The sequence below is a fragment of the Podarcis pityusensis genome (genome assembly GCF_964106645.2).
Source record: "Podarcis pityusensis genome assembly, chromosome: 10".
NCBI lineage: Eukaryota > Metazoa > Chordata > Lepidosauria > Squamata > Lacertidae > Podarcis > Podarcis pityusensis.
Genome location: NC_138035.1, coordinates 39,847,734 through 39,919,822, shown reverse-complemented (window position 1 = coordinate 39,919,822; position 72,089 = coordinate 39,847,734). Strand labels below are relative to the sequence as shown.

At 41.1% G+C, this 72,089-nt stretch overlaps 1 protein-coding gene across 2 annotated transcripts; it reads right to left on the bottom strand.

Annotated features, from left to right (window-relative positions):
- Window positions 1-33,834: 33,834 nt before the first annotated feature.
- Window positions 33,835-69,853, bottom strand: RASSF9 (Ras association domain family member 9). Of its 2 annotated transcripts, none has more exons than XM_081024124.1 (2): window positions 69,583-69,853; window positions 33,835-36,838 (listed from the first exon to the last, which is right to left on the bottom strand). In XM_081024124.1, exons 1-2 carry the CDS (start codon window positions 69,627-69,629, stop codon window positions 35,572-35,574), a joined length of 1,314 nt encoding a protein of 437 aa, XP_080880250.1. In that variant the 5' UTR covers window positions 69,630-69,853; the 3' UTR covers window positions 33,835-35,571. The 2 variants fall into 2 exon arrangements, with proteins under 2 accessions (XP_080880250.1, XP_080880251.1); XM_081024125.1 differs by lacking the exon at window positions 69,583-69,853 and adding an exon at window positions 68,975-69,132.
- Between the last annotated feature and the right edge of the window lie 2,236 nt (window positions 69,854-72,089).

Here is a 72,089-nt window from a genome sequence, read left to right as displayed (position 1 = left end):
AAATGTGCACATAGTTAGTCATTACCTTGTCATTTTCTCACTATGACAAATGTATATAGGTTTGGATAGGCAAATCTGCCATGAGGTTGTACCAATTAATGCCCTGGAAGGAGCTTGAATTGTTTCACACAAAACTAATCACAGTTATTATGTGGTAAGTTAGGATTTCTGAAAACATGAAGTCACCATGTGCCAATAGTTTGCAACTGATCAAAAGGAATATATAAAATTCAAAGCAATTTTTCAAGCTGAATATATGAAAGGTTGCAGGTAGCAGAGGACTTATGTTGCTTAGATCATTCAGAATTAATGCAAACATATATTTAGCTTAACTCTCTCTGACAAGATTAGGTTAACTCTCTCTGGCAAATTAGGAATGGGCTCACCTAAAACAAGTGAATCTTAATTAAGCCCAAATTAAGTTGTTTTACACACAGGCCAATTCAAAATCAAAGGTCTCATCGAGCTCCCAAAGATGTCATCAGGAATATGAAATCCTCATTCCAACTTCCTCATGCCAATACACCCCTTCCAAGCTCATCATTCTGTTGCTCCCTTTCCTTTGTTTAAAAGTTACCTGATAGCAGCAAGGGATTGGGAGAGAAATTCGAACCTACTTAATTTGCACTTTCTGAAACAATATACAAACTGAAACAGAACCTTTGATATTTGTACTTCTCCAAAATTTGTAATGCAATTCTCCAGCCAGGTAATGTGTACCAAAATGCACATACTGTGGTAAAGGTTGCATATGAGTGCTGACATAATGAAAACAGAATGCACAAATGCATGATATTATGGGAAATAGTATGTCCTGAACTCTTGGCCTACCTGGCAGCAAGTCAGTATGTCAAGTTCCCAGTCCAGGGCCAATCCACAAGCCCAAAGTCCAAACTGAAGCACAGTCCCACAGAGATCCTGCAACATCCAAGCTAAGGACCATCAACATGAACAGTTGAGTAGACAAAGCACTTCTGCTCTGCTGCCCTTTGGTACTTTGCATGCTGATTGCAGCATCTGGGCTTGATGAGACATGAGACCATCACCTGTCTCAAGCCTACTTCAGCTGAGGAACCACACAACTCTTCCCAGAGCTAGCAACCTCACCTGGCCAGCTAGTGAGCTGGGCTGTGGGCCCTTGTCTGCTTCAGCCTTGTGGAGTGCCCCTCCCACTGCTCCCTATGCCTCAGAGCCTGCTGTGTTCTATGAGACAGGGTCCCCTCTGGCTCTGGGGATGGGTCCTGCTGCTCTGGTTCCTGTGCATGGACCTCCATCCCCTCGTCATCCTCCATCACAAACAAGATATGAAATGGAATCCTTCAAACAGAGGATTGACCTCAGTAAAGCAGAATAATGAGGGTTGCAGCAGCAGCCTTGGTTAATTTCTAGAACACTTGAGTAAGTTCTTGGCATCTGTAAGGACCCAGAATACCTAGCTGCTTCATGGCCTAATGAAAGCTAAAAGTGCAGCCCTGATCACTCTTGGCAGGTATGCTTTAGTAGAAAAGGTCTGCTGAAAGTGCAATATCAGTCAACCATAATCTTCAGAGACATGTGGTCTCAGCTTGTAATTAGATTGCTAGTTTCAATTCCCAGTTCCAAACTTTAACTGCATTACTATATGTGACAACTGCATCAACAGACTTCACCTGTATTGCTATCGGTGATACCTGTACCAGCAAAGATTTCAGTATATCATTCCAGAGATTAAACAGGGAATGAACGGTTGTCTGAAACCAACAGAGAGGTACTTAAAGAGCAGCGATGGGCAACATGAGACCTCCAGATGTTGTTGGATAGTTCTCTTACTATTGGCCAAGCTGGCTTGGGTCGATGGGAATTGGAGCCCAGCAACATCTGACGGCCACTGGTTCCCAAAACTGTTACCACAGAAATACATTTGTGCTATAAAACCTTAGTCATAAAGTAGCAGTTATATTGGGCATGCCCAAGCTATAGCTAAGGTGTGTTTCTTCCCTTTCCATTATAAAAAATTCCCAATTTACCGGTATATGCAGAAACTTTCAAGCTGAAACTTGATGGACAGATTAAGTACCAGAGACAAGTTTAGTATCTGAAAAATCTGAGTGACATGAAGATATATGGCCAGAGATTCAGGCAATGATTGAAGGAAGTTTACATCTAACTGAAGGTTTTTAAATTATGCCAATAAAGCATGTAAAGGAACAGGAGCATGTTCAGAGGCATTTCTGTGATGAAACCTTGTGTGTGCTTTGGAATCACAATAGTACCATGTCTTTTTGTGTGTGATGCACAAAAAGCTTAACAAATAATATATATTAATATTGGTATTGGCATGAGTTAGTTATTTGTTCAAAATGAAATGTTCGATTAAATTAGTTAATATTAACCAAATGGAGTAGATAATATGAAATCTCTATCTTACCAATCAAAAGATGATTTACTAAAAAATGCTACAACCTGGAAGTAAGCTCCACTGGATTCAGTAGGACTTACACCTGAGTAGACATTATATGCTTTCTTAGAATGAAGAAAAAATACTGTCATCCTGGCTATTTAGTGAGGTAACCCACACATTATTTCATGTTGAACAGTAAAGCACTCATGGATTGCTGTGCTCGTTCAGCATGAACAGTGCCCCACATGTTTATAACAAACTGCATTTGAAATAAAGCCTTGATTCTGTTAATGATTCTGTCATCTTTAACCACACCTTTAAACTCATCCTCATGTACCATGAAGAATGTATTGCTGATATTGCTGAGACTAGAACACATGATTAATAATAGATGCTTAAGGCTATTTTGACTGTGAGTCCTGGAAGACCTGCTCCCTGCTTTGCAGGCTTTTCCCTACCTGACCTGGGAGGGTAGGGCCCTCCAGCTAAAAAAGCAGGGGTTGCTGAACAGGCTGTTGGGTTGGAGTGTTTTGTTGGGGGAGGGGTTGTTGCTGTTGGTTTTTCCTATCTTTATTAAAGATCTTATTGTGATTTATGTGGAAATTGTTCAGTTTGGTTGTGTATTTTTGATGTTTTATTTATTGTTCATGACTACTTTTATTAGGTTGTAGTTATGTATTTTATTCATGTTGTAAGCCGCCTTGAGCATGGTTTGAGCTGTGGGAAGTCAGCTTACAAATAAAATTATGTCTGTATCTCTGTTAAGTGTTTTGCTGCTAGGGGGTTCTGGATGTGCTTAAAGGAGTTTTCCTGATCTTTATAACAGACTATACATTATCTTGTACTTGGGCCCTATAATAATTTATGATTACAAAGCACAAATGCACAGAAATAAAGAAGATTTAACATCAGATGAAAGGGGGTGGGGGTCGACAAAAAGTTGCTTGAAGGTATATAGGTTTGTCTCAGAGTCTGAAAACTTACTGAGTTAAGATGTTATCATAAAACACCTTTTAGTGAATAAACAAAAGTAATCCCTTTGAGTTGGATCCAATTTTTATTCATTTTATGCCCTATTAATGATCAGCTAACTAATGTAATGCTTCAGTTTGAGAAACATGATATACTGATGCACTATAAATTTAAAATCCCCTACTAGAGGTGCTTATGATAAAGCCCCTATTATTGTAATTCACTGTAATGCAGAGATGACATCTGATTACTTCAATAAAGAATGGGCTCTTTTGTTCAGTTTACACTCCGGCTTTGAAATCGCTTGGAAGAAAAGAGGGGAATAATGTCACACTGGAGGGCTCATGAACGCGAGTTTGATTTTCATTCATGAATATGGGACCCTGGGCTATTTTCTATTGAACTCCTAACTTTTATATCAAAGTTCCATTTCCATGTAATTTAGCAACAGATAGGGTTACGATCTTGGGTGTTCTGTGCAGCTACCAAGTAGTTCAAAGGATACGGCTCTCTGAGACTCAAAGGGTTGGATCCAAAGGGGATTTCTGTATCGTCGTTTCACCACTTTACACATTGTGCTGCATCAAGTGATATGTGCGCAAAAAGTGGCCCAGAATTGAGATCAGTTTCTCTGCTTGCACTTCCACGGGTGGAAAAATCAACACTGCTATTGAACTTGCCTATTGCCACATTGTATAAACCCTTGCATAAGCTGTTGCAAAACAGGACTACTGCTTGTTTTACTCCCTAGGCACGAACTGAGCACAGCAACTGTTTTACCACTTCTTCCTTATCCTCACATAGTGTACCATGAAGGCAGCATGTTCCAGCTAGATGCAAATAGTGCTACAAGAATGATCTTTGTGCTCATAAATTTTTCTGGAAAGCCTGGGAAGCTGGCCCTGTTGTATGTGATCCTGAGTATCATTGCAATAAAAGTTCTCATAGCTTCTCAATTGGTAGTTTCTGCATAGCAGAACACCCCCCCCTCTGTCTAAATTTAGTTTGCAGTTTTAAAACTATATGAGACAATAATAAAACTATACGAGGCAATAATAAACTGACTGCTTCCCACAAATTAAAGGATGAGCAGGATGCATGTGTGCTAAAGGTGTATGTATGGGCATCAGGTATCTTGCAGGTTTTCAAGGGGATGACTCTATACACTTTAACGATGTACTCTTATTCTTGTCTAAAGTGTATAGAGTCATCCCCTTGAAAACCAGCAAGATACCTGATGTCCATACATACGCCTTTAGCACACATACATCCTGCTCATCCTATAGTTTAACTAAACTATAGAATTCACCAGCACAGAATGTGGTGATAGCTACTAGATCACTTAGGTCATGACTACTTAGGTCACTTGAAAAGGATCTGCCACTGGCCACTTGTCATGGCAGCTGCGTTCAACCTTTGTAAACCAGTTAATGGGGGACAACCATAAGAGAGGACTATTGTATTCATGGCCTGCTTGTGATATACCCAGAGGCATCTGGCTGGCCACTGGATGCTGCACTAGGGTAAGCCTTTAGTAGGATGCATAAGGAACCTTATTATGTTCTAACGCCATAACCTGAGTTATTTTGCTTGCTGTCTTTTCTGAAACACTTTTCCAGTTCAATTCTACCTCCAACTATATGGCTGTTTTGTAAAGCATTTGTAAAGTTTATCATTATTTATATAACTTGAGTACATTTCTAACTAAAATATTAAAAAAATAATAATTCATACATTTGAAGTCAATATGTGATTTTAGAAATAATATTTTTAAAGATAAGGTTTTTGCTCTGTAGTATGTCCTGCAGTGTAAATATAAAGGAGACACAGATATCACAACAGCTACTTTTGGAAACAGAATCAAAGACCCTCAGAGTCTGTAGGTATCTCAAAAGCCATCTAGTCTAAAGCCCTGCCAATGCAGAAATCTAGTCTTTGTTGAAGGCAGGTTGTGTGAACCAGTGACTAGTGCATTTGGTGCCACCTCCGTTGTCATGGACTTGATCAAGGTGTAATCTTTTGACTCATCCAGCAATTAAAAGCTACATGGATGATCAAATGGGGAATGGAAAATGTTATTGGTCAAAATGTGGTTCTGGTAAAGTTAATGTCTTATGGAATATTCAGATTTATTGGGCAGTGTGAGGTTGGCATCACACTCATACAAATAAAAGGAAAGGGGAATATTGGTGGTAGATTGAAGCCAGGTTCCACCTTCCCTGGGCAGAAAGGCTCTTTCCACCATACAAAGCTTTGGATCCAGCAGATTGGGGGAGGGAATGTTTTTCAATCCCCCCCATGCTTTGTAGACCCCAGTGCTATCTCCCACATTGTTTTGGAAGCCCGCAACCCTGAGAGCAGGAGCAAAGTCTGGATCCAACCATCACTACACCATTCAGGATACAGGTTTATGTAACAGCAGCACTGAAAATGGGAGAAAGGATTTATTATCAAATTGCTTCCAAGAAGTATGGCAAATAGCATAATCGACTTGTTTGTTCATTTTTCAAACCAGTCCACATGTCTATATATGCTTAAAAACAGAGACTAATCTCATGTACTTTTCATTAGCCTCATGCTAAATTAACATCATCTTGTTTGTTGAAATGCCCTAGGCGGTCATTTAATCCAAAATAGGTTCTAAGCCAAAACACCACTAGATAGCATCAGAATGGAAGAGCTCTGGCGGTTAATAGCATGGCCTTCAGTGGCAGGGCAGGAGCTGCCACTATGAGTGAATCAGCAGCAACTATCTGTAATACAATATTCATGCCTAAAAAGCACAGAAATGAAATAGAAGCCTTCCATCTGCTGTTGTGTTCAATGCATCTGGTCCATGACCAACATAGCACAACACATGCATGCAGTTATTTGTGACAAAGGAGAGCAGAGGGAATTTCCTGGTCTGAATATTTTAGTATCTAACAAAAACACAACAAGGCTGTTTAAATGAATACAGGAAGGTTTCTGGTGTGTTTGTATGCACCTTCCCTCTCAAATACCAGTAGTTTATTCATGCTAAATTCCAACTGTGATGTATTCATCTTGTGTTTTCTTCACATTGACAGCTCAGTTTGGATCACCTATTCCTGATCTGTGTCAATATAGCTATAGAAACTGGAAAGCTGTTTGTTTGTTCATTTTTAAAACCAGTCCACATTTCTGTTTACATTTTGACACCTCTTCATAGAATCATATAACTGTGGAGTTGGAAGGAAACCAAGGGTCATCTAGTCCAGCCCTCTGCAATTCAAGAATGTTTTTGGCCAATGTGGGGCTTGAACCCCTGGCCCAGAGATTATTCTACTGATTGAGTTATCCCACAGGCTCTTAAGAAATCTTAACCACATAGGTCAACTGGACTTTTTATATATTGTTTGAAAGGGACTAATGTATTTGAAACATGTAGGAAATGCAAGCATGGCTGCCAGTGTGGTGTAGTGGTTAAGAGTGGTAGACTCGTAATCTGGTGAACCAGGTTCGCGTCTCTGCTCCTCCACATGCAGCTGCTGGGTGACCTTGGGCTAGTCACACTTCTCTGAAGTATCTCAGCCCCACTCACCCCACAGAGTGTTTGTTGTGGGGGAGGAAGGGAAAGGAGAATGTTAGCCGCTTTGAGACTCCTTTGGGTAGTGATAAAGCAGGATATCAAATCCAAACTCCTCCTCCTCCTCCTCCTCCTCCTCCTCCTCCTCCTCTTCTTCTTCTTCTTGATAGGCCAAGGTACGTGGGTGCACGTTGCTTGCATGTTTGCCAAACCTTCAAACATGACAATACAGACACAAAAACAGAGACGTGTCTGACTTGCAAGGCTAACATGGAGCCTACCTTTTGTGCAACATGAGAAGCAGTCCTTGCCTTGTATTTCTGGTCTTACATGTTTCCTAGTCATCTGGGTTAGTGCCTACCTACATTTGCAGTTTGGCATACGGCTCAAGGATATCTCTGTTTTTATCAACGGTGGTACTTGGTCATTAAAACTTACAGAATCCTGGGGGCAAAACTGGAGATTAGAAAACAAAGCTTCTTAGCAGAGATTTAAGGCAACAAAGACTTATAGCAAATGAGATTAGTTCTGCATTAACAATCTTGTCTGAACCTTTAAAAGTTCCACTGCTGATGCTGAGGCAGTCATTTCAGGCAAGAAATTCCTTGGTTCTTTTTATCGGTGAGGGAGCAAAAACCTTTCACGTGGGATGACATCTTAGCTCTACTAAACCCAACAGTGCAAAAATTTCCACTGGAATGTCAACTCTGAATATCCTGGTGGAATTATAGCCTATGAACTTCCACCTCTGAGCTACAATTGCATCTCCATAAAAACTAACGAAGACCAGCCTCTAAACAAGTCGTGCCAACTTTCATGGCACAATTTTGTCTTTTTACTACCAACATCAGCCTAGATGCCCCTCTACATGTTTTGGACTACAAGTCCCATCAGCCCCAGCCAACATGGAAGTGATCTGTAGTTCAAAACTTCTGGGGGGTGCACCAGGTTGGATGAGGCTGATCTAGGTTTTTTATAGCATGGAGGGAGCAGTTCAAAAGTTTAGTACCCTTGATTCCTTCTGTACAAACCTTTTAACAAGGACAAAAAATGTGCTACTAAATATGTGAACCACTTCATACACATAAGCATACACAGAGAGATATTGGGGGGGGGGGGGAGAGACTCTTTTAATGATTGGGATCCCACATTAGAAAAAAGCATATCAAACCACTACAATTCCAACTTTTTGACTTTTCATTTCAGACTCCAAAAGCAAAGTTGGCATCAAGGATAAGCATATAGTTGGGCATCGGCCAAAGGCCAAGACTCCAGCAAGGGGCACACTAACAACAGCACCCTCAGCTGCTGCAGTCCAGCTCACTGAGGGAAGAGGCCCCAGGAGGTTTCCAAAACCTGGAGATGACATTGCCAAAAGGAGAACTCAGTGACCAACATAGCAGATGAGGCCACTGAAAATGGTCCTAGCTCCAGAACTGTGAAGTTTCATCAAATGGAATGAAGCAGTGTTGTCTCACAATGGTCAAATTACTAAATAAGATAAGGAGAGCTTGTAGGATATGACCAATATCCCATCTAGTCTAGCAGTCCTGGTCTCTTGCTCTTCTACTTTTAAGGCTAACTGGGTTCTGGGAGATGGAGGGTCTGAAATGCTTTCTAATGACACCATGTCAGCCAGCTGCCACTCCAGTTCTGCTTCCTCTCCCTCCTCTCCCATTATTTCCCAACTTTCTCTCTCATCTGCCTTTGAGCTGAGACTTCTCCCAAACCACTGTTGTAAATCTATACTGTCTTCCTCTTCCTCCTCCCTGGAAGGGTCAGGATGGGGAGGTGATCTTCACCATTCCTCCTCTGACAATATCCCTGACAATATGGGAAGCCCACAAGCAAGACCTGAGGCATCAAGGTCCTATGCAGTGTTTAGGGATGGTGTCTGATAAACAACAAAGCCTGCACAGTTCAGACACAGAGACTGAGAAGCTACTTTGTGATCCTTCCCCTGCCGCCACCAACGGACCATCTGCTTTTGCATGCACTTCTCTCCCACATACAGCCATTGTGTGCCATATGCACAGTTCAATATTTGATTAAGAGCAAAATAAAAGCTTGTCATAGACCTAATTAGATATACATGCAACCAGATGATTGCTGTTATTAAGCAAAGCTGTCTTTAAAGGCTCTGGCTTAAACACCCAGCTCAATAAAAATCATACTTTTTCAAGTGTGCCCTGCAATTGCATTGTAAAATTTTTGAAAAGCATGCTAAGAAAAGCCTTTTAAAGCTCTTTGTTACTTTCTGTAGCAGGTTATAAATAATTTCCTGCAGAGCCAGGTTAGGTAAGGGTAGTTTAGACTTAGCTTTAAAAATTTAAATGAACCCTTGAACATATTTAATGTTCAAAAGGTGCCCATGTTGCTCTATAACAGTGTACATTTTTGTGCAGTGAATTTCCCCCCCATAATTTTCCAAGAAAAAATGCATAGCAGTGTAAATGTTGGCAAAATGGAATAAAGTGCTGTGTGACTGCAGCTGAGGTTCCAACTAGTTCACAGTTAAGTAAGGAGAAAGTTTCTATTGCATACCAGGCATGTCTCTTAAAGAGGTGGGCTGCATATAGAACACCCCCTCCCTCTCTTTGGCTTAACAATGAACAGCTAAACTTCTGGGTCAAAACATATTTCTGAGGTTTAGGGTCAGAGGCCCGAGCAAATGAATTTGGGGTAATATTGGAGGTTAGCCACCCAGGGTGTGTAGGGTTGTAACCTTAAATTCTCACCCCTGCAGAGTTTTGCTTTTGATAAAGAGACATCAGAGTTCAGTGTTACTTTCTGATATGAAGTATTTAACTGAGTGGTGAGGCAAATTTATTATTATTTTTAGAAATGTTCGTAGACCACTCTATTGCGAAACTCTCCAAGCTGTGCACAGCATAAAATTATAAATAAAACAGCTGAAATCCACATGACCATTTAACCCCCCCCTCCCCAAATATACCGTATTTACTCAAATCTGCTGCTCACCTATTCTGGCCAATTTACGTTGCAAAAGTTAAGGTGTGCATTAAATTTGATGGCACATTTACATTCCCCAGCACATACTTTTTTTTTTATTTCAAGGTTCTGAAAATTGAGGTGCACATTAGATTTGATGGCACATTAGACTCGTGTAAATATTTCTCATAAAACAATTATGAATACAACACAAATAAGCTCATTAAAACTTAGAAACATACAATATAGATATATATATATATATAAACCTGGATAGGTTTGCACAAGCATAAGGACATTTTAATGTAGTTATCCTTCATATTCTGACTTCAGGAGCAGAGTTGAGCCATGAAAATAGATTACAAGTCTAAACCCTGACATGACCCGGCACAAATTAAGTCCCAGCTGTTACTCATACAAAAAGCCCCTTAGGCATCTCTGCTTCAAGACTCTATAACAGAAGATGAGAAGGAGCAGTGCTGGAAGACATGGCCCCATTTGATTACTGTCTTTGCACCCTCCCTCTTTATAAATGCACTACAAGCAGTAATAAAACCAGTTTAGCTTTGGGTGTCCCCTTTTCCATCCCCCAAAGCACTTCAGCACACCCATCTCAATTATTACCTGTCGGGAAGATGTGAGAGAAGACAGTGGGCCAATTTCTGACAGCGAGGAAGTGAGATTGCAAAATACAGAATGCTCACCATTACAAATCTGTTAGTATATTAAGAGCAGGGGGGACGGGGGATGACACAATGAATGGGAATGACTCAGGGAAAGCTCTGGAAGAGCTACATCAGCTTATGGTTGCCATATGTCTGGGGTTCCCCAGACATGTCCTCTTTTCAATGGCCAACATCTCCATCTGGGTTGTTGTTTTTTTACAATTTACAAGAGATGTCTGTGGGTTTTTTTTTTTTTTTTTGTATATATGGCTGGCTCAACTGGGGATCAGGAGCCTTTCTGATCCCCAGTTGAGCCAGCCATATATGTGTGTGTGTGTGTGTGTGTGTGTGTGTGTCCCCTCTTTTTTGCTCTTCCAATTATGGCAACCTTACATTAGTTGGACCTTTGTGTGCCATCAACCCTCCATAAATGGGTGGAGTTATTCCTTGGTGTAGAATAGGAAGACCAGGTGTAGAGGAAGGAGAGGAACATGAAGAGGAAGAGAGGGAAGAAGAAGAATGCAGGGAGCATGCATGCCTAATGGCAAAGAATGATGGGAGTTGTACTTCGGCAATATCTGGAGGTCCAAAGTCCTATACACTTTATATAACCTTTACCACTATGTCATATTTGCAATGAAAATGCCCCCCTGGAAACTATTTATCATGAGGTGAGAGGAGGGAACCAGATATTTGCACCCACAGTAGCTTCTGGTGTTGCAAACAATAGGAAGGTATTATTCGGCCTGTGTGTGTGCATTTAACATAATGGGTAGTTATCTTTCTTACAATTATACCTCCTACCTACCTCTTACCCTCACCTCTCCTATATCTAGTTGAAAAGCTAAGACCCAATTCCATATATCATAAAATGGTTACATCTAGCATTTCAATGGCACCTGAATATACCCATTCCATTAACTGCAACATTATTCATTATATCCCTCCCAACCCTTTCCCTCTAAGTCACTGGGTTCTCTCTTGCCAGGTAAAATAACTGCATTTATATAATGTAGCAATTTAAAATATATGGTCTTTTAGGCAGTGATTCAGAAGTATGTGATTCAGATAATATCTCATTTTCTGCCATTTGGTTGATGATTTCAATGCGGTAGTTGCCTAATGAAGTCCACTCCGAGGTGAATGACTGCAAATGTGAATCCACTGCTTAATCTTTCTCCCCTTTTCATAGTAAAGAAAGCTTTCTAATATGCAATATAAGTGGTCTTTAAATGCTTGGTTGAGGCAAGATAGTCTCTAGTACCAGCAACAAATCTTCAGCACAGAATTAGTATAGATCAGGAATTGGGAACTTTGTGGCCCTTCAGATGTTTTTGGACTTTTGACTCCCATCAATCCTAGTCATTATAACTTAGAGTCGGGGATAATGGCAGTTGTGGTCCATCAACATCTGGAAGGCTGCAGGTTCTCCAGCCTTTTTATAGAAAGTTACAAGTACAGGTGAAAGCAAGTTTCCCACTATTCACATTATACAGGTGTATAAAGGTCAGGCCAGTGTAGTTTTTCAGAGATGCATAGCAGAAGGAAAGTCATTGCTGGTCTTTATGTAGACAATTGTTTTCTAGGTCTTGTTCCAGTTTTTCCAAGGTTTTGCAATGTCATTAAAAACTTCGACATTAAAAATGTTTGTGTGTATGCAGCAGGAACAACTGATACCACCTTCAAGCCAAAAGCAATTGCATGAGGGATCCAGTTTTGATTGGAGTAGTGGTTCTTCAGAGTTGCAGTTAACCTTTCCCACCTACCTAAAGTGCAAAGTTCTTAACTGCCCAAAAAGAGGAATACATACCATTTCAGATTTGGAACCTGCTGAAGCTTCCTCCAGTTTGTCCCCATAACCTCAGTATAGGTCTTCTTGTCTTTACCAGCCAGCTAGTCGGCAACTCAACACAAGCTTTGCTGGAGAACCAGTTACCATTTTCCATTGATATAGACAAGAAAACAGCCCGGCCCTCTGCTTTGGGCTAAAGACTTATTGCACTCAGAAGTCATTTGTTATCCTAATACTTTTCTAGTTGTTTCCCATTGAGAGCCATATTTCCTCAAGAAATATACATTTTATTTTTGTGTGTGTTTGCCAATAACTGCACTGCAATATCCAGAAAACTGTAAAACCTGAGGGGTATCTATCGGCTAATTAAGTTCATAATGAACAAGGGGTTCCACTTCTCCCAAACACAAGGCTAGAACTAATCCTCATAAGATGTATCATAATACTTATATTTAAATTTAATATGGTCCAAAGGCACATGGGGCCACCATCTTGCTGATGCTAAGCAGGTCTGGCTTTAGTCCGAATGCGTGATCATCTGGGAGCCCTATGTCTACCACCTTGGGTTCAATGATGGAATAAAGGCAGAATATAAATGAATAAAACCATGATAATGTCAAATATTTATTATTATTATTATTATTATTATTATTATTATTATTATTATTATTATTTTGATGTCCAGGGTGGCAAATTGTCCTTCTGGTATACTTGTGGAAAATAGAACTACTTTTTAAGTAGCTGAAAATGTCTGTTGATCTTTGTGAAGTGTTCTCTCTGTGTGGAAATGCACACTCAATACTCTGACAAAAGTAAAGACATGCAAGATTTCTGGCAGAATGCCTATTAAAATTGTTGGCCCTGGAGCTATTGACACAAAAGGACTCCCCCCCCCCCCCCGGAACTACCCAGCACAATGATCAAACAAAAGGGAAAAGTCATGAAGCTACAAATATTTGTTAAACAAGACATATGTTAATTAAAAGAAGCTACAACCTTGGATTAGAAATTGTTTCTCCAGGGAGTTTTATTATCCATGAGGAAGAACAGTGTTGCAACTCCTGGGATTCTCAAATTAGCAAAACTACAATCTGTTTTTGTTAGGAAAATTTCCCATGGGATTCTAGATTTTCCACCCTCCACTCCTTCCTTTCCCCTAGCTACTCAAGTGTCATGAAAAATCAGAATAAACCTCATCAGGAAAAAAAATACAGCAGCCAAACACTGTAGGAAGTAGAAAAGGTTGATGGATCATTGCATGGAAGCTCAGATAAGCATTCCAAGCTCCCTTCATTGCACAAAGGGGAGCTCATGCAATCAAGAAGTAGTGGGGAAGCACAGCTGGCCTGGTAAGGTCTCACAGCTTCCCGTGGACAACCACACATCAGGGGTCGAAGTCCCAGGGCACCTTATGTGTGTTGACTTTTCCCTAACAGATGCCCACACCTAATGCATGAACATCTGGACATGGCCAGGGGAAACCATGTAATCTCAGGGGAAAGCCTCACCAATTCTTGATCATGTGAGTGAGTAATGTGTGAAAGGGACATCACTTACACCAGATTAAATAATAATAATAATAATAATAATAATAATAATAATAATAATAATAAATTTTATTTATACCCCGCCCTCCCCAGCCAAGACCGGGCTCAGGGCGGCTAACACCAAACATAAAAACATTTGATTAGAATACAGCTTAAAAAACAAAATTAAAATACAACGTTAAAACATTAATATGCAGCCTCATTTCAGTGGAACTCAATCAAAAACTTTTTGGGGGATAAAAATGACAAGTCTTCACCAAGGCTAACTATCCAGACTGGTCCTAGTTGGGGCCGGAAAAAAGCCAGGGAAGTCCCCAAATAGGAGTCCCAACATAGAAGGAGAAATGAAAAATGAAAGAGGGGGAGGGAATCAAATTGATTCCAAGCCAAAGGTCAGGCGGAACAACTCTTAACGAGAAGAGAGTACTCGGTGATAAAACTGCAAGCAGTTTCATGCAAATGAGGTTTGAAAAAGTCCTTTGTGGGTGCCACATGAGGGAGGGCACCTCTTCCGTATATTATCCTTATTCCATATGCAGCCCTCCATGACTTTGCAACAAAGGTTTTGGGAAGTCTCCCCTACTTGTAGACGCTCCTTGTGTGATTTTAAATCCTGCTTGCACGGGTTTCTAAATTGCAAAATGAGCCCTCATGAATAGAAAAGGCTCCTTGCTGAAGACCATCCTGCAGAGCTCCACGTGAAATCAAGACAGCATGCCAGAGAGGGTGAGGGACTTGACACTGCACAATTGCAAGTTTGTTATTCTCAGAAGTGTAGCGAACACCTCAATCTACTATATATTTTGTAAAGCTGTTGGTTTCCTATGCATTTGGATACCTTTTAAGATATTGTAACCAAATGTTGCATGATGGTTCCTGAATCTAGGAGCAGTTTTTCATCTGTGTTTGAATGCAGTTGGATCCAATTTTGACTCAAGATGGTAGACCGAACCTTCCAAAAGGGCACTGATTTTAACCACTGGTCTCAAAACCACACCCAAACCGCTTTGTTTCTTTCTTTCTTACATCTCCTGATCAATGCAGTGAATGAGACTGCTAGCAGGGGTATAAATAAACAGTAAAAAAAATGAAGACATACCCTGCACTTGCCACTGCATGCTGCTGCTATGACGTTCTTGGTGGTTTGATTAGCTCAATCCCATAAATGGCTTACCTTGCCACTTGTAATATTTCCAGCTGCATAAAGGATTCCTGGCAGTCTTCTTTTTATAATTTTTAAAATTAATTTTCTCAATAAACAATCATTACATTAAAAATGAAAAATAAAATAAAAAACACACAAAATAAAACAATTAAACCATCTATATTCACTCTTAATTTTAATCCATGTTTCGGGATTCCTCAAATCTCTTGATTTCCCTCCCCTCCCTCCCCTGGTTCCTTTGTATTATGTTCATTTATGCATGCCAACAAAAAATCTTTATCTCTAATTACTTCCTTATTTAAACATTCTCCATAACATCACAAGTGTTTTTTTGTTTAATTCCACCTGGCAGTCTTCCTTGATCTCCAGATGTTTGGGACTACAACTCGTATCACCCCTAACCACTGGTTGTGCTGGCTGGGCCTGGTGGAGTCCATAACATTTGGAGGGCACTTGGCTGGGGGATGGTCCGTACCTAGAGTACTATTTAAGGCCCCAAGTGTTGGCAATACCAGACCTTTACATTTAAGTTTCTCATCATTTTAGGACCTGTGCCCAAATACCTGTGTCCCCACATGCCAATGGTGGATGTTCCATTAGGGAAAATGGGGCATTGCCCCACCAAGCTCAGTGTACCCTCAGTCAGCCCGCACCTTTCTACCTTCTTTCAGTTTCTGCTTGCTTAGACACAGTGTTTCTCTTATAGAACACAACAAGGAGGAGGGCAGGACAAAGCTTAGTTGCTCTGCCTGCCATTGGCTCTGGCTGAATCTTTCGTTGGCCTATCAGCCTTACACCCTGTCAGTCAAAATGGGCACCAGTCACCACCACTGTGACATGCATTTTATTTTAGACAACATTAACAGAACTTTACACTTACTATAATGATACATGCATTTTGGTGGTCTTAAAAAAAAACTTACATCAAACAATCTCTTTTTGAGGGATGTCTTCTGTAGATTGCTGTTATCATGAGGAGATGTGGACAGGGATTGTAACATTCTAACTTGTTTTAATTGGTCCTATTGGAAACTTTATGTGGCTTTCAGTGTTTAAATGGTGGAAACACCAACTGAGTCACACCATATTCTAACACTCTACCACAACACAAGTCTACTTTTATTCATAGTTTATAAGAGAAGGGTGGGTTTGGATAGTGTGTGTGTGTATTGACCTGGATTGTCCTGCAAGTTGGCTTTTATTGACCATCAATGCACATTTGTAATCTCCTTTCACATGCTCCTTCTTGCAGAAGCAGCATATGGTGAATCCAACCCCATAGCAAAGCTCACAGTGCCATGATCAGTTCCTATGCAATATGGAAACATTATCCAGTTCCATTGTAGTTTATACCACACTGAAGGATCCCATAATTTTTAAACTGCAGGATAGGGTTTTCTGAAAGTCACCTGGGTATTAGCCATGCCACTCCCTTTGAAATTAATATTAAAGCATTAAGTATAAATCCCAACCGGAGGCATCTTCTGAAAATAAAGGCTTATATAAAGTGTCCCAGATGGAGTGGGAGTAAATGAGTGGGAGTAAACGAGTTTCTCTGTTCAAACATATAACACTGGGACCAAAATATGGAGTCATTTGCTAGCTCAAAGGCGTTAGGACTACTTAGGACCTTTTAAACTAAAACCAGTGTTCTTGCCTCAGTCTGCGTCTATTAACATGGAAAGCATATTGCCTAATTGTTGCTGGTACGATGATGATTAGATATACAGTGGTACCTCGGGTTAAGTACTTAATTCGTTCCGGAGGTCCGTTCTTAACCTGAAACTGTTCTTAACCTTGAAGCACCACTTTAGCTAATGGGGCCTCCTGCTGCTGCTGCACCACTGGAGCACAATTTCTGTTCTCATCCTGAAGCAAAGTTCTTAACCCGAGGTATTATTTCTGGGTTAGTGGAGTCTGTAACCTGAAGCGTATGTAACCTGAGGTACCACTGTAAAGGTAACACCACATGATGCTTTACAGAGAAATATGAGCAAAACATAGGTCACTATTCTGGTTATCTTTCAGTCTATGGTCTGAGGCAGTAATGCTTCTGAACACAAGTTGTTGGAAAGGACAGCACTCTTTTCCTTGGCTCTTACTTGAGGGCTTCCCACAGGCTTCTGGGTTGCCACTGTGAGAACAAAATGCTAGCCTAGATGGATCATTCGCCTGACACATCAGGCTCTTCCTATACGGAAGGTGGTCTAGGCTCCAACTCTCCCTAAATACAGGGGCAGTGTCTATATTCTGGTGCCTAAGGTAAATTACAGCGCATAGTTATTGCTTTCTGAGAATGCTATTTATTTTTATTGTGTTATATCCCACCTTACTTCCATCATGGAACCCTGAGGGTTCCCATGAGGTCATCCATCCAGGCCTTGACCAGACCCAGGCCTCCTTATCTTCAGCTAGGTGGTGGCCTCATGAACTTTCATTTTTGTCAGCATCGTTATCTAGCATTGCAATTCTCCAGGTTTCCTTTCTTCCTCATGCTCCAATCTGCCATCCGGCTGGCACATTTACACCATGCCAACCCCACTGCTACCTTGCCTCTTTCCCTTTCCATCATGGTTTGTGGGAATAAGTCAACTGGAAGCAGGTCAGGGAAGCAACACAGCTTTACCACACTATCTACTGCTGAATAGATGCATCCTGTCTGTAGTTCATGTGTAGGACTGTGTGCTGTGCATGCAGTACAGCCCAAGCTGGTTTGATATTTTGGACAATAGTCTAAAATTAGCTATCTGCACCAGTGGATATGTAACAATTTGAGTATCAGTCTAAGACCGGAGAGACTCAGGATTGAAATCTACTAATCCATGAAGTTCAATGGATGCTCTTAGACCAGGAACAATCTCTCAGGGTTGGTATAATGTGAGGATGATTTCCATTCAGCTAGAGAATTCCAAAACCAGCGCTGCTAATTCAAAAGACTTGGGACTACTTTGTGAACTAAAGGCTCTGATCTTACCTTTTTTTAAACCAGTCTGCTCTGATGGAAGCTAATAACATTCCTTCTACACTCTCTTCTACAAAGCAACATACATTCACCCAGGCTGGGGACCATAAACACGGTTTCAAGAAACAGTTATTTCACCATCATGCTAACCCTCCAAGCTGGTGGCCCCCAAAGCTGCAAGAGGCAATAAAAAACATATGCAGGAGATGGAATAAAGTTTTGTGCATCTGTGGGGAGGCCTTCAGGCAGTGATCTTTGCTATTAGATATGTGAGTTACAAGCATGCCCTCCCCTCTATGCAATGCTTGTGGGAATGAAAAGGGAGAGAGGAAGAGGTCATAGGTAGCAAGCCATGAATAAATACAGTCTTGAGTATGTAGTTTTTGATGTTGCTTCAACTTGAGAGCAGACATACACAGAACACAAGCTACATATGCATTTTCCAGTAAATGAGTGAAAAACAAGGGAACAGAACACCTTTTAGTTGTGTCTATTCATAACGGCCAGAGGTTAGTTATGTCTCAATGGAGCGAATGCTAGGAGTGAGTTACAAATGCCCTTTATTACTACAGAAGGGATGTATACAGTTCAATATAGAGGAATGAGGCATTTTTCTAAAACAGGGTTGTTATAATTCAGACATTTTTCTCTCTCCAGTGATGGGTCCTTCCAAGGCTTTGAAAAAGCTTATTTCTTGTTGGGTTCAATCCTTTAGATATGATGATAGTTGCTTTGTGCTTTTGTGTAACATCAGTATCAGCAAAAACAGTGCCCGGCATTATCCTGAGGGGGGGAAATGCAGCCTTATAAGCTTCTGCCTTATCTTTCATACACAGATTTCACAGTGGCACAACTCTGATGCCTTTTGTACAGCTTGCTTCTCCAAGTACAGAATTCAGTTCCTGGGTTTATCTTCCCCTCCTGTCTAATCGTCTCCTTGTTTTGACACAATGCCACTAAAATATCTCTTGAAAGCTAATTTAGATTAAAAGTAATCCTCCAAACATCGCTGTCACGACACTCCAGGAGAATCAAGCTGAATTGACAAGAGAAATGGATACAATATTCTTCATGTTTTGCTAGAGGAGCTAGAAGAGGAGAAGGGAAATATTGTTGCATGAAACATTGACAGGGAAGCTGGAAGCAGAGATTTGTGTTCATATCCACAGGTAAAACCTACAGACCAATTAAATGGTGATATTTAGACTCCACCTCTTTAGACACCAATTCGATTGATATCCGAATGCTGCATATGAAAACAAACAAGCTTCTACTGCAATTTAGTTATTCCCTGTGTAGCCCAGAAACACCAAAACATAAGATGTCAAAAGGGGGCAGGCAAATCCTCCAAGTGATGCTGAAATTAAAAGGAAATCATCATCATTTTGCAGCAGATTATTATTTTACAAAGAAATATGATCGTCAGACATCTGCATTTCACCTTCTCAGCAGCAAGAAGATATTATCCCACTTAGGTAGCATAGTACACATAGAGGGGAGATGGGGAATCTGTGGTCTTCTGGTAGTTGTTAGACACCAATCCCCAGCAGCTGCAGCCAACCTGGCCAATGGCCATGGATGATGGGGACGTAGCCCAACAACACTTGGAGGCCCACACTGGAGGCTAACACTGACGTAGGTTAGACATGTAGTTGTCAGGGACTGGGCAGAGGAGGAATGGTGGGGACCGCCTCCCCATCCTGACCCTTCCAGGGAGGAGGAACAGAAAGACAGTAAAGATTTACAACAGGGGTTTGAGGGAGGTAGCAGCTCAGAGGCAGATGAGAGGGAAAGCTGGAAAATCATGGGAGAGCCGAAACAACACCCGGCTGATACGTTGTCATGAGAAAGCCTTCCAGACCCTCCATCTCCCAGAACTTGGCAAGCCTTAAAAGTAGGAGAGCAAAGAGCTCAAAGACAGAGGGCACAAAACAGCACCCATAGAAGTGATGAATGAGGAAGTGGGAGAGATGGGGGTGTGTGGAGATTCACTTGGGACAATGCCATTATCCAAGAGGCTGGGTTCTATAGCCTCTCTATGTAAAGTTTGAAATAAAAAAGATGGTAAGAAACTTTTTATTGTCTTTATACTTTCCTGGGCAACCAGCTGGGAGCTGCTGATAGCATCCTGACAGTAGCATTGTTACAAGCCAACCCACTCTCTGAGCAGTGAGAGACTCAGAGGTTCCAGAGCTTATCCGGGTTTTGGTTTCCTCAGAATGAAGGCCAGCAGAGATTGTGGTGTCCTAATGATATATTTACACCTATATACAAACTGAGCATAGAATGGAGGGGCTCACAGCATTAATACTCCCATAGATTTTGTTTCCTCTTTAGGTTTCCAGAGAAGCTCACCAAGTTCAGTTTACACTCAGCACAGAACAAAACAAAACATGTCTACCCCTCTGCAGCTTCTAGCTTTCTGCCTTTTCAGCTCTCTCACACACAGCTTTCTAGCCCAGCCCACCTTTGGCCTAATGTTCTCCATCACATAGCTATAGCTATTGCAACCAAACTCATTCTCTGAAGTGGCCAGCTATGGTAAGAAAAGAAACTGGTCTGACCAGTTTGGCAACTTCCTCTCAGGTTCTAGATTCTAACTGTCACTACATACAGAATACCAACCATCGGAAGGGACCCAGGGCAGCACCCCCCCCCCCCAAAATCCCCTCTCATAACACTATATTTGGGCATACTGTATTAAGATGAATGTTTTTACTTCCAACATAAATTTGTCAGTTTGTTTCTCCACACCTTTATTTTGGGGGTGATGGCTTCACACAGAACTTCTTCACCCCAAATGGCTTTTTCTCTTCAATGCAGTGGTGAGCATCAGATGCACAAAAGGGCTCATTGCAGGATGCTTAGGATTTCAGATGAGAGTCGTTGCCTGCTATCTGGCACTAGGTGGTATAATATTTGCTTTGCGATAGCCAGAAAATAAAAACTCAGCATGCACATGATTTATTTTCAAGCAAAAGGCTTCAACTAATCCCACTTACAGTTAGTGTGGCCAATTTAGGTTTTTCCAGGTACTCTGGTGGCTAAAACCTGAGAGGTGAATTTATTTAGGTCCTGCCTTTATTTCTGAACTGGGATACAGCAAAGCGAAATAAAACAAACCAAATGATTTTCCTGCACAGGAATTAATGCATGTTTGGCACCTAAAACTGAAACAGAATATCTAAATATTAGCAGCAGCAGTCATACATACAAAAGACTTATGAGAGTATTTTGAACATGGAGGGCTTATCCACACTTCCCTTTCCTCTGCTCTTTCTAGGCAGAGACTGTACTTTAAATCTCGGCTTTCCCTGTGAAAATCTACTCTTTAGCACTCAATCAGAGAAAATGTTAATCTGCAGAAAACCCAAACTGATCTTTCCTCTGACTGAGCTGTAAAGAGCAGGATAAGTGTGGATAAGCCCTGACTTATTTTTTAAGTTGTGAGTTAAGGGTAGAAATCTAACTCGAATGTTAAGAAGGCAAGAAAACTTCACTGATACCTACATAGCTAATCCCAATTATAGAATGTCATTACAGACATATTGGCTCAGAAAAGAAATTCCATGGAAACACCATTAAGATCAACTGAAATTCCAAAGTACTAATTCATGTCAGATTACTTCATGGCTCTCTATCCTTTCCATGTCTTGCTGTCATTTTCCCTCTTCCCCCTTCCACATACATAATTTAATATTTTCTATCATTTTTCTTTACCTCACTAGTCCTTTGTTCTTGAGCATCCTATTTTTTCTGACCTCTGAGGGTCAGAAAACCATGTTCTTTATATTATATCTATTCTTTATATATATATATCCTCTTTGATTTGGCATGTTCCTTCCTTTTTATCTTTCAGTCAGCAGTTTCAGTATCCCTCCTATTGACTCCAGCCATAGCAGAAGAGGGAGAGCATTGTTGTATAATCAAAGAGTGTTTTCCGGGTCCTGTGATTCTGACCTTATCGACTCTTTAAATCATATTTTTTTTGCGGACCTAAAATCCTCAGTTAAATAGAACTGCAGGATCATCCCCCCCTCCATTCATGCACACCAGACAAAAAAAAACAAAACACCTGAGCACAAAGTAAATTAAATAACTTTAAAGCTAAAGGGAAGAAAGTAGAGCAGACCATCACTGAGACCAAAAAAAGGTTGCATATATCTGGGGGCATAAGTTAATTGCAAGTTGTGTCCCTCATGCACCTGACTTCCAATTATTTTCTTGATTTTTGTGACCTCAGTATTTTCTGCATTTATCTTTTCCTTTTTCAATATGTTTTCACTTCCAACCTGATTATAGAGAGCGGCCATTCTGCTTGGGAAAAGACTGCAGGTGATTTGGCTATATAAAAGACACCCAGCAATTTCACCAAGGCACTTTTTCATAAAACCGGCTACAACAAAGATCAGATTGACCCTTCATGCAACAGGACACAAAATTACATCCTTTTATGGACGCCTCTTTGGAGAGTCCCACTGCAGTCACTACAACGGGTGGGTGTTACAACCCCAGCTTCAAGGAGCCACAGGGAGAGAAGAAGAGGGGCTTCTGTATGGTCCTGCAGCTCAGGCTGTGTTAGACAACAGAGCCCCAGAGCCAAGATTGGATGTGCAAGTCTGGCAACCCTCTGAGCTGGACCCCCCCCCCCCTTATCAGACCCTTCTTATATAATGGGTTGTGTTTGCCAGTGGCCTCTTGATCACACTGTCCATTGTGCCTGTGAGTTTGGACCTACTAGGCAGTGGAGGGTTGGCATAAGATGGACATGGGTATGCCAAAAGTTTTGTTATGATGCTGGCTTCCATCATGGATTCACAATAGGACAAGTACAGCTGGCTTCTCTGCCCAAAACATCAGAAAAGTCTAAATCAGGGGTAACCTATGTACTACTCTCCAGATGTTGATGGACTATCAGTCTCATCATTCATGGGCTTTGCCTGTATTGACAGGGGCTAATGGGAGCTTGAGACCAGCAGTATCTTGAGGGCACCACTTTGGCTGGCCATGGCTTACAGAATGCAATGTTCAATAATACCTAGTCCGCTGCAAATGAAGCAGCGGATGTCAATGTCCAGATAATGGTTTGCTCTATAACATTTGCCCATAGGCTTTTTTCTCCTCTTATCTTTCACTGGCTCATTTTAATTGCTGCTGCTGAGTGAAAAGAATAAAACAAGCAAAAAAAAAAAAATGAAAACAGAAGCAAACAAAGGCAGAATTTGTCAATAAAAAGCTAACTGTTTCAGGCATTTCTTAGGTCCCCAGTTTCCTGTAAGTTGTTGGGTTTTACAAGCTCCTTTCCAAGCTTTCTGTAATAGTTATTGCACAGTTAAAAAGAACAACCCCAAACTCTCCAGTAATCTAAGGAAACTATGAGTATAATAATGCATCAAACATTTAGAGCAGTGCAGACCATGCACATAAATGTTATCAGGATCTTTATTTAACAGTGTCACCATTTTAAATATGAATTGTAACCTATGTTGCAAGCCACTGTGTTGTTACTATTTATTATATATTAAATTTGTATATTGTTCTTCATCTGAAGATCACAGGGCAGTTCACAGTATAAGAATACAAAATGAGAATACAAAATAAATAAGAACAAGAAAAAACACCCACCCACCAATAACACCCCTTGCACAAATACAATTAAAAGTATATATAATGTTAATCAGCCAAAGGCCACTTTAAAAATAAACATTTTTGTCAGGTGCCTGAAGAAATGCAAGAAGAGCACCAGGTGAGCCTCCTCAAACATAATTCTGGAAATGGCCATCCAAGTACATCCAAGCTACAAAGTGGTGCCCTCTGCCCCTAACTCGGACAGCCACTCCAGAGGAATACCATGCTATCAAAAGCCACTGAGAAGTCAGGAAGTAATAACAAGGAGAAATTGCCTCTGCCTCTTTCCTCTGCCTCTCTGTATGGTGACAAAGGTCAACATACAGGGTGATCAAACCAGTTTCTGTGCCAAACCAGGACTAAACCCCAATTGAAATGGATCTAGAAAATAATTTTCCTTCAAGAGCACCTGGATTTGCCATAGCCAGAAACTACAAACACCTGTCTATACATGCAGCTGAAGTTAGCAGTGTCCATGGGGGAAGATTTTAAATGTATACAAATACACTCATAGGCCTCATTGCTGTCTCAGTTTAGCACAAGTCTAATCTGTATTCCCAATTCCTAGTTCATGGCTACATGAAGCCACATGCCCATTGAGAGGATATTAACATATGGACGGTGTGAGTTGTGGAATGTAGGCAGCTGGCTTTGTAGTCATCAGGTGATGGCCGTACAAACCTGTGAAAAACGAGGGGGACGACAAAAGTTTGTCATCATGAAAAGAAAGAAAGACATATATTGAAACTTCCATAATAATTTACAAGTGTGGAGCTGGTCAAGCAATGTTGTGAGCAAAATCCAGAAAGAAATGCATCTGAAAGAACAGTCACAGAGCTATTTTGTGTGTTATTTTGAACCCTAATGTGCCATCAGTGGTTTGTTTCCACAATTATGAAAACTGTGTCACCTCAGATCATAATTCTCTGTCATGGTTCTTGTAAAAAATTTCCCACAACAACTTATATTATTCCAATTTCACTGATGATTTGTGTGTCCTGCTCTTACTGAAGTGGGTGAGCTCTCTTCTCAGAACAAAAGTGCTAAAGGCAGGTGGCCCTTAAGGACTGCAGGACTCTCAAAAACATGGAACAGAAGGAAACTAACAGCAACCATTGGTTTCTGATAGAAGGAATAACAAATTAAAGTGCCAGAACTGTATAGCTGCCTCAGTTATTGCTCTTGGCAGTGCTTTCTGATTCACTGCTGTCATCTTTTGTACAAATAGGAGTAAATGCATTGGCAAAATGTAATCATAAAGCATTTAGGGCATTCATAAGTAGACGGGTAGGTGAACAATTTGCTCCCTTTCAGTGTAAAAACAATGCAGTGGTTATGTATTAGCTTTCAGACATGAAGTGAAAATCAATAGTACACACGAACATTTCATTTTGCTAGTATCTGGGGCTATGCAATTTTCTGATTTGGTTTCTCTACAGAAGGAGCCCGCACAAGTTAGGAACCAAGATTGCAGTCTGGCACTATTAAAATCAATGGACTTTTTTTGCCATTGATCTATTCATTAGAGAGAGAGGGAGGGAGGGAGAGACCAGTACAATATGGAGAAAGTTTTTCTCCTCTCATAACAGTAGAACATGTAGACATCCAATGAAGCTGAGTGTTGGAAGATTCGGGACAGATTAAAGAAAGTACTTGTACATGCAGTTCAGTTAAACTGTGGAATTCACTCCCACAAGTGTGATGGCCTCTAACCTAGATGGCTTTAAAAGAGGATTAGATAAATTCATGGAGGACAAAGCAATCAATGGCTACAAGCTATGATAGCTATGGTCTGCCTCCTGCTACGGTTGACTCCTGGGATGACTTGAATACGCCTGATTTGATTTGGGATCCAGGATTCAGCCGGAGCAGTTGCACAGCTCTAACTGCATTCTTCCCTGTGAACTAGCACAATGTTGTGTCATCTGCTGTAGCCTTTGCCCACATGATGTCCTCCAGATGTTTTGGATGATGACTCCCACCAGCTCCAGCCAGCATAGCAACATGTTTCCGTGATGCCACCAATATGCAATCATATCCAATCTGCAAATATCTGTGCTGGGATATAGGACTGCATTCTAAGAACACAAAACGTTCTGGTGTAGCCAACCTGTTGTTTCATAAGTGTTGCTGTCAGGAGGGTAGTTTAGAAGAGGAAAGACTTTTCAATTGGTGAAACTTATTAACAGCAGAGTTGAAATATGTTACTGCAGAGGATAATTCATTCATGGGTGCTATCTTCCAAATTACCAAGGCATGAAATAGATTTAAGCATTTTAAAAGTATGTTAATGAAAGTAATTCCCTATACATGTATTTGCAAAATCTAATGTATACAGCACTATATATCTATGGTATATACGGATCTGCATCCATTTATCTGTCATAGAGTTTAACTCTTTTCAGAACTGGATACTGCATTTGAAAAGAGATCATGTAAGGAGGTTCAAGACCTGCTTTCCCCTAAATAAACAAATAAAGTGGTGCATGACTTTAGCCATCTTCAGACTTTGAAGGGAAGCATTGCTGGATGACAGTCTAATAATCTGGCAGATCCATGTTCTAGATCTAAAGCCATTATCTTGAGGCTTGAGCTGTTGTTAATTATGGGGTGCATTTAAAATACTATGGTGCAAAATGTTAGTCCAATGGGACATTACATGTGCACTAGATTCCAGTTAAATATGGTTGGTTCATGATCTGTTATTTCCATTTTTTTCACACAAAAAATACTGACTGAGGGGGGAATGAATAAGTATCCATTTTAATCTAGTAAACGAATGTGTTTAATTTTTGTCAATGTTCGCTCAGACAATTTAACCAATGGGTGTTTTTGCTTTCCTCATCAAACATCCAACCTTGCATGTTCAAGAAATGTCTAGAATGAAATAAAAGTTTCCGTTTAAATCAAGAGCAGCCTAAGAAGGAACATCAATTGCTCCCATATATGCCTCAGCTTTAATTCTCAGTCAATACGCCATTAACTAAAATTCTGATGAGCTCGTGTGAGGCAGCCTGTGAATGTTGTGATTCAGACAATAACATGATAGACGTATCACTCCAACATCCCTCCCCAAAAATTTGTGTCTGGAGACTGTGGTAAAATAATTCCCTTATGAGACACTAGGCCTGTCAGTCACAAAACTGAACAGACACACCAGCATGCTCCACCCGCCCTCTAAGGTCTGGCATGTTCCTTATAGGACAAGCTTGGGGAACAATTTTTGCAAACACACTGTCTGCAGTTCTGTTTCTTTCTGAAACTCCAGGAGAACCCAGATTTGCTTCTAAGCAATTTTGAAGGAGTCACTCATCTCAGGAATCTCTCAAATCCCTCTGAATTAGCCTGATTTGGCTCAGGACTCACCTGAATCCCATACACATCCCTACTTATCAGCTTGTCTTAGATTTTTAGAGGAGGCTCCAAAAGGACAAATAAGGACAGGGTGAAAGGGAACTTTTATACATCCCACTAGAAGGGTTTCTTTTTGAGCAGAGGGATCCATGTGGCCTTGGAGGGAAATGTTCAGTGTGAAAAGAATGAAGTTTAGCTCCATCCCTGCTGACTGTGAATTTCTTCCTTCATACGATCACCAATGAAATAATCAATAGTCTGCAAGCTAAAAAGGTCAGTATCAATATTAAAACCCCAGGCCATCTTGCTCTGATGGTTTTGACATTTGCTCTAAGTATGTCTAAATGAACCTCTCTGCGGAGCATCACAAAAATACCTTTCTGTGCCTCCACGTCTGAACAATAGCTGATGTCCTTATGGATTCTTCTGAAAGGGAAGTAGTTGATGTGATTAAGATATACTGTTTTTTATGAGAGTCATCATACCAGTTCTATTGCTCTGCAGCTGGTTCTGTAGGCTTAATGGTCAAACAAATTGCCAAAGAAGCCCTAAAGCAGTGAAGTTGGTGATACACACCAATGCTTCAGGGAGACACCATACAGCCATTAACTCAGCTAAAAAGTTCAAGATCCCCCTTATGGTCAGGAAATGTTGATGCTTTACTATAATTGCACTAAAAAAGTGAGGGATAATAACAAAATTTAGTGCAAATGAACTGTCCATCTGGAAACACCCTAAGTCACTTATATCCAAGTCTGGTTAAGCAAATTTAGAGTGTAGAGTTTGGGGGGTGGGTCATTTCCTCAGTAATAATCAAGTGTGCTTTGAATGCTAGAATCCTATGAAGTTATAGTTATGGGCACTTAGTTCCCTTCCAAAAAATGTTCTGGTGAGAGGGCCTATGGGTGTTGGAAACTGATGCAGAGGAACATAAATTTAAGTTACCTAAGACGTTTGAAGTAGGGTGTCGAAGGACGCAGGTGGCGCTGTGGGTTAAACCACAGAGCCTAGGACTTGCCGATCAGAAGGTCGGCGGTTCGAATCCCCATGACGGGCTGAGCGCCCATTGCTCGGTCCCTGCTCCTGCCAACCTAGCAGTTCGAAAGCACGTCAAAGTGCAAGTAGATAAATAGGTACCGCTGTGGCAGGAAGGTAAACGGCGTTTCCGTGCGCTGCTCTGTTTCACTAGAAGCAGCTTAGTCATGCTGCCCACATGACTTGGAAGCTGTACACCGGCTCCCTTGGCCAATAAAACGAGATGAGCGCCGCAACCCCAGAGTCAGCCACGACTGGACCTAATGGTCAGGGGTCCCTTTACCTTTACTTTAAGACGTTTGATGTAGGGTGTCAGTGACTGGCTAGTTGAGGGAAAACCCTCTCTTTTCTGCTGTATTGGAACAAACATTTATTTGCAGAAAACTTGGCGTTTGTTCTGATTCAGCAGTAACAATGGGTTTCCCTAAGGAAAGCGATGGCCCAAAAAGAAACCTCTCTGACCCACGACTAGTAATCATGAGACAAACGAATGTGTGGATGTACCCTTATTTATACAACAGCAGGATGCTAAACTGGAGGGAGATATTATACCACTTGAAAATCTTATCTGAGGGAATATCCCCCCCCCCCATTGCAAGAAGAAAGTTGACTTCTGTTGGCTTTTTAAAAAAACCAAGGGCATCACCTAAAATTAATTTCTACCCCTGCTTACAGAAGGGCTGCCTAGTTTTTCTTACCTCCTACATTCTACCTATTAGAGGAAAATGTATGTTTACCTAAGGTTGTAGGCAGAACTGAGAAACAGGTTGTTTTGCAGAGCTTGAGGACCAGCCGTTATGCGTTTTCTGCTTGGCTATAACCTGAAATCTGCAACGCACCTGTGAAGGCCTCATTTGAATGTCTGCTATTCCCTCCCATACTCAATATTAAGACTCTTACTAAATGCAGAGATGGATGACATGAGCTTGTGATTCTCAGAAACTGGAGTCAGGGGCATGTTGCCTCCACCAAAGGAAATAGTAGCCATGGACAGCCTTATTCTCCATGAATTTTCTACTTGTCTCTTAAAGCCAGGCAAGTTGGTGGTTATCATTACTTCTTGTGGGAGTGACTACCATAGGTAATGAAGCTCCATGTCAAAAAGTACTTTATTTTATCTGTCATTAATCTTCCAACATTCAGCTTCATTGGATGTTGCTGAGGGAGAAAAGTTTTTCTCTACTCACTTTCTCCACAACAGGCACTATTTTATACACTTCATATCTCTTCTTACTCACCCTTTCTCTGAAGTGAAACTCCCCAAACATTATAAGCTTTCCTCATTGGGCAGTTTTCTATGCCCTTCATCATTTTGGTTGCAATGAAGGTGACTTCTAGGAATGTAGGAAACTGTCTTACAACTAGTCAGACCATTGGTTCATTGAGGACAGTATTGTCTACAATGATTGGCAGTGCTAAGCTTACAGACAGACTCCCAGCGCTACCTTGAGATGCCAGGGATTAAACTGGGCAACTTTTACATGCAAAGCATGTAACTGAGTTGCTGCAACTGAGTTACAACCCTTCCCTATAGAAGACATGTAGACCTATTGACTCCCAGTTGTTTAACAACAGCAATGACAAGGCTCCCCTCCCACCATAAATCAAGGCTGTCAAAATGAGAAAAAAACAAAAATGGATTGCTGTGTGAGAGAACTCTTGTACTGAGCACATGTGCAAAATAGGCTCATCATGTTGACCTGACTCGGTGGATCTTGGGGTTCAAGTAAGAAAAAAACATATTAAATCCTGCACACTTAAAAGCCGGCCAACTCTGACCTAAGAGATGTAACAGTAAGGGCCAGAAGGAATGATCTTTTTTCAGTCACCTTAAAGCCTTAGGAATATCCAGTGGGATTTTGTTTATTTTCTTTAAATAGTTTGCCACAGTGCTTTTGGAAGCCCCTTCCTATTCAATATAATTTGCAATGTGACATGTGGAACGTCTGTTAGAACATAGGCCCAAAGTCCACTCAGACTTGTGAAACTATGGCTGCTTATACACCATACATTTAAAGCATTGTTTCTCCCCAGTGAATCCTGGGAACTGTAGTTTGCCCCTCACAGGGATACAATTCCCAACATCCTTGACAAACTATAGTTCTCAGGATTCTTTCTTTTGGGGGGGGGGTGTACTTGAATTGTATGATGAATACACAGCCTAGGTATGCTGTTCAACCTCAGCCACAAGATATGCCCATGTTTTCTCTCCAGCTGGGTGCACACATATACACACACATAACAATTAGTTATTTCTTATTCCATCTCTACACCTTTTTTTTTTTTTTTTTTTTGAGAGGCTTCTTTTCCTTGCTCCTGTCTTCCTGTTCCAAAATGAGCTCTATTTATTATGAAGATGTGCTGATAGGCTTGTCTTTTACAACTTGCGATGACTCAGTGCTCTTCCTTTGTAAAGTACTCAGCTACGAATACAACATCTGCACCCATAGTAAAGTAACCAGTTTGTCCTGTGTCTAAACAAAAACAAAGCACTTCAGAGAGACCTGCCCCCAGCACATAAACAATTTTCATTGTCAATATTTTAAGTGTTGTATTAACAAATCTTCTTAGCTCAGACTACTGAATGATAAGTGAATCAGAGAAAGCAGCAGCCTGGCTAAAAGTAGCCAGGTAGCATATTATGAAAACTACATGGGTTAATATTGTCAGAGGGCTACAGAATTAAACTGACTGTATTTTAATTAATGTATAGATTTGAAGATGTTTCAATTACAAAAGTGTGGTAATGCATTAAACAACTTAATCACATTAAGCATTTTCTAAAATATAAATATATATTTTCACTTGTATATTCTCATTTCAAAGTTGGCAGAGATCAAATTCATTTATGAAACACAGATGAGAGAGCGAGATGTGTTTACCTTCTGCTTTAAAAAGTTTGATTTATTTCAGTAGGAAAGTAAAGCATGTGAATAGTAGCTCCTATTGAAATCAATCTACACATATTTATATTTCAAATAACTGCCTTTGTCCATGGAGGCCTGGAAAACAGCCATCATGGGAGTAGTCATGTCCAGCTTCATTGGACATCCATACATTCTAGTGTTATGAGAGAGGGAGAACAACTTCCCTCTAAAAACTTTCTCTGTGTCTTACAAAATTTTATAAACACATGCCGCCTCTTATTAACCTTTTCTCCCTTTTTTATTATAATTTTTATTAGTTTTCAATTACAACAATCCAATAATAGCCTCATTATAACAACGCCAAATTATAATATAATTAATAATACCAATCATTGAGATGCCAAATTGTACAATATCCGTTTTGGGGTGAAACTATGAATGAAAGCAAGTGCTGATCCTTATGCACATTACCCATGCCCAAAATACATATATCAGCATGCTCAAATGTAAATATAATAATAATAATAATAATAATAATAATAATAATAATAATAATAATGTTTAAGGGGCCAAAAAGTGGCCATAGAATGCTGAGTGCATGTTGTTTAGAGCAGGGAAGATGACTGCAGTATCCTTGAGGAGGAAGAAGAAGAAGAGTTTGGATTTGATATCCCGCCTTTCACTCCCCTTCAGGAGTCTCAAAGCGGCTAACAATCTCCTTTTCCCTTCCTCCCCCACAACAAACACTCTGTGAGGTGAGTGGGGCTGAGAGACTTCAAAGAAGTGTGACTGGCCCAAGGTCACCCAGCAGCTGCATGTGGAGGAGCGGAGATGTGAACCCGGTTCCCCAGATTATGAGACTACCGCTCTTAACCACTACACCACCACTGGAAGTTATGGTAGACCGACTGGGACCTTGAACATGAACATTCCACACTGTAATAACAAAAAGGCAGGATTCTTTATTTTTTCAACTTCACTTTATTTTCAAAAACACATATAGCGCAACTGTAATTACTGCCCATGTACATTTCTATGCAACTGAATGTTAATTAAGTTAAGTTGTGAGGCAGTCGTCTAGATAAAAAAGACCTGTTAAATGATCTGTCAGTTACCATAAATATTTTAATTTAAACATCTCTCTTTAATCTGGAGACATAGAGTGATAGAGCTTAAGAAGTTATTTTGTACATGTTACTATAGGAGAATACAGACAACAATAAATGATTATTAGTTGAGAGGTTTCAGCCTCTGGCCCTGAACAAACTAAAGTTATTTGCACTTAATTCCCATTAGCATTAACGAGGCATGTTAGTCATGCTGAAGTCAAGTTCTGTTGATTCCAATGGAATTTCAGCCCAGCTAACTTCTATTGGATTGGGGCCTGTGTCTCACCTAACTTGGTACATTGGCACCATCACAGCAGTTGAGGATCCTCTGTCACTTTATGAGAACAGATCGTTCATGAAAAGCCTAACACACTAATTTATTTTTTACAAAATTAAGTTGCAGAATAAATCTCCCCTGTCCCATTCCTGAAAAACTCATTCCCTTGACCCAAAACTCTGTGATGTATATATGACCACTTGGAATACACCAGAGTTGTTGGACAAGGATGATTATGTAGAAGTGAGTCCCAGACAAAGTTTACTTTCACATTGTGTGTTAGAAGGGCAGAGTCTTGCAACTTAATCACCACTCAGGCATACTGAAATCAGAATGCAAAGTTACATGCCAAGTCTGCAACCTTAAGCATTGGGAGTAAGCCCTGGTAAATTCATTGTTGCATGGCCTATTCAGATAGATGTTTGGTGATAGCTCAATATCACCATGAAAGCATGGGTTACCTATGTTCCCTTTGATCACTGTTCCCAGTTTTCCAGGTTTTGAACAAAGGCAAGAATTACACATCTCTTGGATATGGGTACAAACAACCTTCTCATCCACTTTGACTCAGACCTGGTTGCAGGGGATGAGGAAGAACAAGTCCTTCTTTCCTCCTCTGTTGCTACTTTCATGAAAAGTACAAAGCTACCTTAGGTATTACCGGATTCCAAACAATGTATTGAGAGACAATGGTTGTGAAGTAGATGCAGATACCCTTCTTCCTACTTTTTTTTTAGTCTTGTCTCACACTATTCCCAGAGGAGCACACCTTGGCAATATCTGGTTGCAGGTTAGGTTGTTTATTTGCATAGCTCTAGTGTGGCTGCTCCCTATTCCATAAGTAATGACCAAATACAAAGACTAGGCTTCCTCAACCTCAGCCCTCCAGATGTTTTTGGCCTACAATACCCATCATCCCTGACCGCTGGTCCTGGGAGTTGTAGGCCAAAAACATCTGGAGGGCTGAGGCTGAGGAAGCCTGACAAAGACTCACAAGAAAGGTAGAGAAGGGATGACAATGTTAAATTGGTTGACCCAACCAACAAGAACATTTTAACACATGCCAGAACAACAACAAAAAAGTAGATGTAGGGAGGGAAGAGAAAAATCATGGAAGCGGGTGGGAATCAACTTTTACATTAAATTTGAATTAATTTGATGTTAATTTGTTGATTTTTTTGAAAAGCAATAAAAAGTAATTGGCAAAAAAATGAGATGTAGAAGAGTCTGTATGTGAAAGTTTGTCCTATTTCTTTCAGTGGGGATGGGGAACTTGTGGCCCTCCAGACATTTTGACTCAAAATACCATTATGCGCAACTGTCAGGCATGGTGGGAGCGGTACACTACATTTCCAGAGCCACAGGTTCCCTGTCCCTCATTGCAGTGTGCACTGAAGAAAGTCCCAATGTCTATCACCCTGCACCTCCCCAAATCAAGAACGCATTAACTCTAAAAATTGCAAAGAAGTGTGCATGGGGAGTAAAAATCAGCCCTTAAGTGTAGGTGAAATTCACTCAGTCAAAGAAGTCTACAAAGTTAGTTATCACAATGTGAGGGCAAGAAGAACTAGCAAACTGCAGCTTGTACAACATGAAAGACCTGAATATATAAACATAGACTGCAGGAATACATCAGACAACAAACTAATGAGAGATATTAACCTGTTCTTAATATTTGAGATTTGAGAATTACATTGCAAATTGCAAAAAAATAAAAAATAAAATGTTCAGAAGCGTTAATAAATTACTACAAATCTATGATAGCTGGCCAGTAATTTATCTGTTTCCATTAAGAAATGATAGCTTAGAAAGCTCAATAATAAAGCATTTAATATCCTGTCAAACAATACAGCCACATTTTTTTAAAAAAAGGCAGTCAACCAAAAATTCTATATGAAAAATCTCTTCATAACATCCTGACCGTAGCCTGAAGAATTCAGAAAAAGGTTTTCCTTGTCAAGCTATTATTATTAGATTTATTAACCAACCTTCACCTTAAGGTTCTGGGGTGGATTACAATAACATAAGCAATACAAATTAAAACCAAACCATATTTTTTAGAAAGGTTTTATCAAGTGTCTTTTTCCAGCCATTTTGAAAACAAACAAACAAACAAACAAACAAACATCCCAATTAGAATGCAATGAATATAGCTTCTGTTTAGGCATTCTAAATATTTCTATTTTGTTGTTGTCTAAAAGCAGGCTTCTCACACAGGTATTTCATCTGGCAGCCATGTACTGTAGCCGACCAGTTTTTTTTAACAGATGGCATACATACTGCTTGAAGCCTGGGTCTAACATTTTGACAGGCCTGGTCTAAAATATCAGTTCAGGAGCTAACGAAATTCATTCTTGTCTATGTCTTCATGCCCAGGACCTTGATATTGGATACATTTTGTTGGACGTTTGCAGTAACAATAAGCAATATACCAAATAAAGGGTCCCAGGTCTTATTTCGTCCTGTGGCAGTGTAAAACCTATTCATTTTTGTTATGTAAAGCTTCATTTACTCTTCAGTTGAATAATATGGAGGAAAGATCTGTAAAATGTGCATCAGCTTCAGAGAGATGGAAGACCAATTTTTCAGAAGCAAACAATGGGTAAAGGTGCTCATAAGAAGCTACTGCAACTCAAAGTTGTGGAGACTCCTAAATATTGTTTTGTGCATAACAAAGTCCCAGGTACATTGTATATGGAGTTTGTGGTTCATCAAATAATTCCCTTTCCCCCTTCTATGGCTAGGCCTAACCCTACGTTTGTCAGCTTTGCTCTGCACACGGGGCAGGGAAGAGCTTTCAAAGGTTATAACATGTATAATATGATGTTCACACTGGTCTTTTATATGGTGCAGTGAACAAGGTTATCATCACCAGAGATGTTATAATGCATTGGCAGTGGGCTGTATGTAAAATACTGAGAAACAATACTTCACGGAAAACTGGTGTACAAACAGATGATGTACAAATGTATGCTGTATAACCCATAGGGTAACTGCTTTTCCTGATTTAGATTAAGATTTCAGTTCATTGCCATCAAAGTCTATTTGGTTTTTTTTTTTATTAAATGCCTCTGAACTGTCCTACAGGAACTTTGCTATTAGGCTGAACGGACTAAATTATTTCTATCAGTAAATTTAGAACATATGAGAATCAGCTATAATTTTTATTTATATGACAAGGAGTTCTCTAACTCGGAAGCTCTTATGCCACCAGAACTTGGCCCCTTAAGAAGATACCACTTATCTACCTCATCCTAATGTTTCTCCAGGGCATTATATATTACTAATTTGTTCTCAGTAAAACAAGGACAGTTTTCAGCTATGTAGACAACAGCAACGTCTCCCCTATTGCTGTTTCCGAGTCCTGACTGTGAGTGGAACTGATTCCAGTATCAGAGTCTGTATCATTTATGTCTAAACTAGTCACTTTGTGAAGGAGATCAGTCCCTGTAAAACTCTTGGTGGAAATTTCACTGTCCTTTGCTTGCTCCTCATTAGGTGTGTGCCTGATTTCACTTTTGGGCTTAGCATGCAAAGCATTAAGCTCTTCCACAATCAGTTCATACTCCTTTTCCTTCTTTTGAAGCATCAGGTCCCTATATTTTAACTCCTGCTGGATGCAGTTTAGTTGAGAATGGATCCTTAAGGCATCTTTCATGCTTTTCTCCAATTCGTTTTTGACACTTCCTACATCGGAACTCTCCATTTCCTCCTTAGGCAGTTCCTCTGTCCACATGTCTCCGTTTCTTCCAGTGTCATTAACCTCTCGTTCAATTTCCGCAGAGAGCTTTTCAATAAGCTCTTTGTGGTGCTTTAGTCCTTCTTCCACTTGTAACAACCCCTCTCCTTTGCCCGAGCTTTCTGGCATCTGCTGGCTGCTGTGAGGCATGTCTGTTTCTTCTTCAGCATCACTGGATGTCGCCATTAAATAAGACTCCTGCACATAATTTCCTCCATCACCTTCAAGCTGATCTAGATGAAATTTGGCTTCACACTGTTCGATTTCTAGATCCAGTTCCTTCATTCTGTTGATTTGCTGGTGAATGGTGTGGTCCTGAGAAAGGATCAAGTGGATGAGAGTCTCTATATTGTCCCTCTCTTGCAGGACTCCTTCTTGTTTAAGTTTGGCCAGCTTCCGGAAGGTTTTCCTAACAATCCTCTTTTGCTTGTCCACTGGCAACATCTTCATGTAATTGGCCGGGCTCAGGTCCCAGGGTTTTTCAAGATTTGGTACGAGCTTGGCTTCAGCTGTCCTCCACAATGGAAATGGGGGGAAGGCATCTGCCTTGACCAAGACAAAGTGCAAATTCATCTGCTCTTCCCCCCAGGCTTTCCAGAGTCTCAGCATTTTAGTGAGAGGTGGAAGGACCCTCTCAGAACCTCTCCATTTTTCTATGATGCAGTAATCCTTGGGCTGTCCAAAAAGAAACTTCTTTTCTGCATAGGTGGCTTGATGTTCCTCAAGCAGAGCTTCAATTACTTGAGTGCAAGTTGTGCGCTTTGTCAATCCACTAACAATTTTCTCTTCCTGACAAACCCAGACCACAATTTCTCGCTCTGTAGAACCCATCTCTTTTTCTGGTGACCTGGAATTAAAGAAAGCAAATATTATACAGAGCACTTGCTATCTCTGAAGCTTTGAACATGATATGTATTTGAGGTGTTTAAACTGTGGGTGGATTTCAACCTTTTAAAACCATCTTGGAGGGTGGGGGTGAGGAAATTCACAAGTTCAAAGAGGTTATGGCTGTGATCTGCATGCTCATTAAAGCTACTCTTTATATTAACATACGGGAAGTAACTCTATGTAGTTTCACGTTCAATTCTTTATAGCTGTCCATGGTAGCTTGCTAGCTGATACAGAACAATTATGTATAATAATAATAATAATAATAATAATAATAATAATAATATATGCAACACTTCCTCCCAAAGGAGCCCAGGGAATCTTACAGAGGAAACTGCAGCCACCTCAGTTTCTGCTCCCAGACTTTGGAACTCCCTTCCTTGATAAGCTAGACTGGCTCCCTCCTTGCTGTCCTTTCGCCAGCATGTGAAGACGGTTTTATTCTGACAGACTTTGAGGAACTGACTGGTTATTTTTTCTAAAGAAAAAGCTTTTAATAGTGTGGCACTGTTGCTAGCCATACTTTAATAGACTTGCTTTTGTATTTTTAAATTTTGTTATAGTTTAATTGCATTTTGACTATAATCTATGGTAGGTTTCTAGCTTTCTGTGTTTTATTCATGTTTGTTTTAATTTTTGTGAGCCGCCTTGAATCCTGGTTCTGGGAGAAAGGTAGGAAATATATACATACATATATACATACAACCACCAGTAGCAAGCAGGGGGAGTGGGGTGGTCACCTACCCTGGGAAAATTGAATTTACCCTAGAGTGCATGGTACAGCACATAATTGGCATTTTCCAGACAAAAGCCAGGTCTGCTCAGCCTTGCACCCCATGTCCCATGGAGCTCAGTAGGACTTGCATCTGAGTAGACAAAGTTATTTTCAGTGGAACTTTTTCCAGAGTTCCCCCATTACTCAGAACTGTATTCTGACAGTGAAAGCTGCTGTGGGAACTTTGTTGTAATGAAGGCTGGAAATCTTTAAAATAAATAAGTGAATACATTTAAATCCTGAACGGGTATGTACAGTGCATTGACAGCTCTTTGCTGCACTCATTATGCCACCCTCTTAATGCAATGCAGCAGGATGGTGCATATGTGCTGTATGTGCAAGCTTACTCCTTTCTGGATTAGTGAGGCCAATATACTCCTCTCAGGAGTAGTGCTTCAAGGTAACAAGCTTTAATTTATTATAAGGCTGACTATACATCTACAAAGTTTGCAAAGGGTGCTGAGAGTTGCTAGGAGATCCCTATTTCCACCGCAGCTACAGTTCCCAGAATTCTCTGGAACTGACTGTTAAACAATTCTGATAACCGTAACTTTGTGATTCTCAAGAGAGGTTGTCCGCATTGAGCATTCTGTACATTGAAAGTGACAGACAGACAAATTTTGATGAAGTTTTGGGTGATTTTGTTTTAAGGAAGGCTAGGGAGAAAACATTTACCCTTACTGTATTTGATGGTTGTAGTTTACTTCCATTTTAAAACTAACTTTGTAATGACAGCATAAAGTAGTTTCTAAATGTGTCACGCTGTCAGGTAATCATGATCATATTATTTACACTTCCCAGGCAGTAATTTGTAAACTCATGGTGATTTTTTAAGGATAACATTACAACTTCATTTTCTTAAAAAAAATGCTTATTCCACAACAGGTTTACAAAGTTCAGTAATTGCAAAAGTTTTTAGTGTTAATTCTATGCATTTTTTTAAATCACCATGGTTAACCAAAGTTAACAATAACATCTTATGTCCTTTAGAGGAGAAACTGAGAATTGCAGAATTTTAAATACCCATCATCATCCTTCGCTTCACTCAATTTTATTTTGAACACTTCCATTTTCTTCTAGTCATGAGGGTGGGGGATTGGGGGGGGGCTCTCTTCATCTAAATCTGGCTCTGTCTGTGAAGGGAATAGGGGTCTCCTAACAACTCTCAGCACCCTTAACAAACTACATTTCCCAAGCTCCTTTGGGGGTGTAGTGGTTCTAGGGGTTGCTCGTGCATAAGCCGGTGCAAACACTTGGCTGGGTTGCCTGAGTGAACCTTTTCTGTCCGGACAGCCACTCACCCGTGGCTGTCTCAATCGCTGGCAGAATCCGTCAGTGGGCATTTCTTAAACTTCTTCCAGCAAAGAAGCTCTTTGACGCCTAGTCTCCTCCTACTCTCTCTGCACGAAAGCCTTCTGCGCAAGGAGGGCGTAGGCAGCGGAGGACCCCTACTCTCCTCGCTGGTCCCCAGCAAGGAGTCATGGGACCGCCTCGCTGCTTCCCCCATCTGCCCCCCTTCTCCACTGGTGCTACGCTGATTCTCTTCCCCAGAAGATGGGCTGCCTCTCCCAATCCCGGGACGCTCTCTGGAATCCGTCTGGATTTTGCTCTCTCCCTCCGGCACTGATGGCAGTTCCCTGACAGGGGGGAAGCCATGTAGTAGTGCAGATGGAGTCAGGGAGGGGAAATCCTGAAACAGACCAATGATTTAGCATGTTCAATGGACACAGAATGCTGGAGGTGGAGGGAAACCAGAAAACTAGGAGGGAAGGGGTAGATGAAATGGAGTATCTTGAAAGAGGGCTTGGCCGGCTTGCTCTAATCCTGAACAGAAGCACTCCACAGCACAATGCTTCTCTGCAGGCCCCCTTGTTAATATTTGATTCTCAAACAAAGTAGCTGACATGGGACCTCTCCCAGTCAAAAGGTCTGTGGAAGGCTGCAAAAAGGCTGTGATTGAGAGGTTGACAGTTGCAAGCGGTTGTTAACCTACAAGAGAAGTCAGCTTGACACAGGTCGAAGTTTCGAAATGTGAAAGTATACCAATACATTTCTCTCAGTACCCACTCAATTTACCCCTCCCTCACACACAAAACACTGGGAACTCAAACAGTGCACACTTGTAAGCCTCCTCCCACCTGTTCTGCACGCAGTCGCATTTCCCATTGTTATGCTGTGCCGCACAGAATACACTCCCCCATCCCGTTGGCTTGCTATCCAGAACTAACATTTAACTCCCTAGTTCCCATGCTGCCTTAAGGCTGTGCTGGCTGCTACATAATATTGGTAGCAGCAGCCTAATTCAAAGGAAAGCTGCAGGGATTGGGGAAGGGTTGGTGTGACTATTAAAAGTACACTTTCTCAAATGTACCAAGTATTTTATAGTCTGAATATTGTATATTTATGTTTGGCATCGACAGAATTTAAAATGTGTGAAGCACACAGGAACTTTGGGAGCTGCTTTATACTAAGTTCATCTTAGCTCAGTTGTCTGCATTGACTGGCTGTGACTCTCCAGGTCTCTTCCAGATGTACCTGGAGATGCTGGACACTGAACCTGGAACCTTCTGCATGCAAAACATACATGCTCTACCACTGAGCCACACACCTTTCCTTATATTTTTCACTTTTCATCCTGTTTAATGTTGATAACAACATCATGGTAGTATTGTTGTTTTGCTGATTTAAAAAAAGAATGAGTTAGTGACTGTGGGTGTCACCATTGGGTGGCCCCAGAGATCTCAATCTTTTGCAGGAAGCCCTAAATATAGCTTGGCCTCTACAGTGAATGGGAGAGAATTTCCCAGAGCCTGAGAAGGTTGACAAAAGGGACAGAGAGCTAGAAACCAGAAGAAGAAAAAATTAGTTTGTTGTCCTCTCACTTTTTTATGCCTCAAGAGCTGTGTGTTCTGGGGGTAAGGATAATAAAATCCTGACAGAAACAGGTCAATGTTAGTCCCAAGTCTGGAATGGAAATATGATCAGTATTTGCTGCTGACGCTTTCTTTCCTCAAATGATACAGATTGTTTTACGTCTCCCACATCCCATTTGTATTATGTTACCCATGCATTGAAATGAATAGGGTAGATTAAACACAATGGAAACAATAAAAAAGGGATTCTGGATATTTGGGTGACATCTGTGTGGGCATGAGCCAATTGTGCCCAAGTCGCTGTGGATCAGACTATTCCCAATCCATGTCCTTTTTACATTTGTCCATTCCATCTCACTTTCACATCCATCTATGAGAGAGAGGCCGAGGAGGGGCTGGCGCCGCAGCATTTAGGCTGCTGTACATGCCCCCTCGGAGGCACCTGGTTGGGTGCCTGCCGATGGGCGTGGGCGCCAGCCAGGTGAGTGGGAGGCAGGGGGCTAACGCCCCCTGCTTGGGGCGGAGCTCGGGCTCCCACCCACAACCACTCCCCTCTCTTCCAGGAGGAGAGTCTTTTTAGAAAAAAAAAATCCATATTTAAATCCACCTTTCTTTGAACAGAGAGCTGCATTGTAGCATTTCAAGACACACAAAAGCCAATGGATAGTACTATATGTTCCATTCCACATGTTTGTCTGGGAAGTGCAGGTCATGCCGTCAATTCATATTGCAATTCCAAACAGCAAATTCCTCAGGTATTCCTAGAATTCTGCTGCATATAGAGCCAGTAGTTGTGACACACATTCACATCAGAGGCTCATTGTTTTTATGCAACTCATTCGAACAGTCATGAGCCATCATGGAGGTTTTTCTATGAAGAAAAATGAAGTGTTGGAATGACCATCATTTTGGCAAAGTATAGTTCTGCATAGATATAATTGTGAAACAGTAAGCTGCAACCAATGTTAGTCATACTCAGAGTAGGCCAATTGGGTGATTTTTAAGTTTTCTTCAGAATAGATCCACTGAAATTAATGGTCCTAACTTAGTCATGTTAATTACTTTCAATGGGTCTACACTGTGTAAAACTTAGTTGAATACTACCCAGTGAAATTAATGGACATGATTAATTCAGACCAATTAATTTTAGCAGGTCTATTCTAAGTAGAACTTAGTTGCCTACAACCCAGTGATACTATTTTATTTTTACAGCTATCAATTTAAGTACATCGATTCATAACATAGGGAAAGGAAAGAGTGAAAGACCCAGTCCGACAACATTATTTCTGAATGTGTCACCAGATACAAAATAAATATCTGCCACCTTTTGGGATGTTTACATAGCCCGAGATGCCATAGAAATGCCATTCTGAGCTCACAGACTGGCTGTTAAAATAGAACCTATATATAAATTGCAACAGAGGCAACAGGTGAGCACTAAATGTCAACAAATTCTGAGCTGTATTTGCCTTAAGTTTCAGCAATCATAAAAAGTTAGTCCCACAAATGGAACAGATTTTCCGAAGGTGTTTGATATTCTGTGGCTAAAATGAAAAGCAAAGTAACCCATGATGATTATGCACATTAACACAAGAGTTATCAAGTACAACTGATAGCTTTACAAATAACTAGCAGGTGCTGATAAAAAAAGAGAAAGGAGCGGTTTACCAGGAACCATTCAGCTCTATGGAACTATTTGACACCTGTTTGAAATCTCACCTCCATATACCTGACCACAGCAGAAGTGGTCAACCCTTCTATTTTATCTAGTATTGATTAAGATAATAGTACAGGCTGCTGCATTGATACAGAAATCCTGCAAAGCTTCGGGGAGGATATTCTGGATGCCAAGATTTCTATGGGCTTCTATGGCTGAAAAATATGGAATGCCACCCCACACCATGTTCCTAAACATTTATTAATATTTTTCTCTGCTGCACAAATGAATCCATTGATGATATTGTTGTTAATTTAACCTAGGTCATTTCCATTTGGCACATATTTTGAATATTCATAGTAGGTCAAAATCTTTATTTCACCAACCAAAGCATCATGAAATAGGGTGAAAGGCTGCAAGTTCTCCAGAACTCTCCATCAAGTTATAAAGTAGACAAAGAACTTTTTTTGGGGGGGGAGGGGTGGTGGTTGATGGTAACACCATGAGTTTGCATCTGGTCAGTGTCTTAAAATGGAAAATAGCAGGAGGCAGCAGATAGTAGAAGCCAAAGTAGCAATAGCGCCATATGATGTGAGATATTGTTATTGCATCACCCTCCTGGCTATGGTGATATTGCTGCTCCCTGGTATGGGCCAATCAGGTGGTAGCAAGGGCAGGTAAGCACAAGACTGGCAGCAGGTGGAGGGGGTATAACACCTGGGCCCACAGCTGCTGCCAATCCATGGCTTCCTCCACCCTCACTGCTGCTCCACCTCATCCTTGGCAAGGGACAGCACCACTGCAGCCAGGAAGGTGGTCCAGTAGTGGCATCCCACCTTACGTAACATGAATGCAGTTTGGATAACTCTACTTTTTAGTTGGAGTGAAATTTCTCTTAGGGAATAAAGCCCAATCTTCACAAGATCCTCTTCCTCCAGTTTACGATTCCACTGTTCAATGGTGAAATTCAGTATTTTCCACATCACATAAAACATTTCCCCTCTATTCGCTTTTTTAAAAACCTAGCATATCACCTAGAATTAATTTCCACATTGGTTGACATTAAGACTGCCTAGGTTTACTTTATTTGTGTTTTCCACCTATCAGAGAACCTGTGTTTTCTCCCACGTGTGAATATCGGGTAACAGCCTTCGTAACAGCCTTAGTAACGTGTAACAGCCGTTTTTTGTATTGGGAGAGATGGGGAAATCAGCTGTTGTTCTGTTGGCCACTGAATAAGGATGGGAAATTGAAGCAAATCAAATGGAACAACTGTACGTTGCCCTTTCTATAACACAAATTGTTAATGGCTATTTTTAGGCACACAACTTTAAGGGTCCTTGAGAATGAAAACGTGGAAACCTCACAAGAGCTAAATAATGGCAGGGAGCAGTAACTTTGCAAGAAATGAAAAGAGCAGTTGTAACATGTGATTATGTGATAAAAGATTGTATCATACTCTGGCTAAGCATTTTTAAATTCCAAAGGATTCATTTTGAAATGTTGCTCTGCTTCTAAGGTGGTTGGGTGTGCATGGTATATGTCTGTATCTTTAGACAGCTTCCTGGAGCAGCTCTAATCCTAAACAGGAATAGTTGCCTAGAGAGTGGAAATATCTAAGCAAAGGATGGGCAGGAATCTGCCAGGAAATGCTTTATGCATAGGATGTCCTGCTACAGGGCAGGGACTTGTGCCAGATGATTCACTACATTCCCTTCCAACCCCACAGCTGTGCTTCTATGATATACCCACCCTAAATGAAACCTGCATTAGCCTTGATTTCCTTCAGTTGTCATATGACATGCTTTCTAAATTTCATAAACAAATACCAAGAAGAAGTTTAAGGAACCTCCAACTTCAAGAATGCTTGTATTGTTTTGAAGCTACAGAACGGCTAATCTGTGTCACCATTACGGTTCATGTTAAGAACAACAGTCCTATTTTCAGTTTTTAGAGACCCACTATAAGGCTTCTGGTTATGGCTAATGCTTTTTAGCCTGGGGGACACCTTCACTCTTGGCAAACCCTCCAGAGGTCATATGCCAGTGGTGCATTTGGCCACCATGCACTTGCACACACTCTCTCATATACATGCAAAAAAGGTAAAGGTTAAGTCCAGTCAAAGGCGACTATGGGGTGCAGTACTCATCTCGCTTTCAGGCTGAAGGAGCTGGTGTTTGTCCACAGACAGCTTTCTAGGTCATGTGGCCAACATGACTAAACCACTTCTGGTGCAACACAACACCATTTACACGGCCCCATCTGATGCAGATCAACTGAGAAGATTGTTCATCACTGGGGATGTCAGAGGAAACTGTTCAAATGCCCTAGCAATCTGTTTCCTTCCATCAATTCAGTTTGCATAGACTTGTGCAAAATAAACCAATTGCAACACTGGAAAGTCAAACCAGATGAAAGGGTGAACGAATATCATAGCTGAATGAGACATGTTTGTACATAGCTAGTTATCATCCCCTCTGTGCTCCTCAAATGATTGATCTGATGACTGGGGAGGAAGAGATGTGCTATGTACCTCTGTCCTAGACAAATTGCTGTTGCAGACCAGCCCTTTAATCTTCTCAATAGAGGAATAATAATAGTGAGATATGAATACTGCATACAATTATGGTAACAATTTTAAGTTGTACTTGAGAATGTACATTTATTTATTTATTACCTTAAGCAATCTGGAGGAATCCATGGAGACAGAGGTTTGGCAAGATACAAAAAAATAAAAATAAAAATGGTGATAATAGCTAGAGAAGGAGGCTGGCAGCTTTCGTGTCTCAGCTGTGCCAAACTAAAGAGTAATTTAGGAACCATGGGAGAAACAGCTAACTTGCTTACAGAAAGAGAGAGAGAGATGTAAGAACAGTGGAAATAACCTTTTTTTAAAAAAAGAAAAGTACTCTTATTATCTCCACTTGATCTTTACTATTTTTTTCTGATAGGGACTGACCTGATCTTCCCTTATCACATAACACAGTTTTCCATGAGCTTTCACACTTCCCAAATGTTTTGATGCAGTTTTCAGTTCAAAAAGCATGCTCAAAACAAAACACATTTTAAAATGTGGTCTTAAATAGGTATTAAAGGGTGCAATCATATGATCAGTGGGAGGCCATATGACTTTGCAGGTGTTTCTGTTTCATGTCAGCCATGACACAGAGAAAGGATCACATAGAGGGGAAAGGGTATATAGGAAAAACTTGGCAGAGAAAAGGGAAAAGGGGCATTTCGGGGACTGATTAGGAGTGGCATTGGTCCAGTGAATTCCAAGCCCTCCCATTATCTCAGTATGCCATGACGGTGGTAGATGGAATAAATGCCAGCCTTGGACGTGGCATACTAACCCCTCCCAAGCTTTTACCCTGGCAGGCATGAGACTGGCTGGGCTTGGGAACTGGTAGTTCTATTGCCTCCTCCAACCTCACCGGTTTGCTTTGCCCATGAGAATTTTAGAACAACAACACATTAACACGGAAATAGGATGAAACGGACTTATGGAAAGCTGACACAGACCAGAAACAGACTGATTCACTCATCCTTAAGCACTATTAGATATTTCATATAAGGCTGATGCAAATATCTCAGCCTAAGGAGATAATGTAGTAAATTTGAATGGAAGCCCAGTAGGCAAGGTAGAAATCCATGAATAGTTACAGAGAAGATAAAATAGGAATGTAAGAAGAGGTTGCCTTGTACTTTAATAATTTCCTGGCAGTCTTCCATGTCTTGATCTGCTTTCCAGAATGGGTAGCGTACCATGGCCTAAGGTGTTTTTGTTTTTTTTGTTTTTTTAACAATAATTACACTTCAAAATGAAATTTGGTAGACAATAAGGAGGATTCACTGACACGGCTCCAATTCTAAAATAGAATCTCAGTGGCTTATTGTTCCATATTTGATTATGCAAGACAGGGTGAGCCTTGATGACCATTATGATAATCTGATATGCTGTCCTTTGCTTAACCAGGAGTAGTGTCAACAGCAATTGTTGTTGATACGAAAGCTATTGCAGCAACAGATGTTCTCAAATTCCAGAAGGCTCCAAGTTCAATCCCTGAGAAAGACCCCTGAAACCCTGGAGAGTCACTGCCAGAGTGTAGACAGTACTGAAGGAGATGGAACCAATAGTCTGATTCAGTATAAGGCAGATTTCTGAGTGTTTCCAAAAACTCTGCCACCACAGTAGCTGGATAGGATTGGAAAATGTTTCTGTTGCAGGTTCAATCCCTGGTAAACCATGGAGAGATGGCTCTAGTCAGTGTAAACAATACCAATCTAGGTGGATCTATGGCAGGCTTCCTCAAACTTGGCCCTCCAGATGTTTTGAGACTACAATTCCCATCATCCCTGACCACTGGTCCTGCTAGTTAGGCATCATGGGAGTTGTAGGCCAAAAACATCTGGATGGCTGAGTTTGAGGAACCCTGATCTATGGCCTGACTCAGGAGGATGTCAGCTTCCTATGTTCCCTCTGCTCCTACAGTACATCAATCATGAACCCACAGTACCCATGCAAGTAAGGCACTAATCAACAGCTGATGACAATGGGAATATCAGACAATGTCATCCTACTCACTCAGGTTATGCCCCCTCCATATAAAATCCACAAGAATGCAGGTGGGAAATCTCTGTTTAGAGCTTCTTGTGGTCTCGTGGTTAGCAGGCCTAAATGGAGAAACCAGAGGCTTCTCAGGAAAAGGCCTCAGGTTTTTGAGATACTCTCAGTTACACACAGAGACATACAAGTTCAGAACACAGACTGCAACACGCATCTAGTTATATATGTCAGAGAGGAACAAGCCCTGCTTCAAGAGGGATGAAAGCCATATGGTTAAGAAAGACTGAAAGCTACAGTAGCACACAGGAGGCAACAGCATCAACAGACCATTCACTCAGTGGGAAAGAAAAGACTTTGTAAAACAGGCACTGTGGATTTGAGCTCCACTGCTGAGATGCCAATGCATCATTCACAAGGCAAAGCCCAACTTTTGGGAGTGCTGACAGCAAAAATAACATTGATTTCTTCAACAGGTAATAGAATGTAGAGTCCCATGGATGCAGGATGGGGAACCTGTAGCCCTCCAGATGTTGTTGGGGCTCCCACCATTCCAAGATAGCAGGACCAAGTGTCAGGGATGATGGGAACATCATCCAGGAACATCTGCAGAGCCACAGGTTCCTAGCCCTGCACTAGAGCAACTCATAAACTATAGAGCAGACAGAAGAATGCCTTATGATATGATTATGTGTATTCTCCTAGCCAATGACAAACCCCTTGCCAGCCTCTCACTTACCCATTCCATATAGAACAAAACTGAAGCAGAAGAGGATTTAGGAGTGATTGTATCTGCCCCAGCCTGCACAACCCTGGATTTATTATCATTTACGGTCATTTGGTTTCCTTTACCGCTTCTTTCATGTAAAGCATGCTATTAATTCAAAACTTATCAAGCAGTGCCATGCAGCTGTAATATCTCAAACATCTGTTCTTTGTCATCTCACATTTCAGAAAATTAAGTCAGTAAGATCTAATATCATATGGTCTTTTCAGGCAAATTACATCATAATTCTTTAATTATAGCTAATCCTGGTAATACCCAACAAAGAAGCTCTGAACTTAGCTTCTGCTTGTTCAGTAACCATTTAATACCATAAGGGGATGTGTTTCTTTGTTCTTCTGTCCAAAAATGGAGCTTATGTAAAAATAATGGTTATTAATAATGAGTTGCCTCATTACATATGTTTGCATTAAGAAATAAGCAGCTTCCATTGCCATTTGAGGACTGATTCTACATGTTCAGAAATTTAATATGGTGTGGCTCTCCTAGGACTGGGCCATTTCAGAATGCATTTCTACAAGACGAAAACGAAGCCATCAAGGTAAGGAGTACTTGTCAAACGTTGTGTCTGAACTGAAGAGAAGACAACATGTATGTATTGCTATGTAAATAGATGTTAATGGGAAGCAAAGGTCTTCTGGCGAGTCCCAGCTCAGAAACCTGTGAAGCTGGAAAAGAGAGAGACCAAGAGAAGACACATAAACTACATGTATTGTTCGATCACCACTGAGTAACAAGAAGCAGCTAGCGATGGGTGGGGAATCCATGCACAGTCAGATTCTCACTCTTGTACAGATTTACATATATGAGGTGGTCCAATGGCTGTCTGTCCATCTTCTTTAAAAAGTAATTTCAGCCACCTAAAAGCAGCTACCTAGTGTGTGGGGCTCCTGTTGCTCATGTGTGTTGAAATCAGTACAGCAAATCCCACGGGGATTAACAGGTCTTGATGATATGCCTCACACTCTTGCAGAAATTTAGGATATTTTATGTGCATTTTACATTCAAATCTCCCTTAGAGTTTTGGGGGGAATTCAACAACAACAAAATAAAATGTATATAAAATACATAAAATTCCCCATGAGTGATAGAACACCATCACTTAATTGGTCTTGCTACATTGATTTCAATATGCGCAACAGCAGGAGACCCATTTGCTAGTTAGATGCTTCTAGGCTGCTGTACTTCCTTTTTGAACACAGATAGGAATCTATTGGACCCACCTGGCAAGCAGGTGGGAATTCCCCCTTTATTTTGTACATTACATTTGTGTAGATTTCTAAAGAATTATACAGATTTGTCCTCAGAAACCCGCACAGCAATGGGATGGATTGGACTTTATTCCTGTTCTGTGATGAGCTGAATTTTAATTTAATTTTATTATTTATTAAATATATTCATTGCTTGTCACCCAAAGGTCTCCAGGCAACTCACAGCAAAGAAAAATTTACAATATATAATACTATAGTGTATCATACAACATAAACACCCATGGAAAAACAAAAAAGCACACATACCAGCTTTATAAATATAGTCGTACCTTGGTTCTTGAATGCCTTGTGACTCAAACGTTTTGGCTCCTGAACGCCGCAAACCCGGAAGTGAGTATTCCAGTTTGTGAACATTTTTTGGAAGCCGAATGTCCGATGCGGAACCCGCACCAATTGGAAGCTTCACCTTGGTGTTTGAACATTTTCAGAAGTCGAACGGACTTCTGGAACAGATTCCGTTTCAGGACCAAGGTATGACTGTAGTAGCAAAAAATAGTAATACAGTGGTACCTCGGGTTAAGAACTTAATTTGTTCTGGAGGTCTGTTTTAGCCTGAAACTGTTCTTAACCTGAGGTACCACTTTAGCTAAGGGGGCCTCCCACTGCCACTGCACCGCCAAAGCATGATTTCTGTTCTCATCCTGAAGCAAAGATCTTAACCTGAGGTACTATTTCTGGATTAGCGGAGTCTGTAACCTGAAGCATCTGTAACCTGAGGTACCACTGTAATACTGGAATAATAAACAAAGCAATGCTCTGATCCACTAGCAAATAAACAAAACCTCAGCCTCCTCCTAGTCCAAAAACCATGCGCATCAAACCAGCATTTTTTCCCATTTAACTTCCCCACCCCACCCTGAAGTCTGGTGTTGAGGCCAGTTGTTACAAAGCAGTGGTCAGTGGGTCCAGTGTCCTCCAGGGATGGTCTGTCATCTCTCCTCTCCCTTCAGGGGGCAGCAGTAGCAAAGCAAAGCAGGAAGGTGGTAACAAAGGTTTTGCCTGCTTTGCAGTTGACCCAGCTACTGCTCCTCTCCTGCTTCAATCTTGGCCCCCCCTCCCTAGAGGCAGCCCAAACAGATCTGGCGTTAGGACTCGTCTCTCTTAAGCTCAGGTGCTGCAGCTTCAGTGCCAACCCCCACCCCAGATAGTATAGTATACTAACTAGCTGCCGTTTAAAGTAAAGTTTCTAAGATGAGATCACTTCTATTTTCAATCTATAGAAATCAAAGACATTTTCAGGTCTGGCTTTCCCCCTGGAGTTTTCCCTATTTTTTATACTGCAAAAACTAAATAAATATGGATTTATCAAAAGGCCTTAAGGCAGAGCTGTTCAAGTTATGACTGCATTTTGTTTGAAACTCAAAGCTTTTCAAGCTCCATGCTTATGGGGTGGTGAAACTTAGGTATGCTGGGGATATTGTTTGTTATGGTATTTTCACTTTCATGCTGGAGGTAAAAAAAGAGCTAAAATGAAAAATCTAAGGGAACTGCATGTATACTCTCTCTCTCTCTCTCTCTCTCTCTGTGTGTGTGTGTGTGTGAGAGTGAGAGAGTGAGAGAGAGAGAGAGAGAACCTCTACACAGAGAGAGAGAGAGACTGAATACCCACATTACTATCTTAGCCTCTTTCCAGCAAGTTCTGCTAGCATACAGATGAAGAAGATAATCACATTTGCCAAACTCATTTTAGATACCTTAAGATGGAGATGCAGGAATCAAACAGGTACCGTATTTGAACAACTTCTCCAGCTGCCTGGATCAAGCACACAAGCCATGGTTCTCTGGGCTTGACTAATCTGTGATGACTTTTGTGCTCTGAGGCTAATGCAACATCTCAGCGGATGGAATGTTCAAAGCCCACAATGTCCGAGTTGCCTCAGATGCTGTGAATCTTCGTAGCAAAGTTCATCTATTTCTGGCCTATCTCGAACAATCAAACAGCACTGCAAACGTACAGATGAAATGACCTGTTGTGTGATAGGAAAGAGTATTTTCCATGGTCTGTTGGAGCACTATGACCAAAGAGCAATGAACTAAGTAGAATCGTGATGCATAACTGAATCTGGATTTCATTGCTTGAGAACACATACCCCAAATACTTTACAGGGATAAAGCTTGAACAAATAGTCAGCTTGAAAGGAGTTAGTCTGAACAAAGCACTGACCTTTGATGCAGTATGTTCCATGTTAGGTTGCTATCTGGGCAGTTACTCCAGGAAACTGACATGTTTGCACTTCAACATTTCAATATCGTTTACTCAGCATAACATAGTAGCTCAGCCAAACCCATTCTGTAGAAAGCACATTCACAAAGGACTCAGCAGTTAGTCAAAATTATTCTTTAAAACCACCCTGATTCTGTACACATTTAGGCCATGTTCACACCATACATTTAAAGCACTATGATACCACTTTGAACTGTCATGACTTCTCCCGAAGGATTCTGGGACTGTAGTTTATTAAGGGTTCTGAGAGTTATTAGGAGAACTGTATCCCTCAAAACTACAAAGTTCCCTGTGAAGAGGGATTGGTTGTTAAAACCAATCTGAGAATTGTAGCTCTGGGAGAGTAAAAGAGGTTTCCTAACAACTCTCAGCCCCCTTAACAAAGTACAGCTCCCAGAATTCTTTGGGGGAGCCATGATTGTTAAAGTGATATCATAGTGCTTTAAATGTATGGTGTGAATGTGGCCTCAGAAACAAGTCCTACTGTTTTCCACAGAACTTCCAAGTATGTGACTAAGAATGGAATGGAGACATTTAAGAATAATTAAAATCTTGGCCTAAAAATCTTCCTGGAGGTAAAAAAATTAAATAAACAAGTAATTACTGAGAGACCACATGATTAATTATAATTTAGTTTTTATGATAACTGACTGATGAAAGAAGTGAGCAATGGAACAGCTACATATTTTGCCATGATAAATCAAAATGGATTGTATCTAACCAAGCTTTCCTCAAAGTAGACTTACTAAAAATGAATGAACCTAAGTTAGTCATGACTATTAATTTCAGTGGGCTTACTCTGACGAGCTATTGTATACAATCCAATGTACTAGCAAAATGCTCTGGAAAGCAAAGGGGTTTAGTGGATGGTGAGCTACAGAGTTTGGCCATGTACAACAGTGCAATATACTGTATGCCAGTATGGCCCCTCTCAGGCTGCCCAGTGTTGGGGCTAGAGATGTGTAGGCTTTTTCTCTTGTGCAACAGAGTCCCTAACCATTCATATATATGGGATAAAGTAAAGGTGCGTGCTCTTTGTGGCTAGAGCTAAGCACACTGTCCTCGCTTCCTCGCAGAGAGAGTAGTTTCTTTTTATTTATTTGCCTTTCCCCCAACAATTGCCAAAGGCTGCATCGCATTTCATTTGCCTCATAGAACTTAGGCAGTCAGTATGAGTCAAATGGCTCACCACAAAACTGTGCCAATTGAGACTGCATGCAGGGACATGCTTAACCTTTCAAAAATAAGTCATTGTAGTAGTTAGAGGGCCTGGGACTCTTCTGAGTATGCAGAAGCGGAAACCATTGGTTGCTTCAACAGTCTTGTGAAGACATCAGGATATTATGGGTTGTTGTTTTTTTTGCTTTTATATGCTTCCTGTGTTTTTATATTGGTTTTAGGTTATGGTTTTGTTTCTTATGATATATTGTTTCTTTTTCAGACTATACACTGCTTAGAGTTTTTAAGAATATGAAATGATTGACAAATTCTTTTAAATACATGTAAATAAATAGGAGTATGGATGCAGAATAAGCTAAGCAAATCTGTTTTATTTATGTATTTATTATTTCCATTTTTAGACTACTTACTATCTGAAGATCTTGAAGCGGTTTACAATAAATAGACACACAGGTATGAGTACAATCAAGACCATAGCAAATGATTTGCATAAAAGTGAAATGTCTACATATACTGTATCAATAAATAGAAACACAATGTTGTTCTAAATAAAACCAGAAACCCCAATGGGTTTACACTCACCCTGCTCATCTCTTATCTCTCCCCTGAGAGCACCAAGTTTCATATCGGAGCAGGCTTTTACCCTCATTTGGTGTTATAAACCTACTTCCCTCTATGCACACCCAACTACATAATCATAACAGGCTTGGTGCTGCACAACCTCAGCTCCTGAGAAATCAGCACTGGTAGAAGAAAATAGTAGATTCTTTCCAGAACAGATACCTCCTCCCCAAATTCTCCCCAGTCTAACGTAAGTCCTGGGATAGGCTTGCCTGTGATTAACTCAGCTCTTCTGAAATATTGATTTAGATCAAAGAATAGATTTATCACATACAATGCGGTCATGACATTGACTGTGCAAATTACCCCACCATCCTCTCAGCTATATCCAAAGGTGTATAAGGACTGGGATTCACTTATCACATATGCACAGTTTGTAAGGTGTTCTATTAATATGAAGGGGGGTTTTTAGTGCAAAATTTAAATGGCTTACAGTGCAATATTCAGTTTAATTCCTCTAGACAGATATATGCTAAAAACACTGCCCATAGGCTGAGTGCAGTGAGCACTTGTTGCACTGATGGTTTTCATTCCAGTAATGGCTCTCGATCTGCAAGTCTACACTGTTAGTACATCTATTCCTCTTCTTTACTTGTCACAAAAAGTTTGTTTACACCATGCATCCTCTACCCTTAAGGTAACACTGCTGGGGGTTTTCTTTGGTAATTCATACCTGCAGCTCAAATCCAGCCACCTGTCTGACATGATGAAATTCATTCTTATGTATGCAAAGGCACTGTAAGGTTACTGGCAATCATTCCAAATATCTTATTGCAAAGAAGGCAAAATGCCAACAGATAAGTTGAGTGCAGTGTCACTCCTATATTGCAGCCTAAACTGCAGCTAAGGAGAGCCTTGGATTTATTTTCTACAAAAGTGCAGGTGCTGCTGCTGCTGCTGCTTTTATGATCCTCCTTTCAGCTTAAGGTCCCAGGACATGTAATTGCAAGAGTAGTTTTAAAAAAATGGAACAAACACATATTTTACACAAATAAGTAGGAAGCCTTGGAATTACAATTATAGATTTAATTATAGTCTACACAGACTCCACTAAGGAAAACCAACAACCATTATGAATGTTCTTGCTTGAGGGGGAAAAACAACAAGAAAACTATACATCATATTTCCTCAAACATAGGGCTGGACAGAAAATAGATTGTGGTCCATTAAGCAGTTTCTTAATGGACAAGACAAGAATGATGGACAAGGTGGATCTTCATCTGACCTAGCGCCACACAGTCACACCATAACCTAATGTATTGGCTTCCGATCTGTAGATCTTTCCAGCAGATGTTTGGGCATTTAGTGTGGTTTCTTTCTTTGCTTTTTCTAAATGAAGTCCTTTATTTATATCTTTTTTTAAAACAACAACAACCCAGCTTATATAAATTTTAATCAGATTTTATTTTTCTTACTCATAAATTTAAGGCAGTCAGATGGGTGGGATAATAATAATAATAATAATGGATTTCCCTATTTTTATCAGAGAAATGGGAATGCTGTATGACAATGGCTCTATGTACATCTTCACCATTTGCTGACATCTCACCATAAAGAAAATTGGGTAATATGTTTCCCTCACAAGATGATGTAAATCCATCTTCATAATGGGCTCCTGAGATCTGAAGCAATAAAATATCCTTTGAATTATTATTATTTTTCCCTGTAGCGAAGACAACAAAGAAACTAGTATGCATAAATACACCTGTTCGGACTCCACTCTCATCTCCACCCCAATAAAATCTGGCTGCCTTCCAGTCACCCTTGAATCAGTTAAATTATGTAGGAATGTCTTGTATCAAAGCTGAGGAAAAGAAAATGGATAGGCTCATGCCTAATTTATTTTGAAAGTGACCCAATGGCCCTTCCACCTGCTGGGAGGAAACTAACCAAACCAGTCTTTCCCTTGAAAACAGTCTACGAAAATAAAGCCTTTAGGGACCTGTTACCATATACTATACTGGGGTCCAGGCCAGAGACCTTTCAAAAGCTATCTAGTTTATCCTTCCTTTCCGTTCCTGCCAGCATGGTCCTTTCCTTCCTGAAGCAGCTTCATTTTTCTAGAGGAACGAGTGGACCATCCCTTCCATATGAGGCAACTCATATTTTCTTATCTTTCTCAAAACACTGTCCCTCTGTTTCCTGTGAGTGTCAAATCTTTACATCACCCATGCTCGAGAAGGGCATGTCAACAGACTGGGGTAGCCAACATGGTTCCCTCCAGTTGTTGTCCGACTCCAATTCCCATCAGCCCCAGCCAGCATGGCCCGTGCTCTGGGATGGTGAAGTCCAGCATCATCTGCACCATGTTGGTTATGCCTGAGCTAAGAGCAATAATTACTTAATGGACCTCTGAACCTTCAAAATAATAGGCTCAGGTAAAATGATTGTGTGTAGGGTTGCCATATTTCAAACAGTGAAAATCCAGTGAAAACAGTGAAAAATGTTGTTGAGCTTTTTTTAGTTTTGCCCAAAGTTCTTGACTACTTTCTATAAAAACAGCACTGCCGACATGGGTTGCCATCCATCCAGATTTTCCAAAACATTTAGCCAATTTCTGCCTGGACACTACTGACAAATGCAGTATTCCAGATATGTCCAGGAAATTCAGCAACCCTAATTGTGTGCAGCTTCAAGCATTGGGCTTTTGGGGAAGTTTTTCCTCAACATTTTGAGATCCATTGCCCCACATGTTCCAACAGACTTCCTTTTGCTGAGCAGGTTTTTAGTTCAGGCCCTAAATTAGGAATCTTGCAAACTAAATCATTACCTACAATCATATGTAATTTCTTTTGCACTCGGTGAATCATTAAGTATGGGGAGACAGCTTATTTACATCTGCTTAACTATACAGCGCTTGGCAATTTGGATGAACCAATCATTACTTCAAGGATACCAGGCTAGGACCTGCTTAACTACAGCATGGCGCCCAACCCCTGCTTGATCCTTTACTCCTTCAAGGAAGGAGTTGCGTTTTCTCCTGCAAGCCTTCTATCAGTCTTGCTTTTTCAGAAGGGAAGACAAAATATGCCTCCCTTGGCCAGGAAGCTGTTTTTTACCATGCAGGAAATCCTAGCACATAATTATCACCAACACAAGGAACAATAGGTGTGAGAAGTGCACCTACTTTGCCATCCAGAAACGTAGAGATAAATAATAATTAAGGATACATTTCTCTTTAGAATTATCTCTTGTTTGCAGTGTTATATAAATTAGCCATCATCTTGGGGAAAACTACTATTTTGGTTTATGGAAGACTGTCCAAAAAGGACAACTTTCAGACTGGCTCAGAAGTGTCCACTGTCTTCCCTGAAACAAGAATAGTTCAAAAGTGGTCTAAGTGCAACTCAGAAGATGGAGGTTTTCAAAACAGAAGTTGATTGGCCATCTGTCAGGAATTCTTTAGCTGTGATTCTTGCATTCATAGAATCATAGAATTGTGAAGTTGAAAGGGAGCCACAGGGTCATTTAGTTCACCCCACTGAACTGCAGGAATCTCAGCTAGATCATACATGACAGATGACAATCGAAACCCTGCTTAAAGACCTTCAAAGAAGGAGAGTCCACCATCTCTTGTAGCAGTGTGTTCCACTGTCAAACAGTTCTTACTGTCAGAAGGTTCTTCCTGATGTTTATTCAGAATATTCTTTCTTGTAACATGCATCCATTGGTTCAAGTCTTACTCTCCGGAGCAAAAGAAAACAAGCTTGCTCCACCCTCCATATGATAGCCCTTTAGATATTTGAAGATGGCTATCATATCACCTTTTAGTCTCCTCTTTATAAGGCTAAACATACTCCATTCCATCAACTGTTGCTCATTAGACCTGGTTTCTAGACCCTTCATCATCTTGATTACCCTCTTCTGCACACATTTCGGCTTGTCAATATCCTTCTTAAATTGTGGCACCCAGAACTGGACACAGTACTCCAGGTGTGGTTTGACTAAGGCAGAATTGAGTAGGACTATTATGTCCATTGATCAAGACACTTCCATTGATGCAGCCTAGAATAGCATTAGCTTTTTTTTTGCTGCTCCATCACACTGTTGACTCACCATTGACAATGTTGGCTTGTGGTCTACTAACATCCCTAGATCCTTGTCATATGTACTATCGGCAATTCAAGTGTTCCTCATTTTATATTTGTGGTGCTGATTCTTCCTACCTAAGTGTAGAACCTTACCTTTGTCTCTGCAAGGCATCTAACTAGGAGACCCTTGAGGTCCCTTCCAATTCTATAGTTCTGTGATTCCATGAAAGTGACTTTCATTTCAACAGATACTATACATTTAGTAAAAACTATTGAAAGCAGTGACACTCACTCACAAGCAAATGAATGCAACATTCATTTTGGTGACCTGTTTGCACAGTCTAGTCTTAAAATGAAATCAGACCTTAAATGATATTTACATTCCTAATTCATAAGGATGCTTCAAGAACTGATGTTTTCAGAACATGTGATTACAGAGTTTGCAGATTATGTTTGAAGATTAGGTTTGTGAAATACATTTATGTATTTATCTTATTATTCTGTATATGCCCAAGGAACTTTTTGTCCCTATGATTATTGCCCTGTGAGTAAATAACCAGCTTCTAAATGCACTTATCCTCACAACACCTAAGTGAAGCAACAAACTGCTGCCTTTCAACCACCATCCCATCTTTAAAAAAACTAAAAAAAACTAGGTCAGATTTGCACAGAAGTTCCATGTGCTACTTTTGAAAATGCAGGAAGCTGTGTTGCAGACATACTCCAATTTTTATTTATACTAATAGCAATTTTTCCTTCTAACATTATGCTTTCCCGTAAATAATTTGCCCAACACTTCTGTAGAGTTTCTCTTAGAAGGTGGTATCAACTGCTATGAAGGTACTTCTCTAGGGATAAAAATGCATGAATCACAAAGTGGTTCAAAGTCACAGCTCAGAGTACCTACAGCAGTAGAAGTTACACTATTCAGTCCTGGGTTTACCCTAACACTCACAGAAAGCTCTTGCAACCTGACAATGTTGCTTCCACCCCCCATTCAATGCAATATTGGAAGCAGAGTCACATTCACTGTGAACTGTAAGGATTTTGCTATCCCTGACCTGAATGTACCAACACATAATTGACTTTCTTCCAGGTTAAGCACAGGTCTCCAGTAGGTGTTTCAGACAACTGCATTGATGATGTATGTATGGAAATTAAGTAGGATGGAAATTACGTAGGTTATCAGAGGTGACCATTCATCTCTGCACATTGCATAGAAGCAAGGGAAGAAAAAGCACAAGTTCATTCCCTGCATTGCTATTATTATTATTATTATTTTCCTGCACTGCTATTGTTGATTAATTTATATACTGCTCAGTACCGGAACTTGTTTCTTCTAAGCACATAAATTGAATTTAAAATGGTTAAAATATACAATAAAGCTGTATGATTTTTTTAAAAGTAAAAACAGAAGATCTAGTTCAAGGGAACAGGAATATGCTTACACAGCTGCAAGCGCCTGCAGGATGCAAACACAGACTGGGTCTCTCAAATTTCAACAGAGAGGGCATTCAATAGATCTGGTACAATACAGTGGTACCTCTGGTTATGTACTTAATTCGTTCTGGAGGTCCGTTCTTAACCTGAAACTGTTCTTAACCTAAAGCACCACTTCAGCTAATGGGGCCTCCCGCTGCTGCCGCGCCGCTGCCATGTGATTTCTTCTCATCCTGAAGCAAAGTTCTTAACCTGAGGTACTATTTCTGGGTTAGTGGAATCTGTAACCTGAAGTGTATGTAACCCGAGGTACCACTGTAAGTGGAAAAGGCCACCTTCACATTGCCAGTTGGGCCATGGCAACATTAGCAGGGTTCCATTTGTTGACTTCAGTGCCTTTACAGGGTAAAAAGGTAAAGGTAAAGGACCCTGACAGTTAAGTCCAGTTGTGAACGACTCTGGGGTTGTGGTGCTCATCTCGCTTTACTGGCCGAGGGAGCTGACGTTTGTCCACAGTTTTTCTGGGTCATGTGCCCAGCATGACTAAGCCACTTCTGGCAAAACCAGAGCAGTGCACGGAAATGCCGTTTACCTTCCCGCTGGAGGGGTACCTATTTATCTACTTGCACTTTGACGTGTTTTTGAACTGCTAGGTTGGCAGGAGCTGGGACCGAGCAATGGGAGCTCACCCCGTCGCGGGGATTTGAACCGCCGACCTTCTGATCGGCAAGCCCTAGGCTCAGCGGTTTAGACCACAGTGCCACCCACATAGAGGGGAAATCAGCAGTCCAGAGTATTTTAGCAGTTTATATGTAACTCTCAAGACCTTAAAGCTGGCTCAGTAGCTAATAGGCAGCAAGAGCAGATCCATCAGTACAGGTGTGATGTGTGCCCAATAAAAGACACCACTCAGCACCCAGGCTGTGGGCATTCTGCAGAAGTGGCACCTCTGGATCAGCCATAAGAGAAGCCCGATATATGATGCACTATAGAGAATCTCAGAAATATTTCCCCTGTGGGTGAGATTGTGTCCCTGGACCAAGAGTATGGAAGAAATGAACAACAAAAGTACCAAAACAGTAGCCTGAGGATGCTCCTAGAGTCATCAGTGTCACTGGTGGCTCAAGTGGCTGCAGTAATGAGGAGCATCTCTTACCAGTTTTGGCTGGTACATCAGCTTTGGCTGTGTCTGGACAGGGACAGCTTAGCCACAGTGACTTGCGTCTTGCTAACCTAATGCCTTGATTACTGCGATGTGCTCTATGTGGACCCACCCCTAGCTGCAGTCTGGAAGCTGAAGCTAGAGTAGAATGCAACAGTTAAGCTAATGAGCCAGGGACATGTAACACCCTTGTTAAAAGACCTGTACTGTGTCAATTAGCTAACAGGACAGGTTCCAGGTTCTAATATTAATTGACAATTTCTTAACTAGCTAGGGACCAGCTTATCTGAGAAAATGCCTTCCATATAAAACTGTCTGCTTCCTGCAGTCATTTTCAGTCATCTCCCACAACCTGCAAATGTTCATGGGCAACAACTCACAACAGAGTCTTCCCTGTCATGACACTTTTTTTTTGGGGGGGGGGGAATAACCATCTCGCAGACATAAAGCAAACATTAACCTGGCTACACTTCTGATGAACATTTAAAACCATCCTGTTCATCTTGGTGTGTGCTGGTGTGTGCTGGCAGGTATTATGGTTTTTTAAATGGTTTTGACTTCCGATTATGTTGGACACCTTTTTTTGGATTTTTAAGTGTATTGTATATTTGTTTTGCTGTATACCACTTTGAAATGGTGCTCTTGCTGTGAGAATCGCAGGCAGCACACACATATTTTAAAATAAATAACCATCAACAACAATATATCCTACTCCTAACTGTATGAAGTGACCTCTATTGAAAATTTCAAGTGAAGCAATCCTACTAGCCATCTGAAACTATGTTGACCTCTAGTCCCTCTTCACAACTGCCATTGAACATTCATTTCTAAATAAGTGTCTGAGAAGTTTAGAAGTGCTATCTCTTCTTTCTACAGGATTCATAAAGTATACTGTACTTCCCCTACAAGAAAACTGTGGTTTCTTAACTCAAGTGATTATTTCTGAGTAAGTGTTTTATTAGCTTCTATCCAAGCCAGCTCTTTCTCTTTCTCCAGATTATTCAGTCTTATGCTCGAGTCCATTAGTCATGTAATTTAGCCTGCCGGAATGAAATTGTTGCCTGCCTTTCTAAAGTGGTAGATAATTAACTGTTGCAGGGGAAGGTATTTGTGCTTTGCCATTGAAAGAAAACTCTTCCTGGGTAAATGAGTAAGAATCCAGATATTGCTAGAATTTTTTTTTTGCTAACTAGCAGTCTGATCCTGTGCATGCTTTAGTTAAACACCAGTGCAGGCTTGCCCTACCAACCTCAGTCCGCCCTCATTTAGTTCTCACCTGCCTGTCTTCTAACGTACAACTAGTCCAGGGGTTCCCTATTGCCAGCTTCCTCCTCCTCAATTTCAATGTTGCCCTTGCAGAACTCAGTAGGGAGGAGGATGGGGACAAAACTCAAATTGGTTGGCTCTGCCCATCATTGGTTCAGGCCCCACCTACTGTTAGCATTTCTGCCTTCTGCACCATCAGTCCTAATGGTTACCAAATTCATGGGGCATTGCATTCAAGAGTATTCTCATAAAGTGGCAGCCAATGAAATGGAAAACTGGGCATGGTTTCCAGAGACATGGTGTGTTAAGGACTCCATTTGGGAAGGAATACATGTTTTGCATGCAAAAGGTCCCAGGATCAAACTTTAGAACTCCCTGCCTATTGATATCAGGCAGGAATCTTTATTGTATGCTTTTTGGTGCCTGCTAAAACATTCTTATAAAGGGATGCGGGTGGCGCTGTGGGTAAAACCTCAGTGCCTAGGACTTGCCAATCGAAAGGTCGGCGGTTCGAATCCCCACGGCGGGGTGCGCTCCCATTGCTCGGTCCCAGCGCCTGCCAACCTAGCAGTTCAAAAACACCCCCGGGTGCAAGTAGATAAATAGGGACCGCTTACTGGCGGGAAGGTAAACGGCGTTTCCGCGTGCTGTGCTGGCTCACCAGATGCAGCTTGTCACGCTGGCCACGTGACCCGGAAGTGTCTCCGGACAGCGCTGGCCCCCGGCCTCTTAAGTGAGATGGGCGCACAACCCTAGAGTTGGACACGACTGGCCCGTATGGGCAGGGGTACCTTTACCTTTACCTAAAACATTCTTGTGTAGACAAGTCTACTCAGATGTTTAGGAAGTTGATGCAAGTTTTAATCTGTTTTTGGTATATTGCTGTTTTAATTTTTTGGATGTTTTGCATTATTGTTGTTAATTCTTCTTATTGTTAATGTAATTGTTTCATTTTTTTGTAAACCACTTTAAGTGAGGGTTGTTTCTTAACCAAATCAAGTGGTATAGAAATTTTTGTGAAATAAATAAATGGAATCCCTGTAAGGATGGTAGAGAAAGACTTCTGTATGAAACCCCAGACAGCCACTGCCAGTCAGTGGAGACAGTATTGAGTTTGATAGACCAATGGTCTGACTTGATATGAGAAAGCTTCCTGTGTGTTTTGACATGCATGCAGAAAGAGGGGAGTGGAATTGTACCTGCTGGCTCAACCACATCTGGTATAACCTATGTGTGCAAGAGTCTGTGAATCCACAATATGTAGGTTTGACAGGGATCACTGAAAGAGAATGTCTCAGATTTGCAAACAGAGAGTATGGGTGTACACTCTGCATTCCTCTGAAGAATCTTTATAATGGCTACAACTTTGGAACTCAGAGTCAGTTTCCCCACCTCTGCTTCACTGCATTGGTTGCCATTTGGCAGGGACAATGACGCCTGTCTGCTTTCTTTAATTAAAGGTTACTAGGAAAATGCAGAATTAATATGATGTGATGGCAGGCATATGGTCCTGTTAGTATGCTGTTTGGATGACTTCTGAGCAAGCACGTACTGGATCAGATTGCTCGCTGGCAAGCATTTCTTAGCAATTCCTGGTTACTTACTGATTTAAGCGTCAGAAAGAGTTTTCTCTCGGTGGCAAAGAAAGCACAAGTATTTGTGCCTTAAGTGTTAATGATCGACTGCTTTTGGAAAGCAGGCAACAATTTCTTTCTAGTGGAGTAGATTGCATGACTAATGGTATTATATGTAATACTACCTAAGCCAGAGAAAGAGGAAGATTTGGTTAAAGAACATACATTGATAAATACTCATATAGGGCTGAGAGCATGTGGACACATAAGTTATGCTGAATGCATGCTGTGAGTAAGGAAAATGGACCCAATTCTGCAGCCCTTCCATGTATTCATGTTAATGCAAGAAGAGTTTTATGGTGCCTTAAAGATTAGTAGAACTATTGTGGCATGAGCTTTAATGGACTAGAGCCCACCTCATCAGATGCATGGAAGTTTATCACCAGTTGCCCAGCATTTGTCTATCTTTCTATGCACAAATTTGGAACATATATTTTGGGCTTCTGTTAAGTGGAGGATTTCACAAGTTTGTGTGGATAAGAATCACATTCACAAAACATTCAGTACTACTTTTATCTCAGGATGTTGAATAATAACAACATATCTATTGTGAATTTAAGAAAGAGATGGCTGTAATAAAGCTGTGTTGGTTTTCCCCTTAAAAAGAAATGGTAAGCTTGTGGGCCTACAGATATTGTTGGATATCATCCCCAAACAACCTGACAGGAGTTGATTGGCAACATATGGAGGGCTTCAGGTACCCCAGACTTGTCCTAGGATAACTGGCATAACAGCTTGTTGCAAAGATAGCCTAACCTGTAAAAGGCACTATTCCCTCCCCCCTTTCTCTTCTGTGACTGCATATGTGTGCAATGAGAGAAATTGAAGTATAGTTAGAGCAACCTTCTCCAACCTGATGTCCTTCAGATGTTACTGGGCAACAACACTCCTCAACCTCAGTCAGCATGGACAATGGTCAAGTGGGGAAATCTGGGTTTGAGTGATAGACTAAGACCAACGAAGCTTGGATTCAAATCCCTATTGTCCCACGAGGCTTGCAGGATTAGCTCAGGCCAATCACCAACTCTTAACTTAACCACTTCACAGAATCATTGTAAGGATCAAATCGTGGCAGGGTGAGACAACCATGTGTGCAGCACTGAGCTATAAAAAATGTACTAAATAAATTGATAACAGCAAGCGTGCAAGTAAATGTGCTTGTAGGCAGCCTCCCTCTTCCTCCCTTCCTCTCAGCCTCCAGTGCCTGTCTATCCTGTGTAAGATGCCCTTGAACAAATATTGGTGTTCCCTCTGAGCATACTGATACCTCCCTCTTGCTTCTCAATGGCCCTGTTTTGGCTACATGGTAGCAGCATACAAGGATGCTACATAGTAGCAGTGTACAGTATAAGGAGGACCCATAATACCTCGTATCTGTGCATTAAAAAGAAAGATCGATTTCTGAGTTCCAACCACGCTGTGTTCTAATGAATCCAATCAATGTTTAAGGTTCTGAGCCTCTCTCTATAGAATGAAGCTCTGTGCTCTCCGTTCACTATCATGGAGAATCTAAAAACAGCTTTAACTTTCTCCCCTTTTGGCTACAGTGGATGAAATTTATGAATATATTAATGGTTTAAGCCACGGGTCAGCAAATGTTTTCAGCAGTCCACTGTCCCTCAGACCTTGTGGGGGGCCAGACTATATTTTGAAAAAAATATATGAACAAATTCCTATGCCCCACAAATAACCCAGAGATGCATTTTAAATAAAAGGATACATTCTACTCATGTAAAAACACACTGATTCCTGGGGCCGTCCACGGGCTGGATGTAGAAGGCGATTGGGCCGGATCCAACTCCCAGGCCTTAGTTTGCCTACCCATGGACTTTAAACTGGCTAAGCTGTAGAGCAGGCTAAGCTGAAGGACCAGAACCTTTTTGTGGGTAAAGTTACGAATGTAACTTTCCTTTATAACCCGTTATAAAGGGTATGTGAGAGTGGTGGTTTGTCTTTAACATATTTAAGAGATGGCAAAATGGTTATGCTTGCTTGTACTACTACTATTATTATTTTTAAAAATGTAGCTTGCTAGACCTGACTTTCTTGTTTGCAGATCTACACTGAAAAAGCAGCCACACATTTCTATGCATTTTTTTTTTTTAGTTTATAGCTGAAAATTGTTTATAGCACAATCATAAACTTTCACTTTGGTCAGTCATTGATATTTATACTTTATCCCCTACCAGGTTAGCAAAATTTGCACGAACAATATATTTAAATTTTAGGATTGTGACTCACATAGAGATTTTTTAAAAGAAACTTGTTGTATTATCTATATGTATAATAAAGACAGAGTAGGTATCTATAATATGTTGAAAAACACACACAATATAATGTTCTAGTGTGCAATCCCCCTCTGCTAAGGTATCCTCCTCTGCAGTCAAAACATTCCTAAAAGATTAGCTCCTTACAAGAAGAGGAGAATGCAGCCTGTCATCATCCAGATTACAGCATGGCAGAAGGAGACAGCCAGAGACACAGATGACCAGCACAGCCTTCAGGGTAAGGAACACATTCAGGAAGGCAAGCCCCAATGGATCAAACATGCTGGCCATGCCACATTGCCACACACTTCTGGGGAAGGTGAAAACCTATTTGCTACCAATCTATTTGATGCAATGGCAAATTGGCACTGGTCGCATTGAAATGATCACTCCTCTTTTCTGAAAGAGCTCTAGTTATGGGCCACTGCATCCACCCAAGCCTTCTAGAAGTGCAGCAAGTATGAAAGTGCATGTGTTTGCCAAATTATACATTCAAAACGTGGAAATGATCATTGCTTTCACATAAGGCCAATGGCCACAACAATCACAGTAACTCAAACTGTAACTCCCCCCAAATGATCTGCCCCAAACTCAGTTCTTCATTTGGGTATACATAGTTTCCAGGTGGTGCAGTACTCTGTGGATCCTTTATCCTCTTTCTGTATGATGTGACTATGCCTCTACCATCTTCAGCACACATTGGAATACAATGCTGAAAATTCTAAACAAGCAGCAGGAAAAATGCCATTTTTTTGACTAAGCACAAAATTGTCCTTAGTTCCCCCCATCACTTGTGGTGACAAAAATATTGTCTGTATTAGACATTATAACTAAATGGATCCCTGTGATCATAGAGAGTACATTGCTGAACACCAGGTGTCGTGAGACCACATATCAGGGAAAATATGTTGCCTTCATAGAATCATAGGAATGTCAATGGTCATCTAGTCAAATCTGCTGCCACAGCATCCCAGAAAGGTTACCATCCAGCTTCTGCATGAAAACCTCAAATGAAAGTTGATGCTTCCAGGGTGGCTTGTTCCATTGCCGAACACCTCATATAATCAGAAAATTCTTTCTAATATTTACTCAAAACCCTCTTTCTTGTAATTTGAAACTGTTGGTGTAAGTTCTACCGTCTTGAGCAACAGAAGGCAAGTTTGCTGTATCCCCCATGTGGCAGTCCTTCAAATATTTGAAAACAGCCTCTTCGTTGCCTCTTTTAAATATATACAACTGCTTCCACCTTCCTCGTAGAACATGGCCTGTCACCCACCACCATCACCCCCAAAGGACATTTTATCCTGCTTGCAAGCTGCAGCTGAGGGGTAAAACATCCTACTTTGCATTCAGAAGGTCCCGCCTTCAATTCCTGGCATCTCCAAGTAGGTCTGGGAGGGATCCCTGCATGAAATCCTGGAGAGCCACTGCCAGGCATTGTTGTCAGAATTTATCTAGATAGACCAAATGGTCTGACTCAATATAACTCAATGTCTTCTGCCCTGTGTTCTTCCTTTTCAAGAGGATGTTTCTGACCACTGTTAGGTAAAGGACCCCGACCATTAGGTCCAGTCGTGACCGACTCTGGGGTTGCGGCGCTCATCTCGCTTTATTGGCCGAGGGAGCTTCCAGGTCATGTGGCCAGCATGACTAAGCCACTTCTGGCGAACCAGAGCAGCGCACAGAAACGCCGTTTACCTTCCTGCCGGAGCGGTACCTATTTATCTACTTGCACTTTGACATGCTTTCAAACTGATCGGTTGGCAGGAGCAGGGACCGAGCAACGGGAGCTCACCCATCCCGGGGATTCGAACCACGATGTTCTGATTGGCAAGTCCTAGGCTCTGTGGTTTAACCCACAGCGCCACCCACGTCCCGTAATAAAGCAGTAATTGGCCCAAAGTCACATCCAGTGAGCTTCATGGCTGAGGGGGGATTTGAACCCTGGTCTCTTCCAGGTCATAGTCCAACACTCTAACCATTACACCACACTGACCACTGTTAGAAACTGAATAAAAGGACCATTTGCTCTCAACCGGAAAACTCTGCTTTCATTTGCTTCAAATAATATTGACCTCTTTGGCTAATTAAACAATATATTGCCATTTAAACTGTGTGTGGGGTGTGTGTGTGTGTCACTGTTTTTGTTTGTTATTATGGTATGTATTTTTGTGTTTTCATGTTGTAAACTGCCCTGTGGCTTTCAAATGAAGGGTCGTACAGAAATTGAATAAATCATCATCATCTTTGCTTGATTGAGTAAACTGAAACATACATACAGTGGTACCTCTGGTTAAGAACTTAATTTGTTCTGGTGGTCCGTTCTTAATCTGAAACTGTTCTTAACCTGAGGTACCAGTTTAGCTAATGGGGCCTCCCCCTGTTGCCGCACGATTTCTGTTCTCATCCTGAAACAAAGTTCTTAACCCGAGGTACTATGTCTGGGTTAACAGAGTCTGTAACTTGAAGCATCTGCAGCTGTACTAGAAATGTAAGGATGCTTAGAACTCCTGCCTAAACTTCACTGAAGTCATTTAGATGAATGGAACTTTTTAATATACAAGCATGTTAGAATAGGATGAGAAATCAGAGATAAAATATGGATGGCACTCATGTAACTCTGTGGGGCTTAAAAAACTATTTCTTGGATAGTTGTTGATAATTTCAAATGTATTTCTATGGACATTCATGTGGAGTTATGAGATGTCTATTGAGTTCCCCAGAACTGGAAACAATGGGCCTCACAACACTTCTGTGGATTACAAATGAGTGCATTATGAGTACTTGCATGTACCAAACCACAAGGACTAGCTGGCACTATTTGTTCAAAAGTAGCAGAGCCAGGGACAAAAAGAAAAAGGAAAATCTATTTCCAAGCTTACTGTTCTATATACCAATTAAAACTTTGATGGACAGATCCTACTTAGGGCAAGATTTTACTTAGGTTTGAAAAGGCAGCGACTACTCAGGGAAATGATTCCTATCTCATCGCAACTTTTCAGATTTACAAAACATCCGTTTTCCATCTCTCTTGGCAGCCATTAAATTATCAGACACAGATCTCTACCAGGAGCAAGCTGTAGACAATTGTCCTCTGGTTCCAGTACTGTAGTGCAAGAAAGGGTGCCTTTGTTTACTTTCCAGATTTTGCCCTTTGTTATTGTGCCAAGACTTACCCTCCACCCCTACCCCATGGTTCAACGAGAACGTGATAGAACCACAGCAGATTTTGGGACTAACACTAATTTTTGAGGAAAACAAAGGCTGCAGTCCCCAATGCCATCCCACAAAACTCCCCACAAAACTTCTAAAAATGTGTCACTTGTTTGTAATTTAATTGGAAAGGAATATATCCAAGTGTAGGCCTCTGAAACTTTCTGCATACATCTGCCCACCACCATCGCAGATCACTGTAGAGTTTTAGATTAGCTTCTCACACTGCAATTCTATGCATATTTGCTCATAAGGAAATCCTACATAGCCTTTGCAATCTAAAGCAGCTATCATTTTCTAACATTAACAGAAAACTCATGAACAAATCATTGTTCTCAAACACAGAGACATGCTCATTTATTTTTGCCTCCACTTGTGAATGATAACCACTGATAATATACAGATAGAGGCAGAGAGAGATTATTGAAGATTATTGGCCTTATCATAGAATGTGACCACGGTCCTAAAGAGGCCAAGGCACACAAATGTAAATGAAACCAATTAACACATACGGGGTTGGGGGGGGGGGAGAGATCACAGCATTCACTTGGGGGGGACTATACAACATGGTTTTTTAATAAAATAAAATAGAAAACCTCCCAATAGAACTTAAATCATAATTACAGAAACAAGGAGGACACAAACCAGTGCAACAATAGGCACTTTAGCTATTCCATCTCAAGTTCAAGGTCACTGTAATTGCCAAAGCGACAGAAAAAAAATATCATGTTCGCTCCAAGGAAACTTACACTTAAGATGTAAAGCCACACCAGCAGTTAAAAATAATTACACAATTCTGGAGCATGCAATTTTCTCTTTACAGTATTGGAAAGAACATGTAGAAGCAAGTGTGGCTATTGGGGGTAGGGGGGGGCAGATAGGAGCCCTGGAAATATGAGGGAGGGGAACATGAAGTTCTGCCCTTGTTAGGACAGACTAGGCTATTCAAAACGAACCAACTCTTATCCCCAGTAAAAAAATGGTAACAGAAATTTAAATGATGAATGAGGAATCATAGATCCCAAACTCTGCGCTCAGAACAGATTAAAACCCAAAAAACTAAAAAACAAACAAAAAAACCCATCATCCAGCCCGCCAAACACAACAAACTTCTCTTTACAGTACAAAACTTACACTGAAAAGCGAATGTAGCCTGCTGAGAAGCGAGAGTGGATTCCTGAGAGCTTTCAGGCAAACGCTGGGCAAAGTTTAGGTGGGACACGAAAAACATGAGCCGCCCCTTTCAATGAACGAGCGAGTCCCCGCTGTTTGCAGCCAGCTAACTAGTGCGCGCAGAAACTTATCAGCTTCCAGATAAGGGGCGCTGTAACGTTTGTGTTTAGTTCCCACTCCTAACCAGGACGTTTTCATCCCACCCTGGAATTTTCTCGGACATTCTTTCACACGTTCAGTTTGCAGTAGTAGTAGTAGTAGTAGTAGTAGTAGTAAAGTCGTGCAGTGCTGCAGTATCCGAGTGCTTACAAGCACCTTTTTATAAAGGGGGGAGGGGAGGGATAAGAGTGGGGTGGAATTTTCCTATTGAAAAGCCATGGTTGGAGAAGCCAACTCATAGGCATGGGGAAAGTGCAAAAAGGGGGAGAAAGAGACGCACACCCGTCTTGAGTTTATATAGGCACCTTCCCCCGACGAGTTAATCTTCGGATGATCGTCTTCCAGCAGAAAGCTCGGCTGTGTGTGAATCAAACAGGTACAAGAAAGAGAATCTCCAAACAACTCCTTACCTATTTTTGTGCCGGGTCTTTAAGAGATTCCTTCCAAAAGGAGCCATGGTAGGTCCCAAAGGCAGGAGGAGATCATCAAACAGGTCCCAGAAGAAAGCTCTGGCTGGCTGGCTGGCGCGTTGCTGTCTCGCTGGCTGTTCCTGCTGCTGCTGCTACTACTCCAGCTTGTTAATAGTCACCCAGCGTCGAAGTTGTGCAACCCGTTGCTAACTTTGAACTCCTGCCTCCTTGTTTGTTGCTGCTGCTCTTCTGGAGCCCTGCCCAGCAGCCGCGATCTTGAAGGAGGCGTTTAGGAACAGGCGGGAGGAGGGGATGGGTGTCGAGAGAGGAAGGGCGAAACCCGAGGTGGAAGGGGGAATAGGAGCGATGGCGAGGGGGAGCAATGCTGCTAAACTTTCTGAGCTGCTAACTTAAAAAGAAAGAAAGCAGGATCAGTAAAACCAGAGTGTTTGGGAGCACGGGGCAGAGGGGGTTTAACAAAGCAAAACGAAAAGCCAACTTTTTTGTTGTTGGGGGTGAGCAAGCAAGGTGGAGACCACTAAAGGATAGAATCATAGAATTGTAGAGTTGCAAAGGACCACAAGGGTCATCTAGTCCAACCCCCTGCAATGCAGGAATCGTTTGCCCAATATGAGACTTGAACCCATGACTCTGAGATCAAGAATCTCATTCTCTACTGACTGAACTACCAGATAGGATTCCGCTGGCTGCATTGATTTAGCAGTGCCCTACAGTGGTACCTCTGGCTGCGAACGGGATCCGTTCTGGAGCCCCGTTTGCAACATGAACAGAACGCAACCCGCGTCTGCGTGTGTGCGGGTCACGATTCGCCGCTTCTGCACATGCACGTGATGTCACTTTGTGCATCTGCGCCTGCATGAGCGGCGAATCCTGGAAGTAACCCTTTCTGGTACTTCCGGGTAGCCGCGAGACGTATCCTGAAAGAACGTAACATGAAGTGGACGTAACAAGAGGTATGACTGTATTTTGAAAAGAAAAAAGAAAAAAAGAAGACGCTAGGACCCTATGATGGCCATTCAAAGCAAATAAATGCAATTTGTCTCAAATTTTACCCCTGAAGAAGAGGACACTTCTTGGAAAAAGAGGACACATGAACATATCTCTGCCTCCCCAGAGAAGATCACCTGCCACCAACTCTGCAAAGACCTTCCAAAGCCTTTAAAATAGTCTAGTCTTCTAAGTTTTTAATTCTGTCTTAAACTGTGGCTCTGTTTTATTTTTATTTTTGCTGGAGTTTGTATTGTTCTATATGTGAACTTTTGGGGAGAGGAATTTTTTTACTCTTGCTTTTTTGTATAACTTGTAAGGAGACAGAAATAGAAGGGAAGATTTCTCCATGAGAGAAAAACATAGAGATGGGAGAGTGGATTTGTGGAAGTATCTGTACCTTGAACACAGTGTGGTGGGAAAGATATCTCAAGCAAGTTAGGATGCAATTCTGACTCTGCCTGAGAATAAGGCCTATTACATTCAATAGGACCTCCTTCTAGATATGATTAGTACTGCAGTCTGCGAGTAGCATCAGACATTAATAGAAATAATAGGAGTGGGAATGGGGAAATGTGTATGCTCTTGAAATTGTTACAGCATATATTTTCTTTCCCTGGGGAAGGTATAAGAGAAAAGTCCAGACTTTGGAAGTTAATTATATACTTGAATACAGGAAACATGTTTCATTCACCCTTCCTGTAGTGCCGGATTTATGTATAGGCTAAGAAGGCTGAAGCCTAGGGCCTCTAAATCTAGAGGGCCTCACCAGCCCTCCCACTCCCCAGCGAGCAGTCTCCCCTCTCCCAAAATTGCAAACCCAATAGGTAGCCAGCTATGTTGGTCTGCCGTAGTCAAAACAAAATTTAAAAATTCCTTCCAGTAGTACCTTATAGACCAACTAAGTTTGTTATTCGTATGAGCTTTCATGTGCATGTCTTTGGCCTTGTTATTTGCAGTGCTTTCTAAGGCCCATTTGACTTCACTCTCCAGGATGTCTGACTCAAGGTCAGCAACCACACTACCTGGGGTGTATGAGACATCCATATTTTTCTGGTATAATTCCTCTGTGTATTCTTGCCACCACTTCTTGATGTCTTCTGCTTCTGTTAGGTCCTTTCCACTTTTGTCCTTTACAGTGGTGCCTCGCAAGACGAAATTAATTCGTTCCGCGAGTTTTGTCGTCTTGCGATTTTTTTCGTCTTGCGAAGCACGGTGTCGGGAAAGTTTTGGAAAAGCTTCAAAAATCACCAAAGTCTTTAAAAACCTCAAAAAAGGCTACCACACCACGTTCTATGAGTTGCTCCTCGAAGTCAAGTCGCAACTGTATTAACGGTGTTAAGAAAAAGGAAACAAACTTGCAAGACGTTTCCGTCTTGCGAAGCAAGCCCATAGCGAAAATCGTCTTGCGAAGCAGCTCAAAAAACAAAAAACCCTTTCGTCTAGCGAGTTTTTTGTCTTGCGAGGCATTCGTCTTGCGAGGTACCACTGTATTATGG

Excerpts from the sequence above, each read along its gene's own strand:
- RASSF9 (XM_081024124.1), bottom strand. The coding sequence starts at position 69,629 with ATGGCTCCTTTTGGAAGGAATCTCTTAAAGACCCGGCACAAAAATAG. Across the intron at positions 36,839-69,582 it reads AAGACCCGGCACAAAAATAG|GTCACCAGAAAAAGAGATGG; the intron begins GTAAGGAGTTGT and ends CTTTAATTCCAG.